Genomic DNA, 72089 nt, shown 5'->3' on the forward strand with positions numbered 1-72089 from the left:
TCAGTCGCCTTCCCACTAACCCCAATCACTGTCCCCTTCGAGATGGACTACCCGCTCCAATGGTCCACTGAACCGATAAGATATCTGGGCATCATGCTCCACACGGACCCTGACATTATGCTGAGGGAAAACTATGGGGTTGCTTACAGCAAACTCGCGGATGACGTAGAGCTCTGGATTAAACTCCCGTTATCTCTGATGGGTAGGGTTGCCTTAATGAAAATGGTCATTCTCCCGAGGTTTCTGTTCCTGTTCAATAATCTTCCGATTGTCCTCTCGAAAGCCTTCTTTGCAACCCTAAACAAACTCTTGGTGCGACTGGCGTGGGCCGGGTAACAACCTAGGGTGCAGTGGAAGGTACTACAATTACCGTATGAGCAGGGGGGCTTAGCTGCCCCGGACCTGGAACGCTACTACAGGATAGCGCAGGCCTCCCACCTCCACACCTGGATACATGGCAGCCGAGATGTTCCGCACGTGATACTGGAGCGGCTGTTCGCGGACCCTACTCCGCTTCCGGCTACCATTTGTGGCCCACAAGACCGCAGAGTTGGCGTGCTAGACTCCCTTCTGTCTACCAAACATGCATGGCATTCCATTCTGCGGAGGCAAAACAAAGAGCTGATGTACGCTCCCAACATGCCTATACAATGGGCGCTATGGCTGCCAACCTTGGCGGAACCGGGTGTCCATAGGGCCCTCCACGACCTAGGTGCTCTCACTTTGGGGGACCTATTTGAGCATGGACAGGTGAAGACGTGGGCACAGATCTCACATCGGAGGGAGAGCCCCACACTGCTCCAACGCTTTCAGTACCATCGGGTCCGTAGCGCCCTACTGGAACTGCTGGGCCCTGACATGGAGGAACCCCCCGCGGTCCCGGAACTGGTGTATGTCATTGACACCGTATCTCCGAAGAAGCTGATTACTAGATTATACAGGATAGGGCACGAGCACACGGCCCTGCTCTACACGAGGGCGCGACTAGCCTGGCAGACTGACCTGGGTACACACGTCGATGACGGCATGTGGGCCTACTGCTGTGCGGCCACCAGGCGCGTTTCCCTGAACGGGAGGCACCGTTTGGTCCACTTTAAGTTCTTACAAAGGGTGTAACACACACCGGAGAGGCTCCACAGGTACGGTCTCCGTGACACCCCGCACTGCGAGAGGTGCCAGGCCCGGGTTGCGGATTTCCTGCACATGGCCTGGAGCTGCCCGGGAGTCCAGAGGTATTGGACCGGCGTCTTCGCTGAATTGAGCACTATAGTGGAATTGGACCTGGCAATGGACCCAGCCCTTGCTCTACTGGGGTACACGAAATCGATTCCCGTCGCGGTTAGGAAACTGGTGGGCATGGGACTGCTCCTGGCGAAGAGGGTAGTCGCGTTATGCTGGATGAGGGGGCCATTACCTACGCTCAAGCGATGGGTTAGCGACATGAAATACTGCAACACGCAGGCGGACACATACAGTGAGCTCCTACCGCCCGGGAGTCGCCCCAAGAACTTCTGGGGGCTGTACCAGACCTACTTGTCCTCCAAGCTGGATGGGGATGTCTCAGAGGAGGGGGAGGGGGAAGACCGAGGGAGTGACGTGCAAGAGCCACCGGATACACATGACTAGGGTGTTCCCCCGCACAACTAACGTACTGTAAGCGGTAGGGGTTTCTTCATCCTACTAGAAGTGAGAACAGGGGGGAGGCACACCGGACGGAGGGAGGGCGGTAAGCCGCACTAGCTACCACAGGGGATAGAGACGCCTACAGGCGGCTCGGGGAGCACGAATGAGGGACCAGTTGAGGGGAGGGGGGTGTTTAGAGGGTTGGGGTTGGTTGGGGGGAAAAATATAAAACTGTCCTGCTTTGCCAATTTATTCAAATTGCACACTACTTTGCAGATGGCACGAGCCTACAGAGGAGGCCCATCTCCTGCTGACCTCCAGCGAACTCTTACACTGGACTCTGTGATGTTAATGTATCATGGTATTTGTCTTTGTTGTTGCATGGAGACCTGTTGCCGGCCCGAGATGGGTTGTAGGCGAGCGATTAAGTATACATTGTGCTGTGCTTCTTCATAATAAATAAAATTAAAAAAAAAATAAAAAAAGAGCACAATCACCTGAAAAAGTGATTGTGCTCTTCTCCCTAAATATGTTAGAATTGCCATATATAATTTACTTGAAAGTCCCTAGTAAATAGTACCAAATGTAACCAGGACCTGCAATTTAAATGGTACAGATGGACTGCAGTACTCATTGTGCCACCCTCTAAAGTAGCACTTCAAAATCTAACTTCAGGCTTGCCCTTTTAGCTTGGATGGGAATTTTTAAACTGACCAGGCAAAATACACCTTTTGCAAACAGTATCTGGTGCATCATCATACACCAGGTTCAGGCCACACAACAATGCAAAGAATAGCAAAAAGTCAACAAGCAAAGAATCCATAATCTGTGCATTCCATCATTATTATGTGGAAAATATACCTTTTGCCAGGCCTAAGCTTTCCTCCTAATATGTATAAGTCACCCCTAAAGTATGCCCTAAATGCCCACAGGTCAGAGCACATGGTTTTTTAAAATAGGACATGTATGTTTAATGTTTTACATGTCTTGGCATTGAAAAACCTCCAAAGTCATTTTTCACTTTCACAAAGCTGGCACTGCCATAGGAAAGCACTGGGTCACACTATGACAGTTTATAGTACTTTATTTCAGTTTGCAAGCAGCTTGACAAATGATTCAAGTACTCATTTTAATAGTAATTTAAAATCCAACTTAATGGTCAATCTGGATTTTATATTACTATTTTGAAAATTACACTTTTATAAATTTTCCTGCCTAAAGCCAAAAGGGCCTTTCTGCCAATGTCAACTGTCACATGACTCTTGATGGCACCCCGTTGGTAAGATGTGATTGCTCCAAGACAGTGGACAAAGTACTTGGGTGTGGGGAGATGAAGCTCACACCCAGTCCGTGTCTTCTTTATGTCTTCCTAGACAACTTGGTAACACAGCCAGTGGTAAGGCAAGATGACCCAGAACTGGTTTGGAGTGACCACAAGGGAGGGTTTGTCCATTGTCTTAGCCACACCTCTGGGTGGGCTGGTGTCAGAATGTACTCCTGCCCTCAAAGTGCACGAAGAGGGACTTAGAAACTTTTTGCCAACTTTTTATCTGGAGTACTGACACATCAGGAGCACCATCAAAGCCAAACCCATTGACATTGAATTGTCAGTTGACCTCAGTTTGCTGGTTTGCCCCGCTGAAGGAGATCTGACTTCTAGAAACGTTTTCTAAGTAGAAATGTACAGGGAGCACCGGGACTGATTAATAGTATCCAATTATTGTTGAGGCCTTCCTGGGCACACCTTTCACCCGATCAAAGCTTTCCCATCTTCATTGATGACTGCACTAGTACCGCTCTCTTCAGTAGCCCAATGCTGTCGATCCCCACTTCGGATCCAGCATGCAGCTTGTCACACTAATGACGCATTTCTTTATAAGCATTTCTAAGTCTGAAGATAAACCTTCCACCAGGAGGAATTGATCCTTTTTCTGTCCGGTGATCCATTGAAGTCAGCCTTACATTTTAACTAACAGATAACCTCAGTTGGTATTTTGTACCTTGTGGCACTATTTTTTATTTACATTTTAAAAAATTCATGTCTACTGGTTCTAAGTATTGGATGATTGTCATTTTGGTCTAATTTTATTTGTCAAATTTGCTCTATTTTTCTAAATTGGTTTGGGATCTTTCTTGAGTTGTATTTCATTGCCTCTAGGTTAGTCCTAACTGTTTTGTGCCAAGCTACCAGAGGATTAAGCACAGACTTATTTATGGACTTCATTGTTTCACCCTGACAAGGATTATGATTAATATTTGAAGTGGGACTTCACCCGTCAACTACTGCTCCAATACTGGAAAACAGCCCTCTCTAAAGGTTCACCCCAAACTTTTTCCTCCTCCTCTTTTTCTGAACTTATTTTTGTTGGTTTTAGGACTCTGGACACTCTACCACTTCTGACCAGGACTAAAGTGCATGTGCTTTCTCCTCTAAATATGATATAATTGGTTTACACATGTTTGGCATGTTTGATTTACTGGGAAGTCCCTTGACAAGTGGAATCCCATATAACCAGGGCCTATAAATTAAATACTTCTAGCGGGGGCCTCTAGCACTGATAATGCCACCCACATAAGAAGCCTTTCAGACATATCTCAGGCCTGCCACTACAGGGCCCGGGCGAGCAGTTTTCTGCCACTTCAATTTAGCTTTTAAAACTACTTGCCAAGCTTGCCACACCCCTTTTATTACAGAAAAGTCACCCCTAAGGTAGGCACTGGGTAGCCATAGGGACAGATTGCTGTGGAAATGAAAGGTAGTGCATATACGAATATTTTTTGCATTATTTTAGAATTCGTAATATTTTGGTATTTGTCAGCTGTAATTCCTTATCAGAGAAGGGCAGCTTTTTCATGTTTCACATCTTTGGTATGGTAATGATTAATCCTACTCCCTGAAGAAGTTGGATATAACATTACTGTTTTAGAAATGCTACTTTTAGAAAGTGCTAACCAAAAGAGGGTTTGACCCCTGAGTCAGTAAGGCCGGGCCATATAATAGAAATTATCATAAGAAATGCCAATACTGAACACCATTCATTCAACACTTCTTTCAAAAGATCACGCAACCCAATTAATATTCCCTCCCCAAAAAATGTGTTTAATTTCTAGATTTCAATCTTTTTTTCTCAGTTCAATTCAAGTTGATTGAACACCAGTTTTTTGTTTGGTACGTAAAAACCTTAACAATTAGTGTACATTATGAAAAATTTCACTTGCAACCCAGACATTGAGGACTACTTTTAGAAAGTGGAAATTTCTCAGCTCTTAATGCTCAGAATCCATGACATAATTTCTCCAATAATTTCTAGGATGGGTGACAGTTACACTTTGTGCATTCCCCAGGCAGCCACAACATAGGAAGGATAGGATAACTACATACATCTGCTTTCTGATGACCTTGCCTGGGCAGAATGGTAGGGAAGGGCTAACACTTAACTTGAATAGGCTGTGTCTTTTCCCCACACAAAATGTACTTATTACCCCCCACCCACAGACAGTCTAGTAGACAGGACTGGGTTTAAAGAGATACTTGTGCACTTCAGAGAGCTGCTTTGAAGTCACCTTCACATCAAAGGCACCTTTGGGTATAATTGCTGGGTCTTGACCATTTCAAAACAGACAATACTGGACTTGTAACTGAAGCTTTGCCAGTAGAACTGCTGGGCTGCTTAAAGGATGCAACTGGACTCCTTAACTGGAGAGTCTGCTTTTGTATCTATCGCCCTTCTGCTTACTGCTCTCTGACTCTGCTGAAGGAGAGCTGGACTCTGCCTTCACTCCAAGTGATCTCCAACGGCTTGTTGACTTGCCTCCTGTTGCTTGAGACGCTGGCATATCAAAGTCTCTACCCGAGCTCCTGTGCCTGACTCACTGGAAATGGCCCAGATACATGCAACATGGATTTTGAGGCATTTTCTGTCTGCGTGTTTCAGATCTGGTGCATCAACCCAGTTGAGGGAGTAAAAATGGCAGATCTCCTTGGAAGCAGTGCTTTGACTCCAGCGATCAATGCTTCAGACAGCGTATTGCCACTGCTGTAGTTTGGTGAGATTGATGCATCCTATTGACATGTGGCAGAATCTGGCGCATCGCTCGACGCCTCAGGACTCCAACACCTGTCTCCGGAACTGATGCATTGCCTTCACTATGTGTAGAAGATCAACGCATCCTGCAGGCCTTGACATCAACACATCTCACTGTTTGCGACCTGGAAAGGTACTTTGTTCACCGGGGCCTACTTGGGTCATTTAGTCGGCAGATGTTTGACCGCGATCGGACCTAACTTTAAATTTGCCCTGGTCCAGCTTGACCTTAAGTAACCTTTTTAGAGCTACTTGCTTCTAAGCGCTCACTGCATTTATTCCTTTAAAATTCCATATCTCAACTTCTATACATATGTTTTTTGTTGTTTTGGTCTTGCTTTGTTCAGAATTTAATACAATTTTATAATCCTGTGTGAAGTCTTTTTGTGGTGTATTCATTGTGTTACTGTGTGCGTGTTTAGCACAAATACTTAATACATTGCCTCTTTAGATAATCCTGACTGCACTGTGCCAAGCAACCAGCAGGTGACCACAGGTTATCCTGTAGTGTGTACTTAATCTACCCTGACATGGGTGGTGGTTCCTGCTTGGTCTGCATGCATATCTAAGCCAACTAGCAATTCCTGTTCTAACATCCAATTTCTTATATTAATGTTCAGAGGTGGGATTCAGTACTTGTGTTTTTGCAATGTTACTCAATGACATGTGCAACCAAATGTCCCTTTTTATAATTAACCCTGGGCGAAGCACAATGCTACGCTCGCGTAGTTTGCAAAGTTTACGCAACTTCGCACTACGCGAGCTGCATGTAGCACAGTGCGAACACGCGTAGTGCAGCGGTCATTTTTTGCTTGTTCGCGGTCCTCAACGTCATGTTCGCGACTGCGAGCAAGCAAAATGACATCTCGGCGAGATTCTCAACGCGGGGAGGCCAGGTTTCTCATTGCAAGTGGTTGCGCATGCTCACAACCGCTCGTGATGAGAAACTACCACTTCGCGCTGAGAAAGCTGCTGCTCGAGTAAAAATCTACTCGAGCAGCAGACAACTACTGCTCGCAATGTGCAAGATGCAGTGTTCAATGATTGCACAGTGCTGGATACTTGTTTGCACTGTGCAATCATTGAAAACGTATCTTGCACAGTGCGGACATGCTACTACGCAGCTCGCGTAGTGCTACATGAAGTTCGAGTAGTGCGAAGTACACTTTGCGTAGCTTCGCGTAGCGCTACTTCGCGAACTACGCCCACCCTTAGTTATAATCTGACATAAAAATACATTTTGAAGTTTTAAATTGTTTATTTTTAATTGGCCACTTTTTCTTTTTCTCTAATTTTACTCCTATCCTCATATTTTCCACCTGTGATTTATGCAAGGATCAGGGTGGAGCTTGGCTATATTGAAAGCTTTACTGTGGCAGAGCTGAAAATGTTGTGTAAGGATAAGTTGCAGAAGCTAACAAGTAGACTGTGGACTACCAGAAAGCCCTGAGAGCCTGGAAAGAGGCCCACATGTTGCAGCCTATATCACAGGGGCAGGAGGATGATGGTGCAGATAATAAGATGAAGGAGGGGTAAGAGAATGACCTGGTAAATCCCCAGAGCCAGAAGGGAAAGCAGGGCCAACTGGAGTGAGTTCCCCTGCTTTGTCCAGTTCTGAGACCAGTATTTTCCCTTGCAGTCTGACCCCTGCAGTGTTTGAGGCAAGGAAGTTGAGTGAGAGCTGAAGCTGCAACGTGGCCTAATGGCCATGGAAGAGGGGAAAGCTGAGACAACTGCAGAAAGGGCCTTAAAGGAGAAAAAGGTAGAAACTGTGATCGCTTTAAATGAAAAGAGGCTGGCTCTTGAGGTAGAGAAAATTCTGCTAGCGCAGAATGAGATGACCATAAAGAGAGAAACAGCAATTAAAATGACGGCCGAACAACAAATGCATATTAACTGTGCATTCCTTTATCATGCATGTTGTTAAAATAACATGCCTTAGGTAAAGAGGCGTTGAATTCCAATGCTTTCCCTACTGTTACGTGGAGTGGAGTTGGAACAGTAAATTATACTATTCCAAAGTCCAACACTTTCCCCAAGTCAAGTCGTTGTAAAGACTTGCATGGTAAAGTAATGCATGGTTAGGATTCATTCGCTATTCTGACCATGTTGTTAAGGAATGCATGGTTTAGGCATGCATGGTTGTGTCATACAATCCCAGGAAGAATTTGACCTGAAACCCAGGAGTGTCACAGAGTTCACTGAAGATGGTGGCGGCCACACAGCGGTGCCTGGGGAGGTGATAGGGTTCTTTACTCGTCTGAGTCTCCTGAGGGAGGTTGTGTCTGACAGACGTACTAACTTAATGTGTACATGTACGAAGTTGATCTTGGATGTGATGTGGGGTAACCTACATTTTTCCACACCATCCCACCCCAATACAAATGGGCTTTTTGAAGCATTCAGCGAGACCCTGAAAGGAATTATTATGGACCTATCAGATCCCTTGAGGCATAAATGGGACATCCTCTTGCCATGCCTATTTTCCTACTGGGAAGTGCCTCAGGAGAGAACGGGGTTTATTCCCTTTGAAACTCTGTTGGCCCACCCTGTGTGTGGACCTCTCAGTCTTGTAAAGGAGGGTTGGGAGCAGGCTCCCAGAAAAGCTCTTGAGATTTTGGGAGCTACGTTTCCCATCATGTTTCAGATGAAGCGTTTCTGGAAAGTGGTCACTTAGAACCAAGAGGCCAGTCAGGAAACTATTACCTGCTAATGCGACCTGAAGGCCACGCTGGTGGATTACCAACCAGGCCAAAATGCATGGTCGATAAAGCTGGTGAAGGCCCTGGCCTTGAAGGACCGGCAGATCAGGCCCTATGAGATGAAAGAGCATAAATCGGATGTCACCTACCTGGTGGAACGCAAGACATCTAGGAATCCCTTAAAGACCTTGCATGTGAACCACCTCAATCCTCATTTTGAGAAGTCTGAAGTCAATAATAGGCCTCGTCATTAAATTCCACTCCGCTCACAGAGTTTGCGGAGTTTCTCTCACTCAGCGCTCTTTGTAATGTGCGGAGTCCACTTAGCGAAGCAGAGTTTTTTCTCAGTCTCAGCAAATTTTACCTCAGACCACCTCCCGGTGAGATTTCTCGACACAGGCAGTCCCGGATGGCTGCTACCAGTCGTGTTGAGAAACCTTCTGTTCACGTTGCGGATACTGCCGCTTGAGTAGAGCATCTACAAAAGTGGCAAAAAGAAACAGCACTCTCTTGCATTGCGTATGGTGCTGTTCGCAGTAGACAAACACCCAGCGCTAAAAATCAGCGCACATGGGGCAACCTAACTTACTCTACCACTTGCAGAACTCTGCATAGGGTAGTGGAGTTTGTTGGTCACTTTGCAGAGTACTGTATATAGTCAATATGCTCCTAGTGACAGATGATGGAGAGGAGAAGGAGAGTGAACCATTCTCTTGTTTTCAAAGGAGCAAGGTGGGTCAGTGGAGGGAATTGTCCTCTCTTTTAGCCTGACCTGCGAGCAACAGAAGGACAGTTGCCAATTGCTGGGACAGTTTGCCTCTCTCTTCTCAATTACCCTCAGGATTACTGATTGTTATACCCATAAGATAGAAATAGGGGACAGCATGCCTGTCAAGAACAAATCTACAGGGTGTCTGACAAAGTGACCACTAGCATCATGATGAGGTATCCAAGATGCTGGATTTGGTGGTGATTGAGCCCTCTTTTAGTACCTGGGCCAGTCCAGTGGTACTAGCACCCAAGGTTACCCAAACAGACACCACCCCAGAATTTGGGTTCTGTGTGGATAACAGAGACATCTATTAAGTCACTAAGACTGATGCTCCGTTCATACCCAAGTTGAATGTTTAGTGATGCCATGTTCCCCAGCACCTATGACTTTTCATCAGGTTATTAGTAGATTGCCTGACTAAGGGTGCCAAGGGGAGGTTGCATTCTACACCCCAGGGGGACACTTTCAGCTCAGAGTGATCCCCTTGTGACTCAAGAATACCCAGCCACCTTGCAGAGGCTGGTCACCTGGGTCCTGGCTGAGTTAGGAAACGTCAGCACTGATTACATGGATGAAATTGCTGTTTTGTGCTCTATTTGGAATGACAACCTGCACCCCCTTCAGGAAGTGCTTAAGGCCAGTACGGGCCATAAAGTGTAAGACACAGTGGTTTACGGAGGCATTTAAGCCAGGGGAGGCACATTTCAGCATCCCCAGCCCAAGATGCAGACCAGATTGGCTTAGTAGCATCCTAAGACATAGGTGAGAGACTGCTTTGCCTCAATGAGTACTACCGGAGACGTTTAGGGATATGGTGCCATTTTGTTTCCCTATTAACTGAACTGACCTCCAATAACCAGCCCAAAAAGGTGATCTGCATAGAGTTGTTCCGGAAAGGTTTTGAAAACCTGAAGGAGTCCAAATGTACAGTTCTAGTGCTTTAGGCACACAGCTTCCCCAAGGAATTCATGTTGAGTCGGAAGCTTCAGAGCATGGCAGAGGGGCTGTTTTGTCACAGCTAAATGATGAGGGCTTTGACCAACCTGTAGCATTCATCAACAAGAGGCTACTTTCCAGAGAGCATAGGTGATGTGCAATTTAGAGGGCAGCATTAGCAGTGGTCTTTGCACTGCAGAAGTTGACAATATACCTCAGTTCCGAGTTCAGAGAGACCACAGACTCCTCAGATGGCTGATACAAAAGTGAGATGAGAATCCAAAACTGTTGAGGTGGTGCATCTCGCTAAAGGGAATAGATTTTGCAATGGAATATCACCCTGATGGTCTTGCCAGGTTTTTGAGAATCCATGAGGGTGGGTAGTTCTCCCTGCATTTTACTGGTATGGATGGTGGGTCCCATATAGAAAATACCCATATGTTCTGTGGCATTCCCTCTAATTTTTTATTTCCTTTGCTCAACCTGTCTTTGCTGGCTAAAGCACCCTGGGTACTTTATTCCTGTTAACCAGTGGTAAAGTGCAACAAATATATATGTTATTAGTGGATTTGGTATGGGCAAGCTAGAGATGTACGGTGCGCCTGGAGGTGCTGAAGCTGAATCTATGGGACGGTGGATTAAGGCTCTGCGATCTGCAATTACACTATCTGGCAGGTCTCTTATAATATGCGGCATTGTGGTGCGATAATCAACCTAGCTGGGAAAAAAGCTTGATGTTGAGCCCTGCTGGTCCTGCCCAGCTCCCTCAGTTGCTGATGTGAGGCAGGGATCTGCTGCCGGACACCTCTTTTTACGTTGCCACTTTGGCCCGAGCATGGGACGTGGCAGTTCGCAAAGTTATCAAGAGAGAGCAGTGCAACTCGCTTCTCCTGCTTTGCAGGTTATGCTCCTTCCTGCATATTCGCAAATCCATGAATGTTGAGGGTTGGATAACAGGGGTTGTGAGAAGATGGGAGATCTGTATATTAATGGTATTTTCATTGACCTGATGGATGTGGGAGCGCATTATGGAGTTGACAATCACAGACAGTGGCCACCTTGCGTGGGGTTCCGCAGGGTTCATCCCTGAGCCATTCCTTCTTTCATATATATGCCTCCCTGCTGGCCAACCTGATCAGATTTTTTGGGTTGCCGGCAATATCCTATGCTGATGACATACAAATAATCATGGCTATCACAAAGGATATAGAGGCCTCTACTGCTAATTTTCACAACTGCACGCAGGCTGTGGCTTCCTGGATGGTAACTCATTTCCTCCGACTGATTGGGGAGAAAGCTGAGGTTTTGAACTTTGGCAGTCAACAATCTACTTGGACCCACTCTTGGTGGCCAGTAATGCCTGGGTAATGTCCCATTAATCTTGGTGTCCTAGTTGACAACAATCTGTGCTTCAATCTTCAGGTCAATAAGACAGCATCAACCTGTTTTGGGTTATTACAACCCTTAGGAAGGTATTTCCATTTCTTTCTCTCTCTGAGTATAAACAAGCAGCTGTGGCACTGATTATGTCCAGGATGGATCATTTTAATGCGATCTACATGGACATTAATAAGACAGCCACTGATAAGTTGCAGCTAGGCCCTAATGCTGCAAGAAGAGTCTTATTGGATCTTCCTAAATATCATTCAGTCTCTGCTGCTATTCGGAAACTGTACTGACTCTTTGGCTGCCAAATTAATTAAGGCTTTATGCATTTTTCATAAGGCACTTCACAACTCAGGCCCTGAGGGAGTCAGGCATCTCTTTCATTGGTATGTTCCTTCTAGACAGTTGCATTCTGCTGGTAAAAACCTGTTGGTTATTCCCAGGTTTCAACATGCAAGATAGGTATTGAGAGCCTTTGATGTGGCGGCATCTCAGCATTGGAACACTCTCCCTCAATCCATCTCATGCCTGGAGACCCATTTTCCTTTCTGTAAGTCCTTAAAGAGCTGGCTATTTGCCTCGCAATGTCTTTTTAGTATGGGGATGATGCTCTCACCCCCAGTAGACTAACCACTTTAGCGCCTTAACGCCCTCAGGCATTTGTTCATGTTTCATAAGTTGCCCAATCAATCAATTAATGATGATCGGCATTTTCTGCAATAGCAAGCATTGCATGCACTGCCCGAGGGATATGACCCACTTTCCTAGATGAGTGAAAGAAGTCTCATGCACTCCTATAAAAGTACTATATCCCGACTAAATGTAGCCTTGAAGGCTGATAGGACGATTGTCACCTTACAAGGGTTAAGCGTGAGGCAGGAAGTGGAGACCCCACTATCAGACAACGAAAGTTGCAGGGAGTGAGCACAGGTGTGCGAGGTGGCAAGTAACACTAGCTTTAAGCTAGTATACATTAATTTTCTTTATCAAGCCTACCTGACCCCAGTTCGACTGCATAGGACATATCCACAAGATCACCAGGTTGAATTAGATGCACGACTACATGTGCAGATTTCTGCCATGTGAGCGCCGGTTATACAAGCAGTGTAATCACTCACCCCTGACAGGACATGGTGTACCACCATTCATCCGTACAAATGAAATGGTACCTTTACCATTGATGTCTTCCTGTTATCATAATTGAAATTACCAGTGTCTGAAGAACACTTCTCACTAATGGTCATGGTTCCCTGCACTGTAAATGCAATATTGTTCTGATTTTCAAAGACTAGCCCCAGTTTGCTTAAAGATTTTGAGCACAGATTAACCATATGCAAAAGCGGATTCTTAGTTTGGGTGGAGGTAGTCCACCACAAATGATAATGACAAAGGCAAGCCCATCTGCGCCCGTCCGCGCCTGGCCCGGGCCGAGGGCCAGAACCCCTGCCCCACAACACCGAGCACGCATTACATACTCTAGAGCCGACCTAATCAACTCGAGCTTTAGGTCAGCTCCCTACTGTTGCTCCTAACTTGACCTACTATCGGAACCTAAGGAATGCGAATACTGCAAACTGCAGTTTGATTTTAAGCAGATATCACCTCCAACCAAAGTAAAACAGTTAGAAACTGACAGAGAAATAAAAGCCATGTTACTCAACTCACGCTCTCTAATCAAACACAATTTAGAGATGGCTGAGATGATAGAAAGTCATTGCTTGGATTTAGTTTTTGTAACTGAAACTTGGGCCAATGATGCATCTGACCCAGATTTATTACAAGCATTCCCTATTGGTTTCCAGATCATTAGAACAGATAGAAATATCAAAAGAGGAGGCTGACTAGCCATTATTTTCAAAGATGGTATATCTATAACAACATCTTCATTAGGCACCACACAGGACTGCAAATTGCTATCTTTTCAGATACAACTCAGTCCTAATTACTCTTGGAATGGCCTATTAATTTACTATCCACCCAGAGCTCAGGCCCCTCTGGTGGACAAACTCAATCCTTATCTAGAAACCAGCATTATTTTATGCAGATTATACCACATTAGGTGATTTCAATCACCGCTTAGAGAACGTTCTGGACTCTAAGAACGCTGAACTTTTCGACACCATGTCAAGTCTGGGGATGGAGCAAATGGTCAAAGAGAGCACCCATGTCACTGGACATACACTGGACGGCATTTTTACCTCCAACCCCAACATCAAAATAAGGGAGGTCTTACCAGTGGTATGGTCAGATCATAGAGCCATTGTGTTTACCATCAAGGCCGCACCTCAGCCGAAGGCAGGGATTAATCTATCAGCGACACACACCTACCGAGATTGGGCAAAAATTGACTCTGACCGCCTTCAGGCATCTCTACTGACAAATAAGCCTAATCTACAAGTTAAAATCGATTTGGCAGTACAGAATATAAATTCTTAGATTACCAATGCAACCAACACCATAGCCCCTATAAAAAACCATGTTTCAAGATGGAATAAACTTTCCGAGCCATGGTTTTTTGATGGACGAAGTAAACAAAAAGAGCTCTGTAGGAGAACAGAAACACAATGAAGACAAAACTGCAGTAAAGATTTGAAAAAGAATTATGCACAGGTACTAGCCACCTATGAAAGATTGATCACAGAGGAAAAAAGTAACTTTCACCACGAAAATCTTGGCTTCTAAAACTCAAGTAAAGAGCTCTTTGCTACAGTCAAAAAATTTGCAAAAATGCCGCCCAAAACTAAATCTGATAACATTCCAGACTTTTGCAACATTCTTGGCCAGATTTTCGTGGGCAAGATGGAGCACCTCTACAGAACTTTTTACAATCTCTCCAACGATTCACCCCTAGTAGGAGTGACCCTGCCCTTAGTTCATCTGGCCTCTCCTTCTCCCCACCAACCAGAGAACAGATCACTGAATCTGTATTAGGCACTAAATCTGGGGCACCGTCTGATCCGTGCCCCCCAAAAATTATCCATCTTTTTCCAGATATCCTCAGTGAACAATTAATTGAGCTATTCTCTGAGATCATACTTCACAGGAAGTTTCCTGAAGCATGGAAGACAGCTTCTGTACTACCATTGCTGAAAAATCCTCATCTGGACCCTGCCGAACCCAATAATTATCGACCAATCTCCAGAATCCTTTTTTTCTAAGGTTCTGGAGAAATTGCTGAACATCCAGCTTTTGGCTTACATCTCCACCAATAATTTACTCGACCATTCACAATTTGGGTTTAGAGAGGGCCACAGAACCGAAACTACCTTTATCACTGCATGCGAGGAGCTTAGGAAGACACTGGATGAAGGCGGGAAGGCCGCCCTGATATTGTTAGATCTGTTGGCGGCCTTCGACACCGTCAATCAAAAGATCTTAATCTCCAGATTGTCTGATATGGGCATTCAAGATTCTGCCACAACTCTTTTAACATCTTACCTCACTAAGAGATCGTTTAGAGTCGAACTTCATGAATCCAGCTCTCAAACTTTCAATCTGCAATGTGGGCTCGTAGGGCTCGTCTTTAAGCCCTACGTTATTTAACATTTACTTGACACCTTTGGCCGCTTTGGGTTCTCTGTAGTGTTATTTGCTGATGACACGCAGGTAGTCATCTCAGTATCTAATAATTTGGAGGAGACTGCCGATCGCTTTAATAACTGCATGCATCATGTTAACTCTTGGATGCAATCCAATTGTCTTAAACTTAACGGCAGTAAGACCGAAGTATTGCTGCTGGGTGCCAACCCCATGGCTGGTCTCCAAACTGGTGGCTTTCAAAGCTGGGTGAATGTCCTATACCCGTCTCAAAGGCAAGAAAACCTTGCGATTACTTTTGACTGTAGGCTGATGTTTGACAGCCAAATCAACTGCCTTAATTCCAGTTTCTGGGCTATCCTCAAAATGATTAGGAAGATTTGCGCCTTCATTCCTCCTGAGGCTCTAAAAACAGTGGTAACTGCCCTTGCCATCTCCAGGTTGGATTATGGCAACAAACTTTATTTGGGGATCCAAACTCAAGTCTCGAAAAAGCTGCAACTGCAGAATGCACCAGCAAGACTGATTTTGGATATCCCTAAACATGAGTCAGTTTCCCAGCAGCTAGATATTTTGCACTGGCTGCCAATTAAGAAAAGAATAGTATTTAAAGCTTTGTGCATCACCTTCAAAGCACTTCAGGGAAAAGGCCCCTTGTACTTGACATCGCGCATAAAATATTACGCTCCGTCTAGGAACCTTAGATATGAACAACAAAAACTGTTGCAAATCCCGAGGTTCAAACAAGCACGATGGGGAGGTATTAGTTTCCTGCTGAGGTCTGCTAAATCCTGAAAGCTTCTTCCATTAGCAATTAAAAACAGCTCAGATCTCAAAACATTCAGAAAGGCAGTAAAAACATGGCTATTCCAATCTGACCTCTAGAGTTCACTCACATGCTAGCCTCACACGTTGCTGAGTCCTTAGCGCCAAGACGCCTCCGGGCATTCGTTGCGCTCTATAAATTTAAAAATCAAATCAAATCCAATCAATCAAATCACTGTTCTTGTTAAGTACAGTAAAGGTTTCAATAATTTAAACCTGAGCTCAACCCCTAATAGCTATTGCATAGAGCAGGCAGTCTTAAGTTAGGAATATGTGTAAAGCATTTAGAAGTGTTACAACAGTTAAGAAGAAAAAACACAATACAATAAAAATCCCACTTCAATTCATAGAGAATACTCAAATAAAAAAAGACACCACAATGAAAAAAACCCTATTGGGGGAAGTGGAGATATGATTTTTTTAAATATTAAATTAAAATAGCACTAAAACATGTTAAGCGCCAACCGTGTTGGTGTTGTGCTTGATCAGTACCTATGCGTGATTTACAACCGACCACGATGGAGCATCGATTGTGTACATAATCATGTTCAAACTAGTCGGACATTTTACCTTCCGATTAGTCTCTGAATTTGTAGTCAAACAACCTCAGTGGGCAAGGCAGCAGACTGTGAGGGAGAAGAGTTCCATGAGGCCAGATAGCATCGGACGAGGGCCCAGTGAAGTTCTTGACTTTGGCAAGAAAGATCAGAGCTGGACTCTCCAGGGCACAGGGAGGACTTTAGTGTGCATGGCGGTTTGGCCAGCCATCTTGGGCCGGCCAAACAGTTATGCGCACTTTGCATGTTCTCAACCTAGCTGTAATGCACAGTCTTGGTGGAGAACATGTACAGGCTCCCAGTCCCCTTCTGAGTGCTGAACCACAGTGCTCAGACCAATCACAACGCTGCTGTCATGGTGAAAGGCGGGTTGTGATTGGGTTAGGGGAAGTGTGTGTGCTACCATTCCGGGATCCAGAAGAGACGAGGAGAGGCAGTGTCAGGGAGGCCTTACCCAGGTAGGTGATTTTTCTTATTACTTTCCCCACCCCGCCATCCCCACCCTGCCCACCGCCCTTTTTCATTTGCAGCCACCACTGGATCTGGGCACAAGTGGCAGCAGATTCCAGCCTTTCAGGTCTCCTCAAAGGTCTGCAGCAGTTATTTTTCTGTCTGTCACCGGACTAGTAGTGTTCTGAAGAGGATGCTCAGTGGTACCACATTTATGCCTAGCAATAGCTTGTATTTTAGGGTGGCTCCTGACCAATCTCTAACCAATATTGAAAACATTCCCAGGGGTAATCCTGCTCGTGTTTTGCAGCATTGCACGGGTTCTCTAATGGAATCCCACAGTGCTCTCCTATACCTAATTCCTACATTATTTTCCCTGAAGGATCCTCTGGGCACATTCCAGATGTGTTGCCAGGGAGATGAAGTGAATGTGGTTCCAATGGGTCACTGGGACCATCCCTGGGGGAACATCAGTTTTTCCTCTTAACGAAATAAAAGGATTCCACACAGTTTTATCGGTGATATAGAAAAATATCTATTTATTCTTTGTAATGTATTTCAAAGAAGGTTCATTTGAATAATTCCATATTTCATAAACGAGGCATCATTATATTGCTATCTTTTCCAATGCATTTCGGGCCAATACATAGCCCTTCATCAGGGAATAACACTGTTGAAAAAAATAAATGACGATATAACATGTTTAAGTTCATTGTATAAGTGACAGTAATATATATCATGTTTGCCATCTGTTCACTCATGTCTATACCATAATGAGGGTCAAGCATGAAATCATTGTGTGACAGTTGAATGCATATAGTCTAAACGCAGTAGACATTAGCAAAACGGAAAACAAGAAAAAACGTTTCAACAGCGTGAAACTTACATGCCTGTCCTTACTCGTGGTTGATTAAACGCTATAGGTGATAATAAAAAGACAATCGTTGGTAGCTATCAAGGATTTTGTATACCATCATATCGGTGGTATCTGGTGAAGTCTTGTGGTTAACTAACCTGCTACGTGTAGTTGGACATCTCAGTTGTAGCGACACAGGTTCCTTCTGTCTGAAGACGCCACTCAACTGAGTGTGCGCCATTATGTTTACCTGATCGAGTTTGCTAACGATCACGTGGTATGCAGCAACTGAAAACAGACTGTCCTGTGGAAACTGACTCGTGCGTGATAAATGTATCTGTGGTTGTCTCAACCTAGATGGGAAAGGTAGTTGGAAATAATACGCATATTGTCTCGGTGGTTTAAAAAATAATAAATGGTAATGTTGGTGAAAATCTAACTCGATGTGCAAAATATAGAAATTAAAAATGAAGAAATTAAAAATGGAGAGGGTTGGTTCGAACCCTGTTATGGGAATGATGCGTATGCCTTAATGCGGTGAGCTATATGGTGGTATGAATCACAATGACAATTTCACATGTATACGTAAAAAACAGTATTGGAGATTCCAAACAATCACAGTCGTGCCAAGTGGCATCAGTGGAGCATGTTTATAGGTAACATGAACATTCTATCCTATTGTTAATTCCGTTCGGTCTGTGGGTACATTGTCTGTATATCCAGAAATTCTCTCTTTGCAGAAGATGTTTGGTATTATCTCTTCCTTCTATTTTTTTCACATTTTCTAAAATCAAAAATTTAAGTTTTGCAATGTTGTGCTTTTCTTCCAAAAAGTGCATTGCTATCGAGGAGTTGATGTTTTTGAGTCGAATATTGGACTTATGTTCATTTATTTGGAATGCCAAAGGCCCTCGAATAGCGTGGAAAAAATTAAGAAGAGGTCTCAAGACAGGAGGGCTAGCCTTCCCTGACTTATTGTTGTGTTGCCACGCTTTTCATTTTAAGCATTTTAGAACCATGGCGGGCCATATGGATCAATCATCAATGGGTTTGCTATTTTCTGCTTTGTTAAAGGAGGTTCCTCAGGGATTAAGTTTCTTTCTTTATAAGTTCGGGGACCCAAAATTCTTTAAAAAAGTGAGGTTGAAGATTTTGAGGTCAGCTTTGAAAAATTGGGTATTTGTAAGGAACAAACTAAACATTTCTTATTATGCGCCGCAGGCACCCATATGGGACTCACCAGGCCTTCCAGCCTGTCTAAATGATCAATTATCATTACCTTTGAAGCAGGCAGGGCTGGAGAGGTGGGGAGACCTGCAGGGAGATGGCCAACTTTTAAGCTGGGATATTTTGTCGAATCTAACAAGGGGATCTCTGACGTGGTTTAAATATTACCAATTGTCAGGTTGGTGGACAACGAGACCTGTGACACCCGAAGATAATAACCCCCCAAACCCCAAATTTGATGCGGTAGCTAGAAGGGGTAAGTGGAAGAATCAAATATCTTTTTGGTATTCGGCAATGTTAGAGGGGGAAGATGTTACGGAGGCTGAAATCAGCAAATTGTGGGGCAACGCTTTTACCCCGGCCAACGGGTCCTTTATGGATTTCTGGCATGACTCTTTCAGGGTGTTAAACGCTGTAATCAAGCCGGCTGCGCTGAAAAGAAATCACATATACACCATGTACAGGGTTTATATAACTCCGAAAAAACTGGCCACATTTTCAAATGTAGACTACAACTGCCCAAGGTGCGGCCTCTTGAGGGCAGATGATGTACATATGTTCATGGATTGCCCTGAATTGGTGGACTATTGGAGCAAGATAAGGGAATTTCTGGAAGAAGCCCTCTTAATATCTATATCAGTCCCAAGGTTTACAGTAATGTCTGGGCTTGTCACAAACTATCAGGTAAATGATCTTCCCACAAAATTTGTATTTTACATTATCCTGTTAGCAAGGCGCGAGATTTGCAGGGCGTGGAAAGATCCAACTCCCCCCACCTTTGCTAACTACCTGAGGCAGATTATGTTAACTAGCAAATCAGATGTGGCATGTGATCCCAGAAGTGAGACGAATGTTTGGGCGGCCTTGGTGGCATGGCAATCTCGATGATTGGTATTCCAATGATTTGTCTGGAGCCCTGCTGGTTCCCCGTTCTCCTAAGTAGCATGGGGCGCTCAAAGATCGGCGAAAAAAAGGAGTTTGGAGGGGAAGGTAGTGGCTACTTGAGGGTACGGGTAAACCAACTTGCATCAGGCCGAAACCAACGAGGGTCGGTACAGAATGACCATTGGTGCATGGAGGAGCCAGTGTCCCATCAAGAGTTCCATCTGTGATATATGAGGATTACCAAAAAAAAAGAAAAAAAAAAAGAATATTGGACTTATGCTCTGTTATTCTGACTTTGATGCGGCGCTCAGTCTTTCCTATATACAATTTGCTGCACAGGCATTTTAGTGCGTATATGACATTGGATGTGTCGCATGTTGCATTTACTTTTAGTTTGATTCCATATCCTTTCATGGAATGGTTAATTTTATTGCCTTTAGGAATGTTATTACAATGACCACAGTTGAGACATGGTGTTGTGCCCTTGAAAAATTCCACAGTTTGCGTTTTGGGTTGGATCATTTCTCCCAAATTTCTTGCTCTAGTGAAGGCAAATAGAGAAGGGTCTTTGAAACAGTCATTAAAATCTGGTTCCAGGGTAAGCACACACCAATGTTTAAGTATGATTTTCTTGAATTACTTGCTTGATGTTGAGAATTTAGATATTGCCACTATTCTTGTTTGCTCTTTTTTAATGCTGGGTTGTAACCGTGTTCTCCTGTTTATCTATGTGAGTTTAGATTTTGATTCCTCAATGATGTGTGTGGGGTACCCTCTTTGTCTAAATTTGTTTCCTATCTCCAATGTTCTTTGTTCCATTGTGGTTTGTTCGGATGTAATTCTTTTTATTCTGGCCATTTGGGAAAAAGGTAGGTATTTCTTGAGGTTATGTTCATGGAAACTGGTATAATGCAGCACGTTTTTCCTGTCAGTACTTTTGACATGCAGATCAGTCACAAGTCCTCTGTTCGTGAGGTTGATTCTGACATCTAGGAAGGTGATTGTTGTGTCTGATATTTGCCATGTTAGTTGTATTCTCTCATCTATGTTGTTGAATTCAGTCAAGGCTAGTTGCAAGTCTTCTTTTGAGCTTGTCCAAATAATAAATATATCATCAATAAATCTGATGAACAGTTTCAGGTTCTCTCACCATCTGGTTTTGGAAAGTATATGTCTTTCTTCATAGTGTTTTATGAAAAGATTAGCTTATACCGGCGCTGCCGAATTGCCCATGGCGGTGCCCACTAGTTGTTGATACCATGTATCGTTGTGTTGAAAATAACTTTGATATAAAGAAAAAATCATCAGTTCCATTAGAAACGTTTGAAAAGTAACACCCAGATCAGTATCCATTAAAGTTCTTTCTATAGCTTCGATGCCCAAGGAATGGGGTATGCTGGTGTATAAGGAACACAAGTCTGCAGTACATAATATCAGTTGTTCATCTGGTTCAATGGTGATGGTTTCCAATTTCATTAAGAAATCTGTAGTATCCTTGATGTAGGTACCCATGTTTTTAACCAAGGGTTGTAGATATTTATCTAACAGTTGTCCTATGGGTTCGTGCGGCTCCCTCTGGTAGATACTATTGGTCGTAATGGAGGGTTGTTTAGGTTTTTATGAATCTTATGGACCATATGTAGTGTTGGACTTTTTGGATTCTCTTTTAAAAGAATTTTTTTTGTTCTATCATTGATAGTGCCCATGTCATCTGCCTTTTCAATGATGATTTTCAACGTTCGCATAAATTCCCTGGTAGGGTTCTGGTCTAATCTCATGTATGTGTTGGTATCCATGATATGTTTAGATACTTTTTGTTCATACATGGTGCGATTCATTATAACTATTGCACCTTCTTTGTCTACTTTGGTGCAGATGATTTTTTCATTAGTAGATAGTCTCCTTAGGGTGTCTAGATCCTTTTGTGTGATATTTTTTGTGCCATGTTGGTGAGGTTTAATTTTGGTGAGATCCTGTTTGACCATTTTTTCAAAAATGTCTATTGTTTTGTGGCTGACGGGCACCTGAAAGTAACTGGGTGGTCGTAATCCTTGTAATTGATCTGTTTCTTGTGTTGTGGGTTTTTGGTAACACATTATCAAAAAAGTGTCGTAACTGGAGTTTTCGCATTAGCTTAAAAAAGCTAACTTCCAGCTCGAGCTTATCTGTGTTATGTGTTGGCACAAATTATGTTCCTTTTTGTAGTAGTTGTTTTTCGTGATTGTTTAATTGATAATTACTGATGTTGATTACTAGTTGATCTTCGGTGTTTTCTTCTTGTCCTTGTTGGCACCTGATACGCTCCTCGTGGTTGGTGCTTCTTTCTCCTTCTCCTTTTCTTTTTCTTTTGTTCTTTCCTCGCCTGGGTCTCCTTTTTGTGCTTGGCCTTGTTCTAAAAAATGACTTGGTTCAGTTTGTGCACTTGCAGTTGGTTGTTCTGATGGTTCAAGATCTGTTCTTGCTACTGGTAGTAACCCACTGGTTGTAGGTCGTTCCGTTTGTTTAGTTGATTGTGGTGTTTGTCTGGTTCTTTGTGAGGTATCGCTGTCCGATGAGGAAGTTTCAGTGTGGATGTATAAGGTTTATTTGCTCGTTTGCGGGCATATACTTCTGCCCAGGTGTATACCTCTCCTATGCGGTAGTCCAGAGTATCCCTCTTGTATTTGCAAATCTTTCTCTCATTTATGTCCCTGGTGTGTTTGTCCATTTGAATTTGTATGTCTTCTAGTGTTTTCGTTAATTCATCTTTTGACATAAGACCAGATAGTTCTGTTGATACTTCTGCTATTTCTTTTGTGAGTTCCTCTAAGATTTCTGATAACTCTTCTATAATCAGAAGGATGAGGTCCAAGGAGCATTTATTTAGAATTTCGTACCATTTTTCTTGAAATTTCTTTGAATTTTTACATAAGGATGGTTTGAGGGCAATCCTTAGGCCCCTTGGTATACGCAGATTACGGTGACATTTTATTAGTGTGCTTCCATGCATTTGTTGATTGATCTTTCTTTTGAATAAGTAGATTAGTTGTCTTACACTTTGCTCCTTGGTGCGTGTATTGGACTCCTGTGATTGTTCATCCCTGATTAACGCATAGATTCTGTCCGCCTCATCAGGTTTAAAAGCAAATGTAGTGGCTCTGGCCTCTGTGCTCCTTGAAATTTCGTTGTAGTTGCTCATGTCTTTTGTTATGCGTGCTATCCGTCCAGATTGAGGTTTAATTGATTTGCAAAATGTTGATTTGGATGGGTGCACAGCTGAAATGTTATTTGTTATTTATTGTTTTTATGGGTTCACCGCAGGTGGCGTTATTACCCCTAAAACGCCATGTAAATCAAGTGAATGTGGTTCCAGTGGGTCACTGGGACCATCTCTGGGGGAACATCCATTTTTCCTCTTAAGGAAATAAGAGGATTCCACACAGTTTTATCGGTGATGTAGAAAAAGATCTATTTATTCTTTGTAATGTATTTCAAAAAAGGTTCATTTGAATAATTCCATATTTCATAAATGAGGCATCATTATATTGTTATCTTTTCCAATGCATTTCGGGCCAATACAGAGCCCTTCATCAGGGAATAACACTGTTGAAAAAAATAAATGACGATATAACATGTTTAAGGTCATTGTATAAGTGACAGTAATATATATCATGTTTGCCATCTGTTCACTCATGTCTATACCATAATGAGGGTCAAGCATGAAATCATTGTGTGACAGTTGAATGCATATAGTCTAAACGCAGTAGACATTAGCAAAACGGAAAACAAGAAAAAACGCTTCAACAGCGTGAAACTTACATGCCTGTCCTTACTCGTGGTTGATTAAACGCTATAGGGAGATGATCATCCGTGTTCAAATCAAACTCAGCTGTGCATCAGCTCCTCTCCCACTAGTATTGGTATCTGGCTTACCAGAGGGACAAAGAAGAAGGCAAGCCCAGGGGTTTGCTACATCTGGCTGTTACCTGATCAGGCGCCGGGACGCCCCTTGGCTGGGGCAGCTGCGCGCCTTATAAAAGCGATTAACATAACATAACATAACAATGTCAGTCTCATAGAAGTTAATTACATTCCTGGGCACAGCCCAGAAGGTCCTTCCTGAGGAACAGAACAACTCCCCACACCCAAGGCCTATGTCTCAGCTCTGGGAGCAAGTTCATACCTCATCAAGTGGTCTATTTAGCTCTTGGTTGACAATTGCAACACTTTCAAATGGGCTTATACGAGGCTTTAGGCAGGGAAGAGATGACTTTCTAAGAGACCCTTATCTAAAATCTATACTACTATTATAAAGAGAGAACACAGACCTTTTGGCAAGGTAAACTCGGGAACCACAGCGCCAATCCACACACCCAATACATTGTTGTAATCCTCAGGGTGTGCAGATGGACATATGCTATAGGAAATGTTTAAAAAAACGTAAATTTAAAAATATAACTTAAAAAAAAGTAGTGCCCTGAAAGTAGCGCCGGCCGCGACGCTGCGCTGGCCGCGACGTAGTGCTGGCCGCAACGTACGTGATGACGAGAAGGAGCGGCGGTGAAGTTAGGAGCGGGGGGAGGATCGTCAGCTCAGGTGCATCATGACGAGGAGGAGCGGCGGTGAAGTGAGAAGCGCGGGGAGGAGCGGCAGCTCAGGTAAGGCTCTGGGACACGGGAAATGTCGGGCGGGAGGTAGCTGGTGCGGGAGGTTGGCCCTGAACAAATGCGGCTGAGGTAAGGCTCAGGCTCTGGGGGCAGCATTTCAGGCTTGCGTGCACTCCCGGCCCGTCCCCACCCGCCACGACATTGTCCGGGACACAGACAATGTTGTGGCGGGCGGAGGCCGGGGCGGGAGTGCACTCAAGCCTGAAATGCTGCCCCCAGCCCCCTTCTGCCCCAGACAACGCTGGGGCAGGCTGCTAGTATTATTACAAATCCAACTTTACTATTTTCTAAAATATTTATTAAAAATCTGACTTTCCAGTGAATAGGGCTTGTAGTAAAGATTCTAAAAACTCCAAGTGCGTTCCTACCCACTTTCACCAAGAATGAACTTTGTACCCTGTTCCCTAGACAGAGATAACATTATTAAATGTAATAATGTATTCCATGGCTTTCCTATGGAAACTTTAACCCTGCTACAATGAAAATAGCTTTTATGGCCTTGTCACTGTAATGACACATTTAACATTAAACTTTTACATGTCCTACTTTTAAATACCATGCACCGTGCTGTATGGAAACTACCTCTGGCTACTGAGAGTCCAATTGCACCACAGGCTACAGTCGTAGACCTGTAGTCTTGTTTGCACTGTAGTGAGTGGCACAATAGGTGCTGCAGTCCATTAGTGACATAGAACTGACACGACCTGGGTACATGTGTACTATATACTAGGGACCTGTGTATAAGTTCAATATACTGATTAGGATTATAGCCAATTTTAATATGTTATATGGGACAGAGCTCAAGCATCCCCTGCAACAAATGCATCTCCTGCCAGAACAACAATTGCAATATCAACTGGTCTTTCAATCCCAGTTCCATCCCGCACTTATAAAATCCTATAAAAAGCCATCCTGACACCCCACCACTCAAATGTAAAGCCACATTTTACTCGGATTCCCTCATGTAACCTGCAGTCATGACCTATTAATATTTTCTTATATTTCTTCATGCACCATCTGTCTATATTTACTTTCTTTTCCATTATCCCAAAGATTTCCATTACCAAGTCTGGTGCTTTGGGGGAAGCCTAGAACCCCATCTCTATGCAATATCCTACTTTGTCACATGTACCTCAAGTTCACTAAAAGATTTTGGCAGTGTGAATGATTGGTGTCGCCCCTTATTCGTCAAAAGTGCCAACATGGGCTGCTGTTCCATGGGATCCTCATTTCCTCCTCCAGCACAGTCCCCACTGATTCCCAGAATGTGAAGATGTGGGGGCAGCACCACAGTGTGTCCCAGCCAGTCCTTTCAATCCTACAAAGCAGGGTGCGTGTATAGTATACCCTATGCAGGATCTTAAGCTGGATCCAACAGAAAGCTACTCTTATCGCCACCATCACAGGGAACTCCAAGGACTCTTGCCAATCATCCTTATCTAAGTCCCCTAAGTTCTGTTCCCATTTACCTTGTAGTGTAAGCACAGGGACTTGTATGCTCATCATCTTTGTACCATAAGTTAGTGAGATTAGTCTCTTGTCAACCTGTCTATCAAGAAGTCTACTTTCTAACTGCGAGTCCTCCTGCATTTCCTCATCATAGAAGGCATACTCGCTAAATGCATGTCGCAATTGGCCATAGCAGAACCACTGTGGTTCTAACATCTGATATTCTCAGGGCAGATAGGAGAAAGGAACGTCCCCATTTGCATTCCATACAGCTGCGAGTGTTGATGTACCAATGGCATCCCAGCCAGTAAATCCTCGCAGAGCCACTACAGGCCACAATCTGGAACCCTCGAATAATGGTGTCCTCACAGTTAGTCGGTGACCCCAACCCATTTCCTAACTCAATTTGTTCCAAGTGTCTACCACTGTCTTCATTGTCTGGCACGCTTCGGATAGTAGTTTCCCCTGTATAGGACGTGTAAGTAGCTAAGTGCCCACATTCCTGCCCTATCCTGGTTGAACGCCTAGTGGTCACAGTCTATTTATGCCCAATCATTCACTACACTAATTTGTGCTGCCTCATAATATTTCTGTACATTTGGCAGGGTAACACCCTCTTCATATTTAGACCTTTGAAGGGATCTTGTGGCAATCCGGGGTGGTCTCCCAGCCCATCCCAGCGAAGTGTCCGTAGTAAAGCATCTACCTTTGTGAAAAAAAGTCTCCAGAATCTTATAGGGGCTATTCTGGGTTATATAAATGAAGCACATTAGTGCTGCTATCTTAAACATTGCTGCTTTACCAAACATGGAGAGAGGGAGAAATTGCCAGTGTTTTACATCCTTCTCCAAACGTATGAGTTGAGGTTCCACGTTTACCTCATAGTATAAATTTGGGTTTCCAGTAATCCAAAGCCCCAAATCATCAAACTTTAATGTCTCAATTCGTAGCAATAGAGGAAGGGGAACCTTCTGCTTACTTCCATCTATCGGGGACACCAATTTTTTAAAAAAAAATATCCTTTATTTGGTTCACAGGATAAAGCAAACATGTATCGTACAGTATTTCGGTACATTAAGGCTAAAAAAAAAAGGGAAAGTGTATACATGGATCACGGAGCGAAACATAAGGTACATTGTTTTTTACACAATGAAATACAATGGCAGAATTATCGCTCAATCATACTGTCCGTGTTGCCTTGTCGTGATGGATAGATGAGGATAATAAGAACGGGGAGATATGGGGTACCAAACTTGGAGTTGTATGGCATGGGGTGAGATGGTCATCGGATCATGCGGGGGGGGGGGTCCAGTGGTGGTCCAGTTAGTCTCCTTAGGGTGTCTAGATCCTTTTGTGTGATATTTTTTGTGCCATGTTGGTGAGGTTTAATTTTGGTGAGATCCTGTTTGAACATTTTTTCAAAAATGTCTATTGTTTTGTGGCTGACGGGCACCTGAAAGGAACTGGGTGGTCGTAATCCTTGTAATTGATCTGTTTCTTGTGTTGTGGGTTTTTGGTAACACATTATCAAAAAAGTGTCGTAACTGGAGTTTTCGCATTAGCTTAAAAAAGCTAACTTCCAGCTCGAGCTTATCTGTGTTATGTGTTGGCACAAATTATGTTCCTTTTTGTAGTAGTTGTTTTTCGTGATTGTTTAATTGATAATTACTGATGTTGATTACTAGTTGATCTTCGGTGTTTTCTTCTTGTCCTTGTTGGCACCTGATACGCTCCTCGTGGTTGGTGCTTCTTTCTCCTTCTCCTTTTCTTTTTCTTTTGTTCTTTCCTCGCCTGGGTCTCCTTTTTGTGCTTGGCCTTGTTCTAAAAAATGACTTGGTTCAGTTTGTGCACTTGCAGTTGGTTGTTCTGATGGTTCAAGATCTGTTCTTGCTACTGGTAGTAACCCACTGGTTGTAGGTCGTTCCGTTTGTTTAGTTGATTGTGGTGTTTGTCTGGTTCTTTGTGAGGTATCGCTGTCCGATGAGGACGTTTCAGTGTGGATGTATAAGGTTTATTTGCTCGTTTGCGGGCATATACTTCTGCCCAGGTGTATACCTCTCCTATGCGGTAGTCCAGAGTATCCCTCTTGTATTTGCAAATCTTTCTCTCATTTATGTCCCTGGTGTGTTTGTCCATTTGAATTTGTATGTCTTCTAGTGTTTTCGTTAATTCATCTTTTGACATAAGACCAGATAGTTCTGTTGATACTTCTGCTATTTCTTTTGTGAGTTCCTCTAAGATTTCTGATAACTCTTCTATAATCAGAAGGATGAGGTCCAAGGAGCATTTATTTAGAATTTCGTACCATTTTTCTTGAAATTTCTTTGAATTTTTACATAAGGATGGTTTGAGGGCAATCCTTAGGCCCCTTGGTATACGCAGATTACGGTGACATTTTATTAGTGTGCTTCCATGCATTTGTTGATTGATCTTTCTTTTGAATAAGTAGATTAGTTGTCTTACACTTTGCTCCTTGGTGCGTGTATTGGACTCCTGTGATTGTTCATCCCTGATTAACGCATAGATTCTGTCCGCCTCATCAGGTTTAAAAGCAAATGTAGTGGCTCTGGCCTCTGTGCTCCTTGAAATTTCGTTGTAGTTGCTCATGTCTTTTGTTATGCGTGCTATCCGTCCAGATTGAGGTTTAATTGATTTGCAAAATGTTGATTTGGATGGGTGCACAGCTGAAATGTTATTTGTTATTTATTGTTTTTATGGGTTCACCGCAGGTGGCGTTATTACCCCTAAAACGCCATGTAAATCAAGTGAATGTGGTTCCAGTGGGTCACTGGGACCATCTCTGGGGGAACATCCATTTTTCCTCTTAAGGAAATAAGAGGATTCCACACAGTTTTATCGGTGATGTAGAAAAAGATCTATTTATTCTTTGTAATGTATTTCAAAAAAGGTTCATTTGAATAATTCCATATTTCATAAATGAGGCATCATACTGTCCGTGTTGCCTTGTCGTGATGGATAGATGAGGATAATAGGAACGGGGAGATATGGGGTACCAAACTTGGAGTTGTATGGCATGGGGTGAGATGGTCATCGGATCATGCAGTGGGGGGGGGTCCAGTGGTGGCGTCGTGGTTTTGATTCGTGCCCATTTCTGTGGGACAGAGAGGGCGTTGCGGGGCCATCCCAACTATGCGTCGGGTGTTCCGGCAACCTGGCCAACATCAGCTTTGCCTGGTGTTGTGCACCTATCTCCGAGTTCTCCGCCTGGGGAGGCATGTCCTGGGGGTTCCTCTAGTGTCTGGAATTCGTTGTGGAAGGAGTGTAGCATTTCGTCCCAAAGCGCCGCAATGGGGAATTTACGCAGCCCTGCTGTCTCCTCATTGTGGAGGGATATGCTTTCCGCCTTTGCCCAGTTGTCCAGTGAGGTGTCAGTACTCTGTCCTGGGTGGGTCTGCGCGCTTCCAGTGTTTAGTAATTAGCCTTTTTGCAGTGATGAGGCCAAGGTCCCAGAAACGGGAGGGCACCCTATTGTGTTTAGTTCTGTGGAAGAGGCCCAATAGGCATGCCTCCCGTGTGTGGGATCGGCATCGCCGTGCTATGCTCCAGTAGCAGCAACACCGACTGCCAGTACGTTTGGATCCGTGGACATTGCCACAGCACGTGTAGGAGGTCCGCTCCTTCTGTATCGCATCTCGGGCACCCAGCTGTTGCGCCTGGAAAGTATAAATGTATCCTGTCTGGGGAGAGGTGTGCTCGGTGTAGGATATAAAACTGGATCTGTTTAAAGTGTGCGTTGCGGGGAATGTTTTTGGGGCCTGCCAGTATCACCACCCATTCCTTGTACGTCCAGGCCTTCCCTCTGTCCACCGCCCACTTATCCCGTAGTGGCCGTAAGGTGCATTGCGTGTGGGAGAGCAGTGCTTGGGTTAGCCAGTGTACCACGTGTGTGCCGTTTCCCATGACGTGCATGCATGCACTGGATCAATTGGTGTATGGGAGGCTCGTCAGTGATGTTTCCCCATTTCTGTGTGAGCGCCCTGATTATGGAAGCGTGTTGTAAAAACTGTCCTGCAGGTAACCCCGTATCGGCGGCCAGTGTCTCGAAAGGGAGCAGGGCTCCATCTGCGTACAGGTCTGCCATGGTTTCTATACCCGAGCGTGTCCACTGCTCCAGGGCCGCTTCCGTTACAACGGTCGTGGCCTTGGGAGTGCCCAAGAGTGGGAGCGCCGGAGCATACAGTGTAGTGGTTCTGGTTAGCCGTAGGCATCGAGAGTAGCATTTCGCAGCTACTGCTACGTGTAGTTGTGAGTGTTTCCTGGTGCTCGCCAGCGGGTGGAATAATGAGTGTATCTGCAGCGGGGAGAGTGTGTCTGCAGCTGTGGCCGTGTCTTCATGGTTCCTGCCCGAGAGCCAAGCCACCACCCATTGCAGCTGCGCCGCTAAATAGTAGAGTTCCAGGTTTGGTACCGCTAGGCCACCATCGCTAACTGGAATGTACAGTTTTGTTAGTGCCACTCTGGGCCTGCCCGTGTTCCAAATCAAGTCTCTAAGCATGGTTTCTAACTCCCTGAAGATGCGGGCCGGGACGTATAGTGGAATGTTAGCAAAGTAGTACAAGAGTCTGGGCAGGACGATCATTTTCGTGAAGGTCACCCTGCTCGGCACATTGATGGGGAGAGTTTTCCAAAAGGTGATCTGCGCCCTGATGGATGTTATGGCTCGTGTCAAATTGCCATCTAAAATGTCTGGGGGGGTTCTATAAATGTGGATTCCCAGGTATTTGAACGTGGTTTGGTGCCATGGCAATCTCTCGCCACTGATCCTGAGCTCAGGGTCCGGGGTGTTGGGAACAAATGGGTATGCCCCCGACTTGGCCCTGTTGACCCTTAGGCCCGACATCTGTTCGAACGTTTGGAAGATGTCCGATAATTCTGGTGGTAGGCGTTCGAGGTCTCTGACGTACAGAAGTAAGTTGTCCGCGTATAGCGATATAATGTGTGTTGCATCCGCCAGTGGAATACCACACTGTGTGCCGCTATTACGCATTCGTTCGGCTAAAGGCTCGATCGCCAGTGCGAAGAGTAGTGGGGAGAGCGGGCAGCCTTGCCTGGTGCCCCTCCTGACTCGGATGGCCTTGGATAGCAGTCTGCCCGTGCGCACTCTCACCTCAGGCCTCCTGTACAGTAATCCTACCAGCTCAATGAAGTCGTCTCCCAGATCAAACTTACGTAGCACTGCTAGTAAATAAGGCCATTCCACGGAGTCGAACGCTTTCTCAAGGTCTAAAATTAAGCAGCCCGATCTCGGCCAGGTCCAGACCGCATACTCCTGCACTCGGAACAGCCTCCTTATGTTCTGGGAGGTGCATCTCGTTGGGACAAACCCGTTCTGACCCTTGTGCACCAAGGCAGGCACCAGGGCCGCTAGCCTGCGGGCCAGGGTCGACGCCAGGATCTTGTAGTCCGTGTTCAACAGAGCCAGAGGTCTGTATGAGCCGAGGAGCGTACCGTCCCTGCCCGGCTTGAGGAGAGATACCAATGTTGCTTCATTCATGGATTTGGGTAAGGATGAGTCCTCTAACGCCGCTGAGTATGTTCTGAGCAGTTCAGGGATGAGAATGTTCGAGTAGGCCTTATAGTATTCAGCAGGCAGCCCGTCTGGGCCTGGGGCCTTGCCATTGGAGAGGGCGAAGATGGCGTCACGCAGTTCATCTGCCGCCAACGTCGATCCAAGTTCGTCTCGCTGGCTGTCAGTCGGAGTGGGGAGCGCGACCTCGTCTAGGTACGCTGTGATATCTGGCTGTGGAGTTCGCAGATGCGACCGGTACAGCGCCTCGTAGTGTGTCACAATAGCAGCATGAATGTCCACCTGTGTATACACCATTGTGTCGGCAGCAGGGCTTATCGCCGTCACCAGGGAAGATCGGTCTTCCCGTCGTATCAACCAGGCTAACAGTTTGCCTGGCTTGTCGCTATAGCGGTGTGTGCGGGCCGAGTGAGCAGCGTAGTTGACATGTTTTATTCTGCCCACTAATCTGTCATGTTCCGTCCTCGTTTCCAGTAGCTCAGCGTTGGCGCCCTTGGATGCTTCCCGTTCTGCACGTAGCAGGTCTGTTTCTAGATGTGCCAGATCTGTCTCTATCTGTCGCCTAGCGTGTGCCTGTGTGCCTAGACACAATCCCCTGAGGACCACTTTGAATGCGTCCCATTCCAACTCAGGCGTGGAAGTAGTCCCATTGTTCTCCTCAAAGTATTGTGCCGACAGCGCGCCTATTGAGGTCCTGAATGGGCCATCTCGCAACAGGTCAGGTTGCAGCCTCCAGGTGGGTACCGGCGATCTCGGCTGTTCCCAGGCTAGGTCTATGAGGTGGGGGTTGTGGTCTGAGTGTGTGCGGCCCATGTAGTGTGCATCCCTGACTACTGGCAGTAGTTCCCTGGTGACCATGTATCTATTGAGGCGCACATGTAAGTTGTGCGCCCCCGAGTAATATGAGTAGATCTTAGTGTCGGGGTTATGGCTGCGCCTCGCATCTCGCAGGTCCCATTGCGTAGACCATTCTTGGAGGGCACGCGCCGCGTGCTGCGCTGGGGAATTGGGCGGTGGAGGGCGGGAGCGGTCCAGGGCGGGGTCCAAAGTGCAGTGGTAATCCCCACCCAGTATCCACGGGACACCGTGCCAAGGCGCCAGTGTGTTTGACAAGTGCGCCAAGAAATCCGACAGCCCAGTGTTGGGTGCATAGATCGAGGCCAACACCAGTGGGTTCCCATCTAACCTGCCCTTGAGAACTACATACCTCCCTCCGGGGTCCACAAGTGTTTCCAGTGCGGCCCATGAGGTGCCCGGACGTATCCACACCAGTGTCCCTCTAGCGTAGGAAGAGTGATGTGTGGCATACAATTGTCCCCGCCATCTGCGTCGCAGAGTGTTGACCTCCGTCTCAGAGAGGTGTGTCTCTTGTGGGAAACATCGTTACAACGCGGATGTTTCAATGCGGTGCTGTTACGACGCGTCCGTAACAACGCAAGTCGTTACCACGACTTGCGCTGGAGGGCGCTAGAAGATTAAAAATAGTAAATTTACTATTCCAACACCTTCCCTAGTGTCCACGGGGACTGGTGTTAGAATAGTAAATTATACTATTCGATATCCGCGCCCCCAACGCAAGTCGTGGTAATGACTTGCGTTGTAAGGGACGCGTTGTAACAGAACGCGTTGTGACGGTACGCGTTGTACCGTCACCAATCCGTCTCTTGTAAGAGGGCTATCTGTACATGATGGCGTTTGAGGTATGAGTAAATTTGGTATCATCTAGATGGTGTGTGCATACCCCTCACATTCCAGGTACATATTTTAATCACAGACATTACAGTTCTTTAGCAACGTCCCCGACCCACTCCCCCCGCCACCCCCCGCATGTCCCGTAATCCCCACCGCGTGTCCAATCCATCCACTGTTTGTCAGGAGTACCTTCAGTCTTACACGCCATAGCATTAATATAAAGAGGGGGGGGTGAATAACACGGCTAGTGGAACAGTTAGGCATTTAACAAGATGAAGCTGTGGAATGCCAAAAGGTCGGAGGCCAAACATGCTCCCGTCCATCCTCTCAAGGAGAGTAACAAAGTCTAATTCTGGGGGCTGCTATGCAGAGCTCGCTATAGCGATAGATCGTGAGTTTACAGAGTCATTCTATGAGGGTTGCCCCCCTTCCCGGGAGGTCTATGGTAGCCCAGGCCACATGCGATATACAGGGGAGTGATACAGTTATGTAGTAAACACCATACATTACGTGTCTTAATCAGTCGGTTGTGGAGCAGGTATTCTCAGGTACCATGGGCTGATTGTACATTGGCTGCCAAATTGCCACCAGGCCTGCATGCGTCAGAAAGGAGGGGGGAATTGGCCCAGTTATCGGCTCCCAGTGTGCAGTGGGGGCTGGGTGCAGCGCCCGCTGGTCCGAGGGTCCCAGGCGGCCAGTGCTGCACTACGTGGGTCCGCGGTCTCCTCGTGGGTAGCACCGCAGGTTTCCATAGTGAGCTCAGGGGGGTTGTGTCTCACGGGTCGATCAACTGATGTAATCCGAAGTCTGAGGAGTAACGTCCGGCCCAGCTTCCGTTGCCGGAGAGTCCGGCAAACCATAGATAGCTTTGTCGTCGCTGGGAAGGTCCCTTCCGCTGCCACCAGCTGGCTTGCTCAGTGCGGGGGAGCGACTAAGTTCCATAACGAGGCGGAGGGCATCTTGTTTTCCCTGCTGTGCAGCGTCTGCTGGTGGAGGTGTCCTCGGTGCTCCGCCCGCGCCCGTCTGCGTCCGTTGCCGAGGTCGGCGCCGCCTCTTGCTCCCGCCAGGTCGGCGCCCGCCAGAGCGATCCGGTGGCGCTCTGGGGGCAGAGTCCGTGCCACTATCCAGCCATACCTCCACCTCGTCAGGATCCGTGAAGAAATGCGTTCGTTCACCGGCTATCACTCTCAGTTTTGCCGGGAATAACAAGGAGAATTGCAGGCCTTGCTGGCGCAGACGTCTTTTCACCGCTAGGAAAGAGTGTCTTTGCCTCTGCACTTGTATGGTATAGTCCGGGAAGAACATCACCTGCGCGTTATCAATTCGCACTTCGTGGAGTTTGCGTGCTTCACGGAGGATTGAGTCTCTGTCTCTGTAGTTCAATATGCGGAGAAGCATGGGCCTCGGGTTGGAGCCTGTCGCCAAGGGTTTGGTGGGGACCCTGTGGGCGCGTTCTACTACGAAGTGAGGCGAAAGGGAACCCTCTGGTAGGATAGATGTCAGCCAGCGCTCCATGCGCTCCTCCGGGTTCTTCCCTTCCCATTTTTCCAGAATTCCAACCAGTCGCACGTTATTTCTTCGTGCCCTGCCTTCCGCGTCTTCGGCTCTGTCTTCTAGGAACTCCACCCTGTTTAGCAAGTCCTGTATGTGCCTGTGCGATTGTCCTGCTTGCGGTTGGAGCTCCTTCACAGTACCTTCCAGGGACGTGGTACGGTCCGCAAGTTTTTTATGATCCGCCCGCAGGTGTGTAAGGTCTATGGCCACACTGTCAATCTTGGTGGCCAGGGAGGTACGAGTGAGTTGGATAGACTCTTCCAGTCTTTCCATGGCCGCAAGCATGGTGTCAAGTTTCGCCGCTGTCTGGTCCTGTTCGGCGGTCTTGCCAGATTTGTCCATCTTGCCCCTGTTATTTGTGCCTCCGGTGCCGGTTCGTGCTCTGGTCCCGTTAGACATCAGTGCCCAGATCAGATGCCAGCGCCCCTAGCGAGGCCCGCAGCGTGATGGTTCTCGGTGGGTGGGTCAGGGTTTGGACCTGCTGAGGGTTGGGGATCGGGGCTGAGTCTTTAAGGGGGTCCCCAATGGTAGGACGGTGGACCGTGTGCTCGGTCTCGTGGCGGTGGTTGCTGGTGGTTGGGTCCGGATGGACACACCGTTAGGTCCACTCCCACCGGCCGGCTGTGGCACGTTCCTCTCAAGCCACTCGCTATGGTCCGATCGGGTTCACCAGTCGTCTGCGTGCTCCCTGGTGTGTCACACTCCTCGACGCCACAGGCGGGGTGGGCTGAGTTCGCCCCGTGGGTTCGTTACCGTTCCGCCCGGTCCAGCCTTCGTCGGGCGCGCATTGGCGGCCTTTTGCATGCAGGTGGCGGCCAGATGGGCTGCCTCCGGTGACCTTTGTTGTCCTCCGCCTGTGAGGTAGTGGCCCGGCTCCGGTCCTCTTCTGTTCCAAGGGCAGTATAGCTTACTTCCACTAGTGCAGTGTTGTGGGTGCCCCGCCGTGGCTTTGCCCGGGGGCCCGATATCGGGTGCCTGTGTCGTGGTATGGGTCCCAGGGTCTTACTTTTGATCTGAAGTCCGCACCGTGTTCAGGTTCAGGGCGTGTTGCTCGCCCCTCAAGCGTTTGCATGCCTCTGGTGCTGATGACGGCGAGGGTTTCGCTTGTTTTGCGCCGCGGCCGTTGCGCTGTGTGTTTGTGGCCCTTGATCGGGGCCTGCTGCCACCGTGCACAGTCACTCTCACGATATTCAGTCCCTCAGACGTTCGGGGCCAGGTCGCTCACCCTCTGTCGCTCCGTGTGGCTGGGCCATGTTGAGTCTGATGTGGGGGGCTGGTCCGGGCCTCCATGCACGCCCAATGTCTGCCACCAGTCCCGGGCTTTTTTCTTCTCAGCTTCCCTTCTACCCGGGCGACCCCGAGCGCCACCGTGTAGGGGGCGCCGTGTCCACCCGCTGTTGGGGACGAGCTGTAGGTGACCCTTGCTGTGGGTGTGCACGGTCTGCGGGCGTTTGTCGCAGGCCGCGCCTTCGGGCCTACATCCGTCCCTCGAACCCCGGTGTTTCCTGGGTGCACGCCGGGCTTGGGGTCGACGTACGCGGCAGCAGCTCCTCGGGTTTCCCCGGTGCGGTGTGGCAAGTCTGATCGGCACCAAAGTTGGACAGGTGCCGTGTCAGGACGTGTGGGCCACTCGCCGGTGGTTTTCGGCCGGCTCAGCCGAGTAATTCTCCGGATAAGTGCGCCGGGAAGGGGAGCTCGGCACGGAGCTCTACCTGCAGGCGTCCATTCACGTTGCCCCATCTATCGGGGACACCAATGATGTATTCCAATGTATGGCAAAGCTAGAATGATCCCCAAATATGCTGAATATATCCTGAAGCATGCCTACCGATTGGGCCATGTTGGCTAAACATAGCATAAAGGCCCATGCAGATTTCACGTAGTTGAGCTATGAGGAACTCCGCAAAGTGTCCAAAAACTCCCCATCGCGGAATTCCGCGAGCGGGCAGAGCTGCTTGCCACGTCCGTTTGTGTGACTTTTTCCTACGCAATGTAAGGTGCATTCCCGCACCTGAAATTGCGCGAACAGCACCATGCAGTTCACATTTGCACAGCCATCTTGTTTTTGCTCTGTTAATTGTGCCGAAGCCTACTTTTGAATACCTACTCCAATTGAAGTTGAACCCCGGTAAAACTGAGCTCCTACTTCCTGGACTCAGCTCCACCTACTGGGGTCCACAGTTCTGGCCTCCAGAGTTTGGCTCCCCCCCCCGTCCCTGCAAAAACAGTAAAAAGTCTAGGTGTCATCATTGACACCGAGCTTTCTCTCAGGGCTCAGGTGGGAGCGGTGGTTTCCTCCTGTATGTTTCAACTTCGGAGGATCCGCAAAATCCGCCACTTTCTTCCCCCGGCAGCACTCACCCAAACTGTTATTTCGCTGGTACTCTCCCGTCTGGATTTTTCCAACGCCATCTATCACGGTCTACCACAATACCTGACTCAACGCCTCCAAATCGTGCAGATCCAGGCTGCCCGCCTGATCCATGGAACACCCAGATGGCAATCAGCTAAACCTTTGCTTATGAATTTGCACTGGCTCCCGGTCGAGCGAAGGGCTGCCTTCAAGGTAGCTTTTCTTACCTTCAAGGCACTTCATTGCCCTTCCCCTGCTTTCCTGAAATCTACCATCCACCCTTACTGTCCTACACGTCATCTTCGATCCGCCCACCTTGACTTGTTGATCATCCCCAGGAGCAAAACTAAGAGATTCGGCGGACGCCGGTTCTCCCAGTTGGCCTCTGGACTCTGGAACACCCTCCCTCTCTCTATCAAATCCTGCTTCTCTTTTCTCAACTTTAGGAAAATGCTAAAAACTTATCTTTTCCCTACCCCCACGTAGATTCTGTTACCTCTACCTCCTCCTCACTCTGTTCTGTCTACCAGCGCCAGGAAGCTCCGGTGTCAGTGCGCTTTATAAGTAACACTTAACATAACATAACATACTCAATCTCTTTAATCCTACCCCTATCAAACTTAGCTAACCCTCATTCTTATTTATTATCGTACCATGTGTCTTTGTGTTTGCATACTTCACGGTTTTTCTAATTTGTTTTGTAATTTTTGCATGATTTTTGTTCTTTTTTCATGTTTGGCTTCATTTTCTTACTTTAATTCCATCCTTTCTTCCTTCCTTTTCCTGTTTCTTCTCTTCTCCTCCTCCCAGCACCTTGGCAAAACAGGAGTGCAGCATCGCCAGGCCCCTGAACCACCTGAAGAACCAGCCCCCTACCTTGTGGTCGGTGGCACTGCAAAGGGGTGCAGCCTCACACCATTTATTTCAGAGATGGAAGTGATTGAGGTAGTTTTTTACATGCAGTGCCACCTCCGCTTTACCCTGGCAGCAGGCAGTAGGTCTGACAATGGCTACAGCCTCTAGAAGCATTGGCAGTGCTGAGAGAGGGTGCGCTGGACTGTAAGATCCAGAAAAGGGGGTGGTGATGAACAGAGTGTCTGAATTAAGCAGACCACTCTTACCCAGTCCATAGATCAGGGCTTGATCCATCACCGTTATTTATCTCACTGCACCATCCCAGCTCAGAACCTGGCTATATGCAAATCAGTCTGTCCCTGGCCCAGTGCATCATGGGAACAGGGCAGACTAAACTACCAAGCCAATTCTTCACCAGAAAGGAGACAAGCTACCGGGGACCGGTTTCTGGCATTTCAGCCTTCTTCGGCCCCGCTTGCTTGAATCCTGATGGTGCAGTGAGAAAGGGACTCATGTCTGAGTATACCCTGCCACACCTATAGTGGCCAAAAACGATTCAGAAAAGGGGGTGGTGATGAACAGAGTGTCTGAATTAAGCAGACCACTCTTACCCAGTCCATAGATCAGGGCTTGATCCATCACCGTTATTTATCTCACTGCACCATCCCAGCTCAGAACCTGGCTATATGCAAATCAGTCTGTCCCTGGCCCAGTGCATCATGGGAACAGGGCAGACTAAACTACCAGACTGTAAGATCCGGCACACCCAACAGCAGCTTACGCACCAGTAGGTCGACATCCTGGATAGGGAACCTGAACGACATGGAGGTTGCGGGGCTAGATGAGTAACAATTATGTATTTGTTGTGTTCTATGCTAATATTTTTTCCCAAATAGCAAGCATAATGCTGTAAGTTATGTTTATGTTATAAATATTATGTGATTAGCATCTAGACAGGTGCTCGGCAGTGCTACCTAATCCTACTTGTTGGCACTCGCCTTGGCTGATTATTTAAGAACTCATGCAGAGACCCCTCTGTCCTGTCACTAAGATAGTGTTAGTTATTGGTATTAGTGAGTTAGCACGCTCTCACACTTCTCTGTACCTTTAATTTTTGTAGTTAGTACAGTCCTAACAACAAACAATTTCCCAGTGATATGTAGAATGCATGCATCTATTCATTGAAAAAACATGCAGAATGAGTTGGCTCATCAATGGAAGTTGAGACAGAGATTGAGAATGAGATGAAAATCAAAGATCATTTGCTGCAATTTATTATTAGATCCAAAATGTAGTTTAGGAAATTTTGAATATCGTTAGGTTTATGAAATTAGGAATTGGTACACAATACTAGCACTATAGGAGATCGTATTTAGAAAAAGTTCAGTGTTACTGCTTTTGCCTTTCCTTTCAAACTATTTCGGGAAATTATTAACTGTAACACTAATCTTTTTTTCTTTTCTTTTCTTTATTTCTTACATCAGCATTGAGGGACAAGAAGAGAAATGGGCCTGGGACCACCCAGGCGGGGGAGGGAGCCGGAAATGCCTGAACAAATGCCGCTGCAGATGGCTCTGCTGGCCCCAGTAAGTCCTCCTGTTGTTGATATTAAAATTATTTCCCTAACCTTTACCACTCAGCATTTAGCATTATTTTTACTTTTTACTGTGCCTGTCTCCTAATTTTTTTCAACTCCTCTGTATTCTATCTCTTTCCATAAGGATTTTTTGTCTCTGTATTATCCTATCTACTAATTTTATTTATTTTAATGTTCTGTACTTGACTTCAAACTGTTTTTACTAGTCTGTCTGTAGCTTCCTTTTTTCCGTTTTGTCAGTAAGCATTCCCTTCTATATCTTGTGGACTGCTGGTACTGTAAAACCCAGAGAACCCATTATAGGTCAGGTACTATACTGTAAAGATTGCATGCCCAAGTGAATATGTGATGTAACAACATGATCAAAATGATTGCGGTATGTTACATCACAGTTTTTAGAACACAAGTCGTTACAACGACTTGCGCTGGAGAGCGCTGGACATAGGAATAGTAAGATTTACTATTCCAACACCAGTCTACATACAGTAGGAAAGGTGTTGGAATAGTAAATGTTACTATTCCTTAGGTTATAGTGCCATCCAGCGCAAGTCAATGTAACGACTTGCGTTGTAACAGCTGCATTGCAACTGAATCGCAGTGTACTCACTGCGATGTTTCCCTGCCCGAGTATGGTATTCTGTGCATGTTTGTTGAGAAGGCTTTATTTTTCTTGCTCATGTTTATACAGTAAAAGAAAGAGGGGCCATGGTGGGACCCCCCCAAAGATGTGTATGTATTATTATCTTAGCTTACCAGTTGTTGATGCCAGTGCAGCATGGCTGTAAGCATGAGGACGCCCCCCATTGCATTTGCCAACCAAGACAACATGTCCTTCATTAAACAATTATTGCACCCCTTCATTGTGCTTCAATGACTCAGATTCATCATAGATTTTCCCTTCCATTACAAAAGGTTTTTGGTTGGCTTGTCTACCTGGCTTTTCAAACATTGCCATCGAACAAAATGCCCAACATGATATTTGATAGAAGATAGTGTAACCGAACTGTAGTGATGTATTGTGGTTGTATTTTGCAATCAGTGAATTGAGTAGTTGATGGTCTCTTCTATATGCAACTCAGCAGAAAAAAGGTTCATAACGAACTTTAACAACGATTGGTTGATGGAAAAGGGAAAAAAGGATGGAAGGAGAAAGGATAAAGGATTGGTGAAATGTATGTAATATGAGTGAAAGTATGCATGAGTGATAAGATGCATATAGGTGGATGATGGGATGCATGGGTGGATGAAAGGGTATACGGGTGAAAAGATGCCTGCCTGGGTGGGTGAAAGGGTATGGGTGAAAGGATGTCTACGTAGGTGGGAGAAATTAATGCTTTGGTGGGTAAAAGTAAAGGAGGGTGAATGAGTGAATGGATGTATGGGTGGGTAAATGAGTGCTGGTAAAAGGTTTGTTGAGAGCCATGTTTAGATTGATGGATATATATGGATATATGGTTTTCAATGGCGAAAGACTGGATAAGACAATGTAAAGTTTAAATGGTGTGTATAGAAGCCAAGGGTGACAATTAAGAATACTAGCAGAACAACGCAATGATGAATGGATAATTGCTTGACTTTTGCAGATGGGACATTCTGTGATGAGTATTCCAAAGCTATATCCCATTTCTTAATCCTTTCACTGTACTGCAGTATATCACTTTTCTCACTGTTGACTTATGGCAGGCAGGATGTACACAAAATTGATTTATATCTTATAAAAGGTGCCATGGTGGTGGTAGTACAGCAGGTTATTTCACTTACAGTAAAGGAATCGAAAGCAATGTCCCACTCCCACCCATGTGAACTCCAACTGTAGGATTAATTGGAAGGATTATTAATCTCAGGCAACAAAATTGAAATAAAAACTGAGTTAGTTAGTAATTGAGACCAGACTGCAACAAAGAAAACCTTATGGTGAAAATATGGGAAACATCCTTAACAACGAAGTATGAATAACGAATGCCCTGAACCACGAGTCCCGAACAACGACCAAACACTTTACCACAACTTCATTAACAACGAATTCCTTTACAACGAAAATGAGCCACGTATCCCTGCTGCTCTCTCAGGACAGCGACTGTTTAGTTGACTGTTCAGTGCCGAGAGAAAACGTGTTAAACACATTTTGTGCATGTGGCATCCTACTTTTAAAATTCAACATCATAGAATATTTCTGCTACTGATTGTTCTAGGGATGAAGAGAGAATCGGCAGAAGGATGCTGGTTTTAATCTGCAGAGCTCTGCTAATATTCCAGGCAGGGGCCCTCACTTAGGTAGCAGGTAAGACAGCACCTTTATGCGAAAATTAATTAAACAGTGTACATATGTTTAATTCATATTATTCGTACAGCTCTTAAACATCACAAGTACTAAAGCGCTGTTAGGAAATAATGTGACTGGGACCCGCAGGTTGAGGGAAACGATGTACGAAAAGAGAATGCAGCATTTCCATCAAAAACATTTTCTTTGAGACTCATGCCCAGCGTGTTTGGCCCAGGATCACACCATTGTCAAAGGAAGGAGTTGCAGTTAGATGAATTTACGTAGTGGATTGAATTGCAAGTACACAACTTTCAGATCCCTTTGATGAAAGAAGCACCGCAAGTGCAGACATTTCTTGTCGTTCTGGTTCTATGGGGTCATCAACTCACTATGAAGCATGCCGGCGAGAAAGGGAAACATCCTGAACAACGGGTGTGTGGGTAATCATATCTATTTATAGGGTGGATGTAATTTGTTTTTAAGGGGTGGGGGAATCGGGGAAACTAGATTTAAAGCATTTTTTTTAACACACATTCCTTTACCACGAAAAAACGTGGTAAAGGAATTCGTGGTAAAAAAAAGTCGTGGTTTAGACGAGGCCGTGATTGCAACCTCGTTGTTAGAGAAGTCGTGATTATGGAACTCGTTGTTCAAACATACATTCTGAAAATATACAAAACAATACTTAATTATTCAGAGAAATGGTAAGCAAGTATTTTGCTTAAAACTAAAATTATAAAATACTCGAATAGTGAAGTGGATTCAAAGTCTGAAGTCGACAAGGTTAAGCGTTTATGCAATGCAATGCCTGAGAGTGATGCTGACGAATATTGTTCTTCTATTCCTAAAATATTAACCACGTTTTATGCATGGGTGGGTAAATGAGGCTACTGTTTCAGTACTAGAACTGAAGACCCTGCACTGTGGTGTGTTACTTTCACCACATCCGCCACCAAAAGTGTGTGATCAATTAATGGTGTGACACTGTCACGGGAGAAGCACAATCCGCTTCTCAGATGATCAATAAAGATGGCACCTCTGTTTATGCCGTAGTGAAACAATACATCTTGGATCGTTTGGGTGTGGGCGAAGAGACACACAGGCTCAAATTCCAACAGGAACATGGAACACCTGGGGACCTTCCTAAGACTCTGTTCTACAAACTGAAAGCAGCCGCTGACCTTTGGCTTAAGCCCCAGGAAGGGAACATAGACGATGTGATGAACAAAATATACCTCGAGCAATTTCTTGAGGCACTGCCCTATGGTACACAGCGTTGGTTGAAGCAACATGCAGGGCTGACTCTCGAACACGCCATTGAAATGGCCACTTCTTATGCCCGCGCCCAAGGGCGTCCCCCTATTAGAGAGCCAGAGAAACCTCTGACACCTACGCTCGGAAAAAACGAAAAGAAGTACCCAAAACCCCCGTTTGAACCCCCACGGCCACGTTTTCCCAAACCTGACTTGCAACCCAATCCTGGTCCCCAATGCTATGACTGTGGTGAGTGGGGTCATATAGAGAGGTTTTGCAGAAAAAAACCAAAGGAGAGAGACGAAGAACCGATGGACGTCAGTTACGCTCCATATTCACTTCTCTTCGCGCAGGAGACAGGACCAGTCTTCTATGTGAGTGTGACCATACACAGGAAAGTGGTTAGGGCCTTACTAGATTCTGGCTGTAGACATTCGGTAGTTCGACAGGAACTCGTCCCTCCCTCATGTCTACTGCCAGGGAAGACTGTGCACATAAGCTGCGTTTATGGGGCTGCTACCATTAGCCTCTGTACTGCTGCAGGTACCAGAACAGAAGTAGTGGTTGGTGTCATGGCTTCCCTCCCTGAACCTGTGATCATAGGAACAGGCAATCCTAGTTTTAACACCCTTCTGTCCGATGCCTTACAAACCCTCCCACGCGACGCTCTGCTTATTCCTGAACACTGGGCTAGGGATACCCACTTTAGAACAGCGCAGTTGAACGACGCCACGCTGACTATCGCTTGGCAGATCACTCGTGCAGGTCAGGATCCTCTACCTTCATTGAGAAAAATGGGTTATTGTATAAAGTGGCTAAACCTGATGACGTACCACAGCTCTTAGTACCCCTTGCCTTCAGGGACCAGATACTCTTTTTTGCACACGCCCATTTAATGGCGGGGCATTCAGGGTCAGAAAAGACAGGGCAGGCCATTCTAAAACATTTCTTTTGGCCAGATACAACGCTATTGTCAGGAGTGTCAGATATGTCAGAGACGGAACCCCTATGTTCCCTCGCCGGTTCCGCTGAATCCATTACCCATCATAGGGAAACCGTTTGATAGGATTGGTATGGACCTCATAGGCCCATTACCTAAATCTGCAAGGGGACATCTGTATGCCTTGGTCTTAGTGGACTATGCCACTCGTTATCCGGAGGCATTCCCACTCAGGGCAGCTACTTCTACAGCCATCGCTCAAAAACTGGTGGAGGTCTTTTCTAGAATGGGTTTTCCTCGCGAAATCATCACAGACCAAGGTACACCGTTCGTTTCACGCTTGATGGCCCAAGTGTGTAAACAACTACGAATCAAACACATTAAAACCTCTGTTTACCATCCCCAGACGGATGACCTCGTTGAGAGGTATAACAGTAGTCTAAAGCTCACCCTGAAGAAGCTGTTGTCTGGGGATGGCAAGCATTGGGATCAGTTATTACCCCTGGCCCTTTTTGTCCTCCGGAGCCACAAACAAGCTAGTCTAGGCACCTCTCCTTTTGAGTTACTGTTTGGCCGTGCTCCAAGAACACTTCTGGAGATCACAAAAGACAGCTGGGAAAAGGAGGGAGCCCACGAGGCGGAGGCCTTGTTGGACTATACACGACAACTTCAGACTAGGCTACATAAACTGAGGACGTTGGCCCATGACCATCTCGCCATAGCGCAGAAAAAACAAAAGACGTTCTATGACAAGGGAAAGAAGTGGAGGGAGTTGTTCGTGGGTGACTGGGCCTTGGTATTGTTGCCTTCCTCTACACATAAACTAAGAAAAGAATGGCAAGGTCCTTTTGAGGTTATCTGTAAAATCGGAAAAACCACCTACATGATCCTACGTCAAAAGGGGAATAAGACACAAATGTATCACATTAGCCTGTTAAAGAAGTGGTTAGGGAAACCCCCGCAAGTTGTACAAACCATCACAACTGTCCCTCATACAGTGCTTGATACTCCTATCAACCCAGACATAACAGAGGCCCAACGAGAGGAAGTCTTATCCCTTCTTCTCCGTTATAGCGATGTTTTCTCTGACCAACCCGGAAGAACAAACATAGAGGTACATTCCATTCCCACTCCTCCCGGGACTGTAGTGAAACAAAAACCCTATGGGGTCCCTGAAGCCAGAAGACGCGCATTTCAAGAGGAGATCAACCAGATGTTGTGTTCAGGAGTGATTGTACCATCACACAGCAACTGGTGTTCTCCGGTAGTACTTGTTCCCAAACCGGACGGGAGTATCCGGTTTTGCATTGATTTCAGAGCAGTCAATAAGGTCTCGAAACAGGATGCGTATCTACTGCCTCGTGTGGATGAACTGCTGGAACGCCTTGGTGAAGCCCAATACATCACGACTATTGACCTCACCAAGGGGTATTGGCAGATTCCGCTAAACCCAGCAGACCAAGAAAAAACAGCCTTTTCTACCCCCTCAGGGGACTATCAGTTTACTGTTCTTCCCTTTGGTCTGCATGGGGCCCCGACCACCTTCCAAAGGGCAATGGACACAGTCTTGTCTTCCCATCAACAATACTCTTCTGCTTACTTGGACAATATTGTCGTCTATAGTAAAACCTGGGAAGACCACAAAAAACACCTTGAGAGAATCCTCCTTAGCCTACGAACCACAGGCTTTCACATCAATGCCAAAAAAAACAGAGTCGCCTTCAGAAAGGTGAAATACCTAGGTTACGTTTTAGGAAACGGACTGATAGAACCACAAACAGAGAAAGTGAAGGATATCCTAGACCTCCCATATCCTAAAACCAAAAGAGAGATGAGAGTGTTTTTGGGCCTGGTAGGATACTACAGGAGGTTTATCCCACAGTTTGCGGACCTGGCCGGTCCTCTCACAGACTTGTTAAAAAAATCTCTGTCCTCTCCTAGGCTACCAGCCCCTACTCCCAAGGAAACCAAGGCTTTTCGGGCACTACAGACAGTCCTTACCACCTCGCCCGTCGTGGTTTCACCGGACTACAAGAAACCCTTCATTCTTCAGACAGATGCCTCCGGGGTGGGTATCGGGGCAGTTCTTTCCCAGGAAGACTCAGAGGGGTTGGAAAGACCAGTGTTCTATATCAGCCGCAAATTGTTCCCCAGAGAACAGGCTTACTCCACCATAGAAAAGGAATGTTTAGCTGTCCGCTGGAGTGTGGAGAAACTCCGGTATTATCTGGAGGGACGACCTTTTGTCCTGTATACGGACCATGCTCCTCTGACGTGGCTGCAAAGGAATCGTGGGCACAATGACCGTATCCTTAGGTGGTTTCTGGCTCTCCAACCCTTTCAAATCGAGGTACGTCATTGCAAGGGTCTCGAGCAGGGGAACGCTGACTTTCTATCCCGGTTTCCTCTTTCCCCCGATCGAGGAAATCCTGGGGGAGGGATGTGTCAGGGGGTCCCTACCTGCCACAAGTCCGACGCTGACCGCTGTCCCTCTTCCTTTCCGCCTCGGCGAGTGCAGGACAACCACGCCCCGCAGCGGCCGCTTGGGGTTACCCGGAAGCGAGAGCACCGTCTACGACGTCATCCCCGGCTGGCCTATCCGTGACCTCGACGGCGCTGATAGCGCGAGAGTTGGAGTGGAACAGCGCGAACGCCGTAGCAGAGGAGGAAGCGCCTACAGAGTTCGCCATTGTACAGGAGGACGCCGGAGCTGGATTGCCGTTACCCGAGCCTGAAGCCGGACCAGCCAACAGACCGCCGCAGGACAAGCCCGGAGGCCAACAGAACCACGCTCCGCCCAGCCACACTTCACCTGGAGAAGTGTGGCTCTGCAAGGTACGAGCACGCATACGGGGAGTGTTCGTCACAGAGGGAGGGAGTGGGTAGAGGGCGGCTGGGTGCTCACAAGACGGGAGAATTTCCGAAGGCACTATCACTTTCACGGATATACGAGCACCGAACGGTGGTGGTCCCTGGTGGTCCCCTTCACGCCCTTCTCCCCCCCCCCCCCTGTATCTGAATGGTACTAGTCACGCCAGTAACCCGGCGTTTCTTTCTTTCTTTCTCTTTTGGGGAAAAACGGCTCCGCAAGGAAGAAGACATTCCACCAGACCCAACCTGGAGTCCTATACAGGAAAAAGAAAGGAGCCCCTGATAGACTTGCTTTACTGTTAACCCTTTGAGACTTTCGGTTATTGTCACCCCTGTGAGACTGTACCAATAAACCCCCAACTATTGCACAGGATAAATGTTTTGACCTTGCCTCATTCCTGAAACATATCCACCAATTCTCCCCCCCCCCCCTGGCAATCATCACAGACACCTAAGTAAATCACACAGCCCAAGGGAAGAGGGTTATGGGTTTGATGAATGGATTGAAAAGGGGACTTGGGGAATGGTGTGACAAAGACAGACACTATACAAAGGCAATATTCATATGGACAATGAGCAGCCAACCATCATCAACCTGTTGTGGGTGGAAATGAAAGAATGACTTTGACACAGTTAACCTAATTGCATTGCAAACAGTCCCGCTAGCCCCAGAGAGACCCAAGTTATATAATATTATTATAAATCTAAATGTTCTGTGACCTAAGTTTGGAAAATAGTAAAGACAGGTTATGCAGGAGTGAAGCGAGCAACACACACAGTTCTAAAAAATTATTATTAAAAGAAAAATCCTGTATTGCCAAATTAGGCTATGCATCTGCATTCTGCTTGGATTGTCCATCAACCCTGAGTGACTGCCTACCTGAAGCGGTCCATTGAGGTAGGCATTAGTCTTTTGGTGCTTTAACCTTTTGTGCAGGAGAAGAGAAAACCTGCAGATTGTAAAACAGAAATGATATTGTAGAATGAAGGAGAAAGATAAAAGGTACGCTTTATGAGGAGTGTACAAAGAAGACTCAGAGGCTGAGCAAGAGCCTAGTCCTTTGCAAACAATCATTTTATGACTGATGTGCAATAAATTGTGTGAGAGCAGTTACAACAACCAACCATCACAGACAACATGAGATTACCACAAGATTCGAAGCTGGTGGCAGGGGGTAGAGTGTACTATTGAGGGAGTGGTTGTGGATGTAAAGGGTAGATGGCTGATTGTTAGATTTAAGATAAAAGCTCAGTTGTATAATTTCATAGGATATTGAGGTCTAAATCAAGATGACCTGGGGCCTTTAGACGAACTGGCTAGGGAATTAATAGGTCTCCAGGGAAAAATTATATTAGCTGGTGATTTTAATACGGTACTGGATTACAAGCTAGACAGGTCCTCTAACAGCAGGGTGTTAGTAAATGTGAAAATGTTGAACAGGGTAAAATACGTGATGGCCCAATTAGGGCTTTGTGATGTTTGGAGAAAGAGGTCAGGCCAGCTATTAGGGTATACCTACTATAATAAAAAGTATAGCCACAGGTCATGGATAGATCATATTTTGATAGATCTCGAGCTAATGGAGAATGTGACTCAGATAACACATGTAGGGGTTCATTTATCGGATCATTCGGCGGTAACTGTGGCTTTAAAGATACAAAGCAGTAATGAGGGTTCAGTCTGGAGGTTGGACCGTACAGTTTTATATGACCATGAAGCTTTAGGGAATTTAAGCAAGAAAATGGAAATTTTTCTAGAAAAAAATGTGGGGTCCGCAAAAATTGATATAGTTTGGGAGACTTGTAAGGCTTTTTTGCAGGGAAGATTAGGAGCATTAGGAGCAGGCAAGAGGAGAGCTTACTTTAACAAGATAGATGTACTGGAGAAAGAAATTCGTCAGCACGAGGCAGATATAGTGAGTTTGGGGGACCCCGAGATAGAGGGAAGGTTGGCTCAGGAATTGAGTGAGATAAAAGGAGAACTGATAAGGGTGCTAAGCCTTAGAGTTAAGGAAAAATGGGAGGCCAGCCAATTGGCGCATTTTGAGTATTGGGAAGGGACAGGCAAACTGTTGGCATGGAAAGCGAGGAAAGATCGAGTTCGAAATCTGATTAAGGAAGTGAAAGTGAGTGAGCATTTGGTTACTGATAATAAGGAAATTATGGCAGCTTTTCACAGGTACTTTGAGGAGGTATACAGGGAAGACCTTGAACCAGATATTCAGGCAGTGGCCAAATGGGTTAAGGTATTGAAACCAGTAACAGAAGAGTTTCGGGATGGTTTAAATCGTGAGATCTCCCAGGGAGAAGTAGAACTGGTAATTAAGCAAGTAAAGAAAGGGAAGGCTCGGGGCCCAGACGGGCTGCCTGCGGAGGTCTACAAGGCTCTGTTAATGAGTTTAGCGCCTATACTGACTCAAGTGTTCAATTATGTTTTAATGGGGAGGGCTGCTCTTCCGCAATCATGGAACGAGGCAAATATTATAGAATTACCAAAACTGGGTAAGCCACCCAAATATTTGGAATCATATAGACCAATTTCACTTTTAAATAGTGATTATAAGCTTTTTGCGAAGATCATGGCAGACAGGCTTGGGAAGGTCATCCCCTACTCAATACAGGACGATCAAAAGGGCTTCATTAAGGGCAGGTATTTGAAGGAGCTAACGTTCTCTCTTATAGGGAGTATAGATGTTGCTTCTATTCATAATCTTCCCTTGGCGGTCATCGCGTTTGATGCCACCAAGGCATTTGACCGGGTTAATTGGATATACTTAAGTGCTTTGATAAAACATCTTAACCTGGGTCCACATTTTAGTTCAGCATTGGCACAAATATATCCAGCTCCCACATCTAAGGTATTAGTGAATGGAATATTAACTCAGCCAATTAAAATAATGAGAGGCACAAGACAAGGGTGCCCCCTGTCCCCACTTTTATTTGACCTTTACATTGAAGCCCTAGCCTGCAAATCAGAGAGGCAGAGAGGATCCCACCTTTTACATTCCAGGGATGGGCTAGGAAGATCGGGTTATACGCCGATGATATGGTCATTCTCACTTCAAATCTGCACCAGTCAATGGAATGCCTAAAGGAAATAACACAAGAATTTGGGAAAGTTTCGGGATATTCTATAAATGCTGAGAAGACTGAGGTCATGGCTTGGAACATGCAGCCACGGGGTATAGAATGTAAATCAGAGATTCGCTATCTGGGGGTAAGAATAACGCAATATATAAGGAAGCTTACTAAAGTTAACTTTGACAAGGTCAGGGAAGAGATATCCGTTGCTCTGCGGGGGTGGGCGCACTTCCCGCTAACAATATTTGGCCGGGTTAACCTGGTAAAAATGATGATTTTACCCAAGATAACCTTTTAGTTTGATTCAATACCTCTTTTGTTTGAAAAATAATTGCTTGCAAGGTTACAGAGCGAGATAGGGTAATTTATTTGGGCTTCAAAAGGGTCTCGCATATCATGGAAAAAGATTAGGAGGAAATTGTTGAAGGGTGGACAGGCGGCCCCGGATTTCCAGATATATGGTTAGGCTTTTTTGTTGAAGAACTGTAGGATGATGTTGGACACCTTCGCGAGCTCGGACATTGGGAATATGCTTAGTGCTCTGCTAAACATGGAAAACTTTAAGCAACAGGGGTTCATGTATAAATTTGCCGATCCCAAATTTTTCAAAAAAATAAAGTTAAATGTGTTGAAGGATCTAGCATCGGTCTGGTTTAAAATCAGGAGGGCAACGAAATACCATATTTTAGTTTTAGGACACCAATTTGGGACATGCCGGAGCCCCCCTCTGGACTAAAGACGCGTTGGCATTGGTCTTAAAGACTGAGGGGCCCCAGAGGTGGGGAGAACTCTTTGTAGAAGGGGATCTGCTACCTTGGAGGTATTGTGAAGAGGAGTGGGGCACACATTTTCAAGGTTTAAATACCTACAGATTCAAAGTTGGGCGGCCGGCAAGGCAGATCTAATTGGACAGTATAATATGTTTGAAGAAAAGCTTGGGATGGAGAGGCCAATAAAAAAAGAAGTTGCATTGTGGTATTGGTCGATCGTAGAGCTAGAAGATAGACCATTCACTTTGCCGGAGACCCTGTGAGGAGAATGCTTGCCGAAGATTGCAACAGCAGACCAATGGCAAGTAACTATGTTTACTTTATATAAAGTGGTTAAACCTGCAAACCTAAGGAGAAATCACGTGTTCACCCTCCACAGGGCATATTGGTCTCCCAAAAGACTCTCGAAGTTCAAGACTGGTGGAATGGTGGCATGCCCTAAATGTAACAGCTTAAACGAAGATGATTTACATATGTTTGTCACGTGCCCGGGGATAAAGACCTTCTGGGATGCCGTAAGTTCTTGTATATCAGCTGTACTTGCCCAGCAGATCGAGGTAAGCCCCGAACTAGTCATGTCGGGAATGTTGGACCTACAAGGTAAGGGCCTGGATGATAAAACAAAATGTATTTTCTATGCTATATTGTTGGCCCGGAGAGAGATATGCAGAAACTGGGTTTCGACAGACTCTCCGACAGAGTTGAGTTGGTTAAGAGTGTTGAGTGCTATTGCTAGGTTGGATGTTGTGGATCGGCAAAAGAAGAGATATCGTTTTTGGACTCCTTTTCTGTTATTTTTTGGGTGTAGGGCGGGTTTGTAACTGTAAAGGTAAAGGTGTTTCTGAAGTCCTATGATTAAGCTTTCTCAGATTTCGGCGGGTAAAAGTCTCGTGGAAGACCGGTAAAGGTGGTATACTTCCTCCTAAGAGCTAAGAAAACCCTTCATATGAGATAAGTTGCCCTAGGGTGGTACCGCAAAATTCAGGGGCGAAGAGATGGCAAATGAGGACAGAAAAAAAAGAAAAAGAAAAAAAAAGATTCAAAGCTGGTATCTGCATTTCTCTAAGATGTGATTTGTCGACATTGTTGTAAGTTAATAAAAAGAATCCAAAAAGAAAACAATCAGAGACAAGTAGTTACATGTATCTGGCTGATCAAACTTGCAACTGTCATGATCATCATCATAACATTTAGCCTAGCGTGTGCCTATTGTAATGATGTGACATTATCACATATCTGTCTCCAGTTACCTTCAACAGGCCCGACCCAACCACATAGTTTAAAATTTGAGCTAGCCAGAACACACACTCAACCGCAGTGAATTCCCCAAATCAAGTAATCAACGCACCGCTCGCCAGCCACAGAGTTGAGTAGGCCTCTCAGAGTATGACCATGTTGGGTTATGTGAAGTTGATGATAACTTCCTTCTTCGGTTGACTCGAGTAACATATATGTGCAACTCTATTTGGATTCCTGACCCAAATGAGAGAAATCCACCAACATGAGAAATATTGAGTAAATATTTTGTGTAGACTACATTTGTGTTTGTTAGCTAAACTGACTGGTCAGGTCTTTGAGGAATATGAACCAAAAAACAAAGCAGTGTGGACAAAGGCAAACAAACCCCACTAAGTGTCACAGGGAAAGGAAAAAATGACCTTCAGGAAAAACATAATCACCTATTAGTCTACCAACATTGTAAATCATCACAAACACAATCAAGCTTAAAAATTACAGTTAAACACCCACCTTCACTGTCTGCAACACATGAATTGTCTCAACAATACACACAAATGATAATAACTCATATATCACTCATTGGTGCATTAATTACCTGTTCCAATTCATGCATGGCTGTACGTTACTGATCCACTTTGATTCGTGGAACAGACATTGGACAGTCTTGTAAATCAAATATCCTGGGGAAATCTTGCTATGGGATTAAAGAAAGGATAAGCACAAGATGGTGGAAGGCATTGTCCCTGCAATGTCCCTGAAGGGAAGGGGGAGAGGGCTTCTTTACTGCACACTAGTTCAACTTTAATCCGGGCATACCTGTCTAAAATAGTGGGGCTGCATTAGTCAGTCAGACACAAACAAACAAAATAATATAATGTTCCCCTAGCTATATCTCTTGTTTTTTGGTCAGAGCAGTTCAGCGATAGAAAGTTCTGTGGTGGCCCAGGTCTATTCAGTAGTTAGGGAAGTGGAGTTGGTCCTCAAATTCAGAGGTTTCACCTAGAATTTGGTCACCCAACCAACTACCATGACCTGAGTCCAACCAATCACCCTCATCCTCCTCATGCTGTACATCAGGTATGATGTAATTATGTGGTATAAAGTTTTGGTTCAATTTGATCATGTTCAAACTCTCCACGTTTTGGAAGAAAGACTGATTCTCACTGTGACAACTAAACCAACTGCACTGAACACATGCTGAGCAGGCACACTGGCTACTGAGCGAGCCAGATACTTTTTTGCCAGCCTGCTGAGCACTGGCCATTGGCGCCTTTTCCCATACCAATACACCAATGGTTTTTGATCCAGATAGACCTCTATTGGGTCATCCAGAAAGGCCTAGACCATCCTCTTAATAGTCATTGTTGCTCCACCTTGCTTGACCTCTTTTTCCTTCGCCTCTGCACTAAGCATGAGCGAATTTTGCGGATCTCGCGTTCGCGAATTTTGCGGATTTGCGGATTTGCAATCCGCAAAATCCGCGAATTCCCGCGAATTTGCGGATTTTTTTTTTTTTGTGTTCGCCCGTGTTTCTGCCAGTTCGCGAGGGTTTTGTACACTTTCGCAAATTGCGAACTTACCTGTCGGGTCGCAAGTTTCGCGAACTTGTTGTTTCTACGTGTCCAGCCTGTTTGGGACACTCTTCTTCATCACTGCCACTCTCTGACACCACTGCCACTCTCTGACTACTCATGCCACCCTCTGGCCCACCCATGCCACCCTCTGTTTCATCACCACACCCTCTGGTTGTCCAGTGTACATTATTTTCGGCAAAGCAAAGCACACCTTCCCTGCCTCAAGTGACCTGAATTAATTTGGGGCTGATTCATGTGTCACAGAATATTTTTTTAGCTGGCACCTGCTTCCTTAGTGCGCCCTGATTAGTGATCTTTTGCACTTGCTAAGTGCTTTCATTGTTGCAAAATTAGTTACAACACCTGCCCTGCCCCAACTGACAATAATGAATTAGGGGCTGATTAATGGATTTTAACTTCCAGCCTGGCTCCTGCTTGTCTCCCTTAGCTGTAATTCAGGACCTTTGTGGCATATGTGTAACTATTCTGAGGTTCAGAGCAGGGTCACATACTAGTTTCAACTGGCAACTGAACTCTGGAGGGGCCCCTCAGGAAGCACTCCAGGAAATGGCTACTAATGATGAGCCTGAACTTTTGAACCTGGTAAGTAGTTACTTTCAGTTTTGCTAAGATCGTATTTCTGCAATTTTGCACTTATTCGCGGGGCGCGAACTCACGCGAACAGTGCGAGCAGTGCGAGCAAAATCCGCTGCTCGCGGATTTGCGGATTTTGCGGGAAATTCGCAAATCTCGCGGATTGCGGATTTCCCGAAAATCCGCAAAATCCGCGAGCGGAACGGATTTTCCGCCCACGCCTACTCTGCACTGGACTTAAGCCCCGCCTTTAGGAACCAATCAAATACAGATTTCCGGTCCGAGGCTCCTGTTCCTGTTGTTGCTGCCTATGTTCTTGTGATTGATTTTGGATGCTGTGAGCCAACAGCACTGCCCTCAGGCTCTATGGAAGGAGAAGGCTTGCCCACATAACTTCTGCCCATGAGTGTGCCTCTAATTCCCAGTTCTTCTTTTTTAGTTCACTGGTTTGCTCAGCAATCCACATCTTGTAATTTGAAAAATCCCCATCTGAAAAAGGAATAAAAGTGGGCATTAATTCTTTGTACCATGGATCAAGAACTGTGACACAGATGTAATGTTTGGATTACACAATGTTTCTTTGCATCCTTGTATTAACAGCCAAGTGAAGGATTAAGGTTTTCACCAACTCATACTCATCTTTGTTTCGTCCATATCTGCATACATTTCAGACACCTTCTTTAGCTGCTCCTATAGCATGTGAAACAACAGTGTAACTTTGCCCATGGTGCAGTCCTCCTTGCTGACTTCCCATGTGAAATCCTCAAAAGGAAGCAGCATCTCTGTCAGGCATTTGACTAGGCCACATTAGTCCATTTGAATGGTCATGCCTTTCAGAGTTGCATTCCCTATTTGTATGACATGTTCATTGATCGGTCTGCACTGCTCAAACAGACATTGCAACATGTAATAAGTCAAATTCCAAAATGTTGGCACCTCCTCTATGAGGGCTTTAACTAGCATTCTATTATCATATTGAAGGATCTTCAACTGCTTCCGGGCGGGAGGAGAATTCCACTCCACCAGGGAAGTGTGTGGAGATTTGCCTACTCCGTGTTCTGAAGAGAACGCTGTGTATAGGGTAAAACTCCCACTCCGCAATGCCCCCACCTCCATCCCCCTCAAAAAAAATGTACACATTAATGTAAAAAGAAATAAAAACACACTTATCTGTATTGTGGCGTCCCTGGACTGCCCCCCTCTTCCTCACTGATATTGGACATACATCTTGCCAGAACTGCTCATGCGCGTGCACACGCGCATGCAAATTTCTCACAAGATATCTTGTAGAACTGCGCATGTGGAGGGGTGGAGGCGGTTGGCGGATTAGAGCTCCACATAGTTTGTTCCCAAATCCGTGGACCTCAGCATAGTTATTTTAAGCCAGCTCAGCCCGCCCTTATTTAAAAGTATGGCTGAAATTAGTATAGATTCTTCCGTGGGTGGGCAGTAAGTTGCTGACTTGGTCTTCTTTTTTGAGAAATTCCTGTACAATAATGTTGATGCAGTGCGCCAAACACAGGACCCTGAGAAATGTACCATCTGTCATGCCTTAACTATATTACTGCCTTTGTCCAATTTTAAGCCATCTGGGTTGCAGCCATTCAAAGACCTTGTTGTTAACGTCATCCAAGAGTTTGCAGCCTTATGGGGTTTCTCCATGGTGAACATGGCTCCCGTTGCATGCTTCTCAGCACCTTTAAAGATTTCAGCAGTGTCAACACCTCCAGATACCATTTATTTAATGCCCACAAAAGCGATCCAGTGTGCTGCAATGCACCTGTAATCAGTGGCTTGGCAACTGGTCCACATGTCTGTCATCAGGTGGATAGTGTGAATAACACTCTGCTGCAAAGCTTTACCAACCAATTCCAGCATATTGTGATGTAGTGCTGGAACAGAAACTCTGGCAAACTAAGAACCTTCTGTTTAGGGAAGATGCCACCAGAAATTCTGGAAAACCCACTTCTTCCATAAAAGAAAAAGGGAGGCGGTCCAGTGCAAACATTTTAGCCAGCTTCCAGTTGTACAAACGTGCCATTCGGGGGTTGAATTTGTAATTCCCCTCCTGCCTAAATATTCCAGGAATATTAGCGTGGATTTTCTTCTTTTTTGGTGCCACTGACACAAGTGACTTCTTGAGAGAAGAAGGTGGTAGACTCAATGTGTGTCTCAGTGAGGAAGTCAATGTATGCTCTTGCCTTGGTGCCGCAACCTGACTCTGAGTATTGTGCCATTGCAATGATGCTGATGTGAGCAATACTACTGCACTGCCGGGGACAGGGCTGATTTGCATAATAAAAATGTCACCCTCTTCTTCACCTTCACCTTCCGCCGTGATTGGAACAGATTCTAATTCCCTGCTCTTCTTTGCTAACTGTAAAGAAGACCCAAACTGGGGAGCTCCACTTTCTGACATTGGTGTCACTGCCAATGTGCGAAGTAGTGGCAGTAGGTAGGTGTTTCGATGTTTGCCTCTCTGCAGTACCTACTTCTACTGAGGTGGTTGTAGAGAATGCAGGTCATGGTGCAGGGCCTTTGCAAATATGGAAGCTGGTGGTGGTGGTATCTGTGCCACTTCCCTCAAAGCAGGTTGAGATGAGATAGCATCGGTCTTCTCTGGGGCTGGACTCACGTCCATGATGACTAGGCTCTTGTCATCCGCCTCTTCTTTATCCATAACTCTAAAGCTTTCATTAACCTTCCTTTTCTCACGCCTCTCCTGGTGTGTCTCAGACTGAGATGGGATCCAGATGGAGTCTTGACCATCAGAAGGGGGGCTTGGAGAAGAATATGGTGGAGTGCCCTTCCTTTTTCTTGCTGGAGATATCGAAGACAATGGATCTTCTCAAAGAAGGGCTTCTTCTACTTCCTCAGCATTAAGCTCAATCTCCTGAAGTGTTCCTATTTCAGGAGTCACTCCTGTTGCTGGCTGCAGCTGTTGTGGTCCACTTAGCTGAGTTTCCAGCAAGGATTGGGTACTACTTTGCGAAAGAGATAAGTCCAATTCAACATCTCTGTTTATGAGCATTACCATGATTACAGAGGCTGCCTCTGTGATGGACCTAGGTTGGGGTGTGGCCAATGATGCAGGAGTGCTGCTCATGGCTTGCTCACTGGAAGCCGATGTGGCAGGCACAGGGTACAATTTGCTGTAAAAGGTTTCTGGCTGGCAAGCAACTGGTGGAAACCAGCTTCTTCTCCTTCCCAGTTTCTTCTCATCCGACCACTTTGTGTTTTCTATGTCATTTCACTCTGAAGGCGCTAAACTGCCTGACCACCACAACCCTAATTTTAGGCGCCCATGGTCCAAACTTAACTTTGGGATTTTCTACGACCTCTTGTGTACGCAGAGTCCTCAACTAACCACCAACATGGAATTAGATAATGGTCTCCTCCATGAATGACTCACGCATAGGTATGGGCGGAAAATCCGTTTCGCTCGCGGATTTTGCGGATTTTCGGGAAATCCGCAATCCGCGAGATTCGCGAATCTCCCGCAAAATCCGCAAATCCGCGAGCAGCGGATTTTGCTCGCACTGCTCGCACTGTTCGCGTGAGTTCGCGGCTTCCCAGTACAACTTCGCGCCCCGCGAATAAGTGCTAAATTGCAGAAATACGATCTTAGCAAAACTGAAACTACTTGCCAGGTTCAAAAGTTCAGGCTCATCATTAGTAGCCATTTCCTGTAGTGCTTCCTGAGGGGCCCCTCCAGAGTTCAGTTGCCAGTTGCAACTATTATGTGACCCTGCTCTGAACCTCAGAATAGTTACACATATGCCACAAAGGTCCTGAATTACAGCTAAGGGAGACAAGCAGGAGCCAGGCTGGAAGTTAAAATCCATTAATCAGCCCCTAATTCATTATTGTCAGTTGGGGCAGGGCAGGTGTTGTAACTAATTTTGCAACAATGAAAGCACTTAGCAAGTGCAAAAGATCACTAATCAGGGCGCACTAAGGAAGCAGGTGCCAGCTAAAAAAATATTCTGTGACACATTAATCAGCCCCAAATTAATTCAGGTCACTTGAGGCAGGGAAGGTGTGCTTTGCTTTGCCGAAAATAATGTACACTGGACAACCAGAGGGTGTGGTGATGAAACAGAGGGTGGCATGGGTGGGCCAGAGGGTGGCATGAGTAGTCAGAGAGTGGCAGTGGTGACAGAGAGTGGCAGTGATGAAGAAGAGTGTCCCAAACAGGCTGGACACGTAGAAACAACAAGTTCGCAAAACTTGCGACCCGACAGGTTAGTTCGCAAATTGCGAAATTGTAAAAACCCTCGCGAACTGGCAGAAACACGGGCGAACACAAAAAAAAAAAATCCGCAAATTCGCGGGAATTCGCGGATTTTGCGGATTGCGAGTTCGCAAATCCGCAAAATTCGCGAACGCGAGATCCGCAAAATTCGCCCATGCTCACGCATGCCCTCGACAGGTGCATTCCTGCTAAATTGATCTCCAGCAAAAGAAAACACAGGCCAGTCCTTGGTTCAACAAGGCTTTGACCTTGGCTACAAAGATCTGCAAGGTTCTGGAATGTGCCTGGAGACGCCCCTCTGAACCTTCTGCTTAAATAAGGTATGGAGCTGCCATTAAGGCATATCACAAACTTATTTGGAAATCTAGGGCTGAGTACTATGCTAAGGAAATAAAACACAGAAGCAACCCCACTAAAATCATAATTTCTTTCTTGAAGGGTCTTATGAAACTCTCATTGGACGCAGAGCTTACCATCACCTCAAACACACAATGCGAGGATTTGGCAGGGAATTTTATCAAAAAGGTGGAACACATTTATTCGAAGTTTGCCTCTGACATCAGGGCTTCGTGTCCAGTGGTGCCTATGAGTTGACGTCAGCCTCAGCTATGCTCTTTTCCCCAGTTGTCTCTTGGGGAGCTCCAAATTCTCTGCAACATAGTCTAGTCAAATCAGGCTCCCCTGCCAATCCCCTTAAGCCAGAACAGTTTAAGTGTCAGGACTGTCTCCTCCCAGAGTATCTTGAAATGATAAATCTCTCTCTATCATTAGTGCTGGTACCTACTGCATTTAACCAAACCAGAACATTTTCACCCCATCTACATTCTACCCCATCGCGCCAAAGTTACTGAGTCTCACATTAATGATATTCTAACCAACTCTTTCTTGGACTCTCCTCAAAACAGCTTTAGACCACAACAAAGACCGAGTCTACACTGCTGGCTGTCACGGAGCATCGACGGGGCTCTTTAAATCAGGGAAGTTCCGTTGCTCTGATTCTTCTGGGATGCTTCCAGGAGATAAGCATTTGCGGAACAGCATTAACCTGGTTCACGTCCTTTTTATCTGAAAAATCTTTTCAGGTCGTCTCTCTGTCCTTCAACTCCCAAGTACACACTCTGTGACATGGGTTCCCCCAGATCTCTGCACTCAGCCATTCACTGTTTAATATTTGTATCCACCACATGCTCAGGTTGCTAAGGCTCTGGAGTCACACTGATATCCTATACAGATTATACTCAGCTTGCGATTTCCTTTTCCAATGAGTCTACTCAGAATCTGGTCAAATTCCAAGACAATATGGTGGTCATTGCCGAGTGGATGATGGCCAACTGCCTACAGTTAAACTCAGACAAATCGGAAATTCTTCTACTAGGACGAGAGAGATATCCAACAAATGGATAAGCATGGTTGGCCCTACACTTAAGGGCCTTCCCCCATCTGAAAAGAGTGGTAAAATATGTGGTCGTCTGGATTGACAGCGCTCTTACTTTTGAAGTGCATGTGAGATCGGTGACAAATGTATGTTTTGGACTCCTACGAGGGTTAAACCCAACTTGGGATTTTTTTATTCCCAGCCAGGTTCTTATCCAGTCAACCATACTCTCCAGGCTGGACTACTGCAATACCTGAATATAGGACCCAACAAGACAGCAGCCGAAAGACTACAGATGGCCCAAAATGCTGCATCACGGATACTATTTGCCATCCCTACATTTTGCTTGGTTTCCAGCTTTATTCACAGGCTGCACGGGCTCCTTGCTGATAAGGGAATCTGTTATATCCTAAGGTTTACATTCATTTGTGAATCAGCCTAGGTCTTCCTAGCTGCTCAGCCAGAGTGAGAGATGGTGACTGAATGTTGGTGTGACTGTGATGAATAGAATGCCTTGGTGCCTGTGTGGGTGAGTGGTGACAGTTGGAGATGGGCTGAGCAGCTAGGCAGGCTGCTCCTGGTGGGGCTGGCGTTGGAGACATGGGAGATGGGTTAAGAGCTGTTACATGGCTGATCCTTGTTTGATACCACTTGACATGGATTAATAAAGAAGACTTTAAGAACTTACAACCTGGCTACCAGTGTCTTCATGTACAAAGTACAATATATTTTTGGCGACGAGCGGACCTGGACCCAAGCGTACATATGGATTGAACAGAAACCCAGAGACTACAAAGAAACCATTGTAACCAACTCAACTACAAAGAAAAAAGATAGAAAAATACATGAAGCAGAATGGAGTTAAAGGCAAGCCAGCCACACTAGTGTAATGTCATCGGGCAGTTCCAACCTATGTCATGCCTGATCTTACTCCAAGGACAAGACCACAGGTATGGTCTGTATGTTAGGGTATGAATGTACTGACTTTCACCCTACCACTTCCCTTTGAGTCTACTGTATGGATGTATCCACTGCGCAAGGGAACTGTGTGCTGAGGTTCAGGGTGGCCTGGTGCCTTCTGTCTAGTTCCCCGTTCATTGGTTTTAGCTTAAAGTGCCAAGTGCATATGCAAATTTATGGATGCTCCCTAGGGCTCGCTTTAAAAGGGGGCTGCCAACAGGAAACAGGTGCTTGGTTTCTACTATGGTCCCTTGCCGTGTGTTTCCTCTTCCTGTTGTTCCACCTTGTTCCCTTTCCTTCGAGCTCTGTTCCAGCGGTCTTTTCAAGTGCTGGGTGTTTAACCCCTTTTTTCCCTATTACCCTGTTTCTTATTCCATTGGGCATTACTGAACCCTTATTGGGGACCTGTTTTTGATCTTCGGTGACGTTCTGGGATTCGCGGCTGCGTTTCCTATGAGTTCTAGCATCCCGTTATTTACCCCTTTTTTGTATCCAAACCATCTTGTTGTATGTTGTTTGGGTGGTTTCACGAAGGAGCTGAATAACGGCCGTTTTTTGTGCTACCTTTGTGTTCTTTTTAGATTCCAGGGTTTTTTTAGGTGTCTTTCGAATTCCCTTGATGCCTTTTCTCCCCTGTCCCTTTTTGTCTTATGATTGTGTATTCCATCCCCTTTGACATTCTCGGTGTTTCCCGAGGGGCCGTGGTTGGTCTGGGGTTACGCAAGAAACAACCAATACGATTGCGGTGGAAGATATCCTGTTTAGTATCAGACCACTCCCGTTTGTTAACTGGGGTAAGCAGGGAGGTCGGTGGTTCGTGTGTGTTCTTGGCACTGGTAATATCAGGAGGGGTGTGTTTAATCTTGTCCCCTTTTTTCATTTATAGCGGTCTCGTCTGAGTCAAGTTGTCAGCTGCCAAGAAGCCAGAGGAGACGAGCTGTGTTCCCCAAGTCCTTGGGTTCCCTTGTTTTGTTACTCACCTTCTCCCAGGGTCGTGTTCTCCATCGCGGGTGTTGGGGGTCACGGCGAGGGTAGAGGATTGGGACGTTCTTCACTCCTGCAGTGTTGGGCTGGTCGGCATCGGAACACTGTGGCTGATCAAGATATGAGTTATGGTCTAACTCAGTGAAGTGATTTCACAGGTGCCACATAGGAGCGGTGTGGTTTTAAGATTTGTGCCATGAGAGCACAGTTATGGTCATCTTACAAAGAGGATACTGGTGTGACAATGAACAATTTTTCACAATCTGGAGTCTAGTGTGCGAGGAATGGATGACTGGAAGTTCGCTAAGTCTAGTGCTTTGTATCAGGGAGTGCACTATTTTTGACATTTTACAAAGTGGTAACTGATTGGATTCTCCTCAAGCGTAGTGATAGATGTCGCCTTACTCAATGTATGCTATGGAGGAACCACAGATCAATATTAAGTACAGCACTTTATGCTTTCAACAGTTGTGCACACTACATTGTTTCTGCCCTGGATATTCTACTGTGCTGCACATTCAGTGTTATGGCATATGCTCTGGATCAAGATGTTTTGGAGGCTGCAAACTGTGTCTGTATTGAAGATTAAAAAAAGTGTATGAGTCTTTGCACAGATGCTTCCTAGGATTTTTGATTGTGAGCCATGTTCTGTTTTTTTTCTGGAAAATACTCGACATAAGAGCAACTGCTTTGAGTTTCTAGAACTAAAGCCACAGGCTGGAGGAATTTTGTGGGCATTGATTTCTTCTGGTTGCTGGTTTCGAGGTTTAAATATGTTTTTACATTGGGCATTTTTGGTGTTGCACTGATACCAGTTTAACTGACGCACAACATTTCAAAAAGAGACACGAGTCATGAGCTCGCTTTTAAATTGGATGCGCGTGCCTATTCTACCTCGCACGCAGCCCTACCTGCTTCTTCGGTCTCCATGGAACCCGGTGTCTCTGCGTCCAGTTGCCGTATGTACAGACGTGCCTGGAGCCATCCGACGGGACGTCTGAAACGTGCAGCCATCTTGGGTTTGGAGGTGACCTTCAGTGTTGACCTTTTATCGCCAACCACGCTGTTACTCTGCCAACCACGCAATAAAGTTTGATCATTACGATATGATCTCCGGACACAAAGCAGAGTTCTTTCTACCTGTATCACATGTGGAGTCAACGAATTTGGTTTTTGGCAAATCCTCCATTTCAAGTATGTCGGAGGTGTAATACTGTGAGTATTATTCCTGGGTTTTTTTCCCGCCAGATTGACTGTTTAGTTAAACAACAGGGGGTGGTGATGGACAGAGTTTCTGAATTAAGCAGAATACTCTCACCCAGTCAAGAGATCAGGGCTTAATCCAACACCGTTTTTTAGCTCACTGCACCATCCCAGCTCAGAACCTGGCTATATGCAAATTAGTCTGTCCCTGGCCCAGTGCATCATGGGAACAGGGCAATCAAACTACCAAGCCAATTCTTTCACTGGGAAGGAAACAAGCTTCCGGGGACCGGTTTCTGGCATTTCAGCCGTCTTTGGCCCGGCTTGCTTGAATCCTGATGGTGCAATGAGCAAGGGACTCACGTCTTAGTATACCCTTCCACGCTTATGGTGGACAAAATAATTAAACAACAGGGGGTGGTGATGGACAGAGTTTCTGAATTAAGCAGAATACTCTCACCAAGTCAAGAGATCAGGGCTTAATCCAACACCGTTTTTTAGCTCACTGCACCATCCCAGCTCAGAACCTGGCTATATGCAAATTAGTCTGTCCCCAGCCCAGTGCATCATGGGAACAGGGCAAACCAAACTACCAAGCCAATTCTTTCACTGGGAAGGAAACAAGCTTCTGGGGACCGGTTTCTGGCATTTCAGCCGTCTTCGGCCCGGCTTGCTTGAATCCTGATGGTGCAATGAGCAAGGGACTCACGTCTGAGTATACCCTTCCACGCTTATGGTGGACAAAATAATGAAACAACAGGGGGTGGTGATGGACAGAGTTTCTGAATTAAGCAGAATACTCTCACCCAGTCAAAAGATCAGGGCTTAATCCAACACCGTTTTTTAGCTCACTGCACCATCCCAGCTCAGAACCTGGCTATATGCAAATTAGTCTGTCCCTGGCCCAGTGCATCATGGGAACAGGGCAAACCAAACTACCAAGCCAATTCTTTCACTGGGAAGGAAACAAGCTTCCGGGGACCGATTTCTGGCATTTCAGCCGTCTTCGGCTCGGCTTGCTTGAATCCTGATGGTGCAATGAGCAAGGGACTCACGTCGGAGTATACTCTTCCACGCTTATGGTGGACAAAATAATTAAACAACAGGGGGTGGTGATGGACAGAGTTTCTGAATTAAGCAGAATACTCTCACCCAGTCAAGAGATCAGGGCTTAATCCAACACCGTTTTTTAGCTCACTGCCCCTGGGAACTGATATGAGCATTGACTACCCACAAACAACCCAACCTCCCCTAAGTAGGGTAAACCTAGCAGGGCCTGGAAAATTACACACCCTCCCCTAAGTAGAGTATACCAGGGGTATTGGCCCTTAGAATTAGAATGAGAAATTGAACGCCCGCACAACCTCCCCATAAAGGATACACAAAGGAGTAATGACCCTTGAAACTAGATGAGGCGCTAACCTCATACAACCTCCCCAAATTAGGGTACACTACAGAATAAATGTTTGTCACTCTTAAAAACCACCTCCCGGGGTGAGTTCTTGTGGGCAACGAGGTACCAACGGACAGTGCGGGCCTCACTTCAGAGCAGCCAGCCAGGTAGAGGTGAGGCAGGACTATCCTACAATTGAGGATACCTGGGTATGACCTGACAGGAAAAAGAAATGCAGGAATACCTGTGTTGTATAAAACATTTTTTCAACCTTATTATTTTCACTTTATTGCAGCAGCAATCTTCACATATTAGATCTGGTCCTGAAGAAAGCCGCTGATACTTTAGTAAAGATCAATAGGCTGAAACATGTTGACCATTAAGTGACAGTGGTTCTATATCCATACCACTGTGCTCATTTTTAACCCTGTCAAGTAGAACACATTAATAAAGTTATGTAGTGATTCTACTTAGTCAGTTTTATTGTCACATATACTCTCCTTAATACAGCGCTGCATACCTCACTACATCCATTATCTAACTAATGGGTTCGCCATCCTTCTTTACTAAAACATCTCTGAGCTCCTTCTTTAAACACCGAAGTAGTAGCTCCCAGTGTTTGACTAGGGTTTCATCACTGGTAAGGAGGACCCATTTGATGAAGCATGTCACCTTCGGGTGAGTGAGGGTTCCTATTCTTAAGGGATGTCTCCCCCAGTTAGGTTTCACTTATATTATTTTGTTTGAGAGAGACACTATCTCCTTGCTCATACACACATGTTAAGAGCCCATAGGTGTATTATCTGTTATTTAGTTTTGTACCCTTGAAAACCACACAACCTCCCCTAAAAGCAAAAACAAAGTGGAATAAGGCAGTGACTGCCCACCCCACCTCCCCATAAAAAAAATACACATGGGGTAATTACTGCGGAAACCTCTTATAAATAGGGTAATTAAAACAAGAACGAATGTTCTAAAAGGCACGTGCATCAAAACATGCATAGTAATGATAAATAAACAAATAAAGAGAAAAATATCTTGAACACCGGTGAGCGGTCTCTCACCCGAAGTCGTCACCGAGGAGAAACTTGTTCCTTGCTCGTTCTGTGTATCACCATGTAGCTCCAGGAGAGTTGTCCTCTACCAGTATGGATGAGACATCGCATACATTGTCAAAGGCATTGTGACCTGTAGCAGGCGAGGACATACTAGCCTTGTAACTATCTCTGGAACTGACAACATGTTCTTGGTGCTGGCCTAGTATTGACTTTGTTTGTGACATATCGCTAACAATGAGTGTAGGCACTGCGTGTTCAAGGCAGAAAAGATCACGGTAAAAACACAACGAAAAGAAACGTGATTGGAAGAAGAGGCTCACAATGACATTTCCAAGAGGATATGCTGAGGCCAAGCTTGAGACATCGGTGTGGAGAAACGCTGCAGCCTGTAGGCTGAAAGCCACAAGAGAAACGTGGTTGGCAGACGGGAGCTCCAAGTAACAGTTCATAGTAGGTGTGCTGTAGCCAAGCACAAAATGGCAGCACACTTCCTGACGCGGCGCCATGTGGCTCACTGCGTGTTGTTGCATGCAGGTTTCACTGGTCAGCTGCGAACTAGGGAAGAAGAATGTCATCGTGGATTCCTCCTGCCTCCGCGTGGGACCAAGAGACCGGTAAGGTGCGCGTGCATGGGGTTTAAAAGTTTGCCATGGTGCGGAGTCTTGAAAGATGCCACAACTGTTAACAAAAAACACTCAGTGGTTCCTCAGGGAAAAATTTCCAAGGTCACAAGTGGCACAGATGACACTGCAAAGGTTCACGATGCATGGCACAAGAATAAACAGTCACTCACAGAACACACACATATTTTAGCCTCTGCTTGTGTTTATCATAGACGTTGCTTAACACTTCAAGACTGTCAGTGGCTCCTCCTAAAATAGGAGGCTGTTGGGAGGTCAATTACCACACACAAAGCTGTTCACGCTGATACACACTTTACTCACAAGACTTGCTGTCAGACTGCGACGCTTCCCAACGCAGGACCCAGATAGGGCAGTGAAACACAGAAGGGTGCGCAAAGCTGTGGTGCCACAGGGAAACTTGTTGCTGAAGAGACTGTAGCAGCAGACTTTCAGATGAAAGCAGGGTCTTTTGTGATAGCATAAGAAACCCCCAGGTTGCAAGCTGTCCAGGTAGTACAGTACACTGGTAGGGCTGGCTGGGGCGTTACCTTTGGGTTTCAATAGACGTTTTGAAAGTCCTTAATGTCCTTGATTTCTTATCTTTTAGTTCCTTGATTCCTTAGTTGTCCTTACTCCTTACTCCACACGTAGGTTCAAGATCGTCACCAAATTGTTGTAAAGGAAGATGCACAGTCCAGCTGTATAGATAGAGTAATCCTTTATTTTAGCTTGGTTCTAGGATAGGTAAGTAGGAGAAGATAGGACGTATAGATAAAGCCCCCACCAGGAGAAGGCTCCTAATAGCTCAGCCTGAGTTGACCAACTGACACTGTGAGCACACAGAGACACCCAGGCATTCAATGATGTCATGGTACATTCTATTCAGTGGAGAACAATAGAGGATTAGTTTACTACACTCTGCAAAAGTTGAGAAACCACTGAAATGAAAATGCTAGTTGCATGCTTACAAAAAATGGCAATTGGAGATTAATGTTTTGTCGGGTGAACATTGTTTTGAAGTAGAGCATATTCATTGGGAAGGACAGGAAACACCCATTTGCTGACCAGCAAAGAACATTTTTGAAGTATTCATTCACCCTTGAATGATCGTCATTACCTGACATACTTGCATAGATTTCCACTGGATCTCCTTTTACTCAGATAAAGACACAATGCTCCTTTTTCGGACTAGGCCCCGTTTATTAGAAGTGCTGTGGTGAGAGCCTTTCTTCATTGTGGAATTACCGCCTTCCAAATTCCACAAGTCAGAACGGTGGTTAATGTAATAGTCATCACCCAATCAGAATGTAGTCCAAGGTGTAGCTTAGCCAATGAGAACTCATTTTTTCACTTCATGAAATACATATACAGTCGAATGTGTTAAAAGACAGCACAGTAGACACACACCACAGGACACTCCATGTTGCACCCAAAGGTTTTGTAAGCACACGTCCGTGGGCATGTTAATGTTTTAAAATATGATTTTCTCCCGTGAAAGAGAACATAATTACATCTCAATTAAACATAGATCTATAGACACGCATGCTTAAATATGTCAGATGCTCTAAGGTTGCCTTAATGTCTTCAACCACGAGTTAAGTATGTGTCACATGCTTGAAAAAAAACGGGAGTGTAAATATTCATCACAGTGCTTAATTGGTTTGATATAGCAACATGAGTGGAATCAGATGCTTTTTAAGTAGGTCTCGGTGTTGTTTCAAAGTCTTTATTATTGTGACAGTAAAGCCTTGTTCATTAAAGTTTCACAATTCATTTTCATTAGGTTGGAATTGATTCTGTAAATGAACAGTTGCTCTAAAAAAATCCTACCCTTGCAGCTATCACAGGGGAGGTACAAAGTCTGTATTAATTATCAGGAATATGGTGTCGATCGGAGATGTTAATTGCCATGATGGTTAGTTATTTGGGGAATTGCCATGCATTTCATGCAGGGATAATAAAAATGAATTTTTAAACAAAGGGATCTTAAAATAATATCTAATCTGTGGAGAATATAACATCAAAGCCTCATCTCAAAGCTTTGAATTTGTATCTTTGTGGCCCAAAATGTTAAAGATGAACCAAGCAGCATTTCGGTTAGTTCAAGTTTTCAAGAGGAAAACACAACAAGGCTTAATTAACTGTTATTACAAACCTTTTCAACTTTAATTTGACTTTCAAATATTAGCATTTAGCTATGAACTGTGCTTCTGGGTTTGACAAATTAGCTTTCACAGAACAACTTTAATTAGGCTTCATTGTGCTTTTATGTCACTTTGTGTCGCTGCAGACAATAAATAGATTAACTTATTAAAAGCCACATGTTACAAAGAATGTGTTGGATGTCGAAAAGGTTGACAACGCTGCCATCTGTTTAGAAGGCGGCGCGGAAAGGGATGCATCTTATTTTGTGCTGCGTGATGTACTTTATGTTTAATTGTTTTTTATGTACTGTACAAATGTGTGCATTTCAGGGGGACCTGTAAATCAGAAGCATATGGTAAAGAAAGAAAAAAATGCATATGCACAATCTGATAGCTTGATACAAATCAAGTATAAAAATATAAAATGGCACTTTAAAGAATGAAGAACATTTATCAATGTTAGGTCACATATAGTTTTCAGAAGAAAAAATATAGGTTTATTTTTTATATTTTTATTTTTATTTTATTTCTTTATACAACAAATTCTAGCAAAAAAAGGACCAGCAGATATTATAAGTAAGATGCATATTTTAAAAGTACAACAACACACATCTTTCTCTTCCACAATAATTAAGGGCACCAATTCTTCCTCGTTTGTGATGTGAGTATTATCCATCCTCTTCAAAATGTTAAGGAGAAGATTGCATCGCGACTTGCAGATTGAATAACATTTGCTTATACTGTGAGAAAAAGTTCATAAAAAATAAATCAGCCTGAAAACCACCTGCCCTTTAAAGCACTTTAAAAGTGACATTTATTTATTTGAATCCTTTCAGTGGTTTATAATGTAAGGTGATGAGGGTTGAGACCCATGCCATCTGTGGATGATATCATCAATGATGTCATGAACGATGCCAATGACCATGTCATGGGTGATGTCATATGTGAGGTTTAATGCAGTGCATTTTGAGGGCATAAGTTATAGTTAGCTCAGGTAACTATATCTGCTGAGTTTCATTGGTTTTGTATGAGTGAAATCTGAGCCTAACTATAACGCCACTCTAAACTTAGCTTTTTTCCCTTTTTTAATTTGTAAGTGTTTTAAAATTCTATTTCCCAACTTTTATGTCTCTGTAACCTTTGATTTTTTCAGTGAATTTTCTGTTTTATTTAATGTTATTTCCTAAATATAACACCCCAGTAACCTTTGTTTTTTCTGTGAATTTTTAAGTTTCAAATTTTTCCCCTAAATGTAAACTGTCGCCTTTGAGAGTGGAAGTGTGAGCAGCTGTATAGGTCTGTGAGTGAGAGTGTGAGTGTTTTGCTGGGGTATTCAGACTGAATATTCAGTTGGAAATGTCGACTTACACAAATATCGAGTTGGAAATATAGTCACACAGAAATATCGACTGCAAGAATAATGTGGTCAAGATTATCGAATTAAAGGTAAGAAATATAGTTAAAAAAAATATAGAAGTTATTAATATTGTTCGCAAAAATATAGGGGCATATTGGCAAGTACCTCGTTAAAATTATCGCCATTGTAGCGGCAGGAAACTGCTGCTAAAATGGCGCTAATGGGCTTGCTAATATGAGTTATAGAATTCTAATGGAAGCTCAGGTTAGATGCCGAGCACATCTAGCCTGGGCTTCTATTGGAATTCTATAACGCATATTAGCAAGCCCATTATCGCCGTTTTAGCGGCAGTTTCTTGCCGCTAAAATGGCGATAATTTTATCGAGGTTCTTGCTAATATGCCACCCAGTTGTTTAAAATATCGATTTTTTATTTAGCAATTAAATAAAAAAAACAAATTTTGTTCCGAGCCCTGCATCTCAAAATGCGATGCAGGGCGCGCTACGAAATTCTTTTTATTAATTTAATTGTTTACTTACCTGCAATCATCCATATTCTGGTGTTTATCACCCGCCACCCTGCCCCTCCCCACCTGTCTGCCCCACCGGAACTCCCTCCACGGGCCTCGGCTGTTTTATAGTGTTAATCGTGGGAAGTAATTTATTTGAAATTAATTATTAATTGAGTGGTAATTAATATTAATTCATTAATTGGTAAATAATTATGGTTATTGTATAATTTCTTTAGGTGCATGCTGTGCGGTTTGTAGGGGTAAATGGTGGGTAGTCATTTTTGATTAATTAATAATTAGTTGTAAACTTGTATTAATTAATTGATTGAAAATTAAATATGGAAATTATTTTAGGTGAGGGTTGTGGGGTTTATAGGGGTAAACGGTGGGAAGGAATTTATGTATAATTAATTAATAATTAGTTGATCGTTGATATAAGTTAATTAATTGACATTTACTGAGGCTATTTGTATATTTTTTGTGTGGGCGTTTATCTTTCTTGGGGGTACAATGAGGGGAATAAATACATTTTACTTACTTTATAATTAGTTGTTAAATACTATTCTTTTTTAAATTGAAAATAAGTTTTAATGTGTAATACCTTTTTTCACAGTTGAATGTTAGCTGTCGGTTGTGGGGATTATAGAGGTAAAGTGTGGGAAGTGAATTGATTTTTGTGAAGTTTAATTTGTTTTTTAATTAATAATATTTCTTTAATTGGTCATTAATTATGGTAATTAAGGAAATATTTAAAAAAAAATAGATGTGGGTTTTGAATTGTGTGGTGTTATAAGGTAGGAAATAGAAAAAGTGAATTTATGTAACAATGTTTTTGTTTCTAAATAATTTCTATTTAAAAATATTTATTTGTTTGAAAAATATTTTTTATTTTAGTTAACATAATATTTGAAGGTATTTGTCATATGTATTTAACAGATTAATATAATTTTAAAGTTTTTTAAAAATATTAAATATATAAGAATTTAAATTTTTAACATATTTATATATTTTTAGATTTATTTTGTTTTTAAGTATTTTTGCTGTTGTTACTATTTTATTTTTTTAAATTTCGAACTGTCAGGAGTGAGAATATTAATTGTCACCCCTCTGCAATCCAACACTTTCACTACTGTTGCACTCACTGGAGTGGGAATAGTAACTTTTACCCCGCTTCTATCCTACACTTTCCCTACTGTTGCACTCACTGGAGTGGGAATAGTAATTCTTACCCCTCTGCTATCCAAAACCTTCCCTCCTGTTACACTCACTGGAGTGGGAATAGTTATTTTTAAACTCCGCTATCCAACACTTTCCCTCCTGTTACACTCACTAGAGTGGGAAAGTAATTTTTACCCGTCCGCTATCCAACACTTTCCTTACTGTTGCACTCACATGAGTGGTAATAGTAATTTTTCCCCCTCTGCTATTCAACAATTTTCCTACTGTTACACTCACTGGAGTGGGAATAGTAATTTTGATGCCTCGGCTATCCAACACGTTCTGTACTGTTGCAATTATTGGAGTGGTAATAGTACTTTTTACTCCTGCGCTATCCATCAATTTCCCTACTGTTGCACTGACTGGTGTGGGGATAGTAATTTTTACCCCTCCGCTATCCAACTCTTTCCCTACAGTTGCATTGATTGGAGTGGGAATCATACATTTTATGCCGCCACTATCCAAAACTTTCCCTACTGTTGCATTCACTGGAGTGGGAACAGTAAATTTTACCCATCCACTATCCAACCCTTTCCCTACTGTTGCACTCACTGAAGTGGGAATAGTAATTTTTACCCCTCCGCTATCCAACAATTTCCCTACTGTTGCATTAACTGTTGTGTGAATAGTAATTTTTACCACTTTGCTATCGAACACTTTCCTTAGTGTTACACTCACTGAAGTGGGAATAGTAATTTTTACCTCTCCGCTATCCAACACATTCCCTCCTGTTACAATCATTGGAATGGGAATAGTAAATTTTGCCCCTGTGCTATCCAACAGTTTCCCTACTGTTGCACTGATTGGAGTAGGAATAGTAAATTTTATCCCGCCACTATCCAACACTTTCCACACTGTTACACTCACTGCAGTGTGAACAGTAATTT

The sequence above is a fragment of the Lissotriton vulgaris genome, chromosome 2_1 (genome assembly GCF_964263255.1).
Source record: "Lissotriton vulgaris chromosome 2_1, aLisVul1.2, whole genome shotgun sequence".
NCBI classification, from domain to species: Eukaryota; Metazoa; Chordata; class Amphibia; order Caudata; family Salamandridae; genus Lissotriton; species Lissotriton vulgaris.